The 72,089-nt window shown below is 38.5% G+C and overlaps 3 protein-coding genes and 1 non-coding gene across 4 annotated transcripts; all 4 read right to left on the minus strand.

Moving 5' to 3' along the window:
• Positions 1-22,439: 22,439 nt before the first annotated feature.
• LOC127227494 (keratin-associated protein 24-1) lies at positions 22,440-23,330 on the minus strand. The gene has a single exon (XM_051191841.1). The coding sequence runs from the start codon at positions 23,325-23,327 to the stop codon at positions 22,593-22,595; it is 735 nt and encodes a 244-aa protein (XP_051047798.1). The 5' UTR covers positions 23,328-23,330; the 3' UTR covers positions 22,440-22,592.
• A 1,833-nt stretch (positions 23,331-25,163) lies between these two features.
• LOC127227583 (U6 spliceosomal RNA) lies at positions 25,164-25,270 on the minus strand. The gene has a single exon (XR_007834999.1). It is a non-coding gene; the product is annotated as a U6 spliceosomal RNA (small nuclear RNA).
• Positions 25,271-38,810: 13,540 nt separating this feature from the next.
• On the minus strand, positions 38,811-39,392 carry LOC127227473 (keratin-associated protein 26-1). The gene has a single exon (XM_051191821.1). It carries the CDS (start codon positions 39,390-39,392, stop codon positions 38,811-38,813), a length of 582 nt encoding a protein of 193 aa, XP_051047778.1.
• Positions 39,393-60,828: 21,436 nt separating this feature from the next.
• Positions 60,829-61,450, minus strand: LOC127227470 (keratin-associated protein 26-1). Its single transcript, XM_051191817.1, has one exon. It carries the CDS (start codon positions 61,448-61,450, stop codon positions 60,830-60,832), a length of 621 nt encoding a protein of 206 aa, XP_051047774.1. The 3' UTR covers position 60,829.
• Positions 61,451-72,089: the final 10,639 nt, after the last annotated feature.

Consider the following 72,089-nt stretch of genomic DNA (forward strand, 5'->3'; position numbering starts at 1 on the left):
CATCAGCACATACTTGCAAACTTGAAGATTAAAAAGAACTTTGTATTTCATCTGTAATATGCAAAGCTCTTTCCACTATTATTATTTTATGTAAATAATTTGAAATGGTTATTTTCACTTGGATAACTCTCCTCCTGAAGTGATATATTACATTCAATAAAATCATGATGCACTTTAATCTCTGACCTTTCAGCTATGATGAAGGACAGTAACCAGTGTAATTATGCTGCTTATATGAACTGTTAAAAATTTTTGTTTGCCAGCCCATTGAAAAATACTATGTAGTCATGTTCCACTTAGTCACAGAGACATGATTTGAGCAATGTAAAATGAGGCAATTTCATTGTTGGGTAAATAATCATGGACTATACTAAGAGAATACCAGATAGATGGCTTAGATCATTTACTTGATCTTCTATTGCAATCAGAAAACTTGGGAAAGACAAGATATAAGAAGCTGCTGGCATCATGATGTACAGTTCTACAAAAAACTATGTTTGATAAGCAGCACTTAATGATATTTAAAACAATAACAAAAAGTACAGTACAATTAACACATAAACCAAAAACATCATTTATTATCATCATGTGTTGCATATCATATATAATTATTTGTGCTATGTTCTTATAAGCTAGCAATTTGATAATGTGACTCACACAAGTACCACTGTATTTTGTTAGCTTCTGTTCCCGTTTCTGTGATAAAACACCCTGACAAAAGCAGCTTCAGGGAAGAAAGGGTTTGTTTTGGCTCACAATTCAAACAGGATCCATTACTGTGCAAAGTTCAAGGCAGCAGCAGACTAGAGCAGATGATCAAGTTACATTGCAAGTCAGAAGACTGCAATGAACGTATGCTTGCTTCTCAGCTTCCTTTCTAACTCATATGTCCCAGGATCCCTTTCAGAGAGAAATGATGCAATTAAGTAGGTCCTCCTAGCAATTACCACGAACAGTGTAATCCTCCGCAGTCATGCTCAGACCTCCATCTCCTAAGAGATGCTAGGTCTTGTCCTGCTGGCAGTTAACATTAACCATCACACACATGAATGGAGCTCTACCATGATGGACGACTTGTTCTGATATCAGTGAGAAATGGAAATTTCCAGCTTTATTGTATTTTTATGTCACTACTACTATTTATGACAAGAAGACACTCATCAAAACATCTTTATAAAGCTCAACACTGAGCTTCCTTAAGTTGCCTCAAATGTTTTGCTTATAATTTCTTCCATAGATTTGGACTGTAAAATACATGAAAATCTGCTACATTGGTACTTGACTTCTACATTCAAAGAAGTCCACTCTGTTTGATTTGCCTTGAGTTCTTTTTAAACCATTCTCTGTGGAGAGACTGGTTTGTGGTTTACTATCTGTATTCCATCACTAGAGTAAACTGTAAAAGCTCAGATAGCTGAAATTCACCATTCGTGGTTCATACATCCCTTGTAAAGGCCCCATTGAACCAAGCCCTGGGAAGCCATGCTCCAGTGCTATGATGCTATGAAAGAGCCTAGGAAGTCTGCATAGCAGAGAACAACTACAGGATTTACTAGGGGGTGCATAGCAGTTTTTGTTTGTTTGTTTGTTTGTTTGTTTGCCTTCACAAAAGGATTAAATTGCAATTAGTGGAAATACATTTGTCTTTATGTTTGAGATTAAAAATTATGTCTGCTTGCACCTGTGTGCTGGGTTGAGTGCTTGCCTGGGAATGGAGTTGCATGCAGGAGGCAGAAGAAGGTGTCAGATTCCTTGTCTGTATCTACAGGTAGTCATAAGCTCTTCAAGAGCATGAGTGTTTTAACAGCAGAACCATCCTTACAATTCTTCTTGTTAGTCTGATGCTACCCTGTGGTACTCAGCAATACCATCACCATACATCATTAACACTAGTGTTAATGATGTTAAAGTTGAGGATGTGAATTCCATCCTCACTGGGTGGCAGGGACTGTTAGCCTGTGCCATAAAACTGTTGCTTCTAACACTTGTAGTAATTCCTCAAAGATGATCTATTTCCTATAATGTTTTCATTGAGGAAGACGTAGAGTTGCCCTTGTTTTCTCTTGTTAACATACCAATCATTTTGAACTAGAGAATTACTACAAACATTACATAAATCAGTAACATAGTTTAATATTAATGTTTGTGGCTGTATCCTTAAGCCTTACCTGCTTTGCATTATAGGAGAGACAAAGTTTGATGGACATGGAGAATTGCAATTTTCACCTGTAGGAATGAAGACTGATTATTAATTTAGACCTTTATATTTTCTACCATGAGGTTAGAACTCACCACCCAAGCCAAATACAATCTCCTGAAGGAACAACATATCCTTTCATTTAGGTCACATGGCCATGCTTAATTTGATGCATCTAAACATATTTAAACCAAACAAAGAAGAAAGTATGAATGCTAGTCTAGTTTTAATTTATATTATGCTTCTATAATATTGTTTCTAGAGCCCATGTTAAATGTGATTCTAGGAGTTGAAGAGATAGCTCAGTGGTTAAGAGTAAAGAACCCCAATTTGGCTCTCAAGTACTATGCCAGGTGGCTCACAACTACCTGCTACCTGTAACTCCTTTCCAAAGAGATCAGATGCCTCTGGCCTCCAGTGGCACCAGCGCTTAAGTACATACAAACATTCATGCACACACACACACACACACACACACACGCACGCACGCACGCACATATACAGGCACACATGCAGAGAGAAATATAGTTTAAAATAATACAATATGTCCTTGAAATTATTCTAAATTACAACCTATGGCCATTTCACTTCCCTATTAATTTTCCTTCACTTAAGAAAATTAGTTTTCCTGTAGTCAAAACCTTCCACACTAAAGGGATGATGGCTGTATCCTCAGAACATTACCAGAAAATATATTTTTTTTCTACTTGTCAAGGGTAGATTACCCATGGGAGTCTCTCTTTCCTCTTTCTTAAGTCAATTACTTAATTTTGTTCTTGTAATTGTTTGTCTTTGTCAATTCACATCAAAACAACATAGCTTCAGGGAGTTATCCTTGGCTGTACAGCTTAATTAAGAGTCTATGAGTAAGGAATCCTGTTGACAGGCCTTATCCTGAAGTCCAATTACTGGCAAACAAATGTTTCTGGGATAGACTGTGATTTTTGGTACATTGAATCAATCAAACTTTCCTGGAAACAGGTTAACAGTTTAAGGTGATTCAAAATGACTAAGCCACTAAAGCCTTGGAACAGATGCTTTTCTGAGCAAATTCATTTAACTTGAAATTGGTCAAGGTTAATAACTGACATATGGTTAAAGAGCACATATTAATCTAAGCCCTGTAGGGATGAAGTTCATATCTTAGTGGTTGAAAGCTTACATTCAAATGTTGTCAGTATCTGTTCTTTTGTGTGCATGCTAGTCTCTCTCTCTCTCTCTCACTCTGTGTGCATATTTGTGTGTGTGTGTGTGTGTGTGTGTGTGTGTGTGTAAGGTATGGTGAGTTTGCTTCTGTCTAAAGAAAGTTGGGTTGGGCTTATAAAGATGTCTTAAGAAGAACTGATTTCCATGTTGAAGACATTTCCATGTTGAATACAGATTAATATTTCAAGAATCTAGCAGAGTTTTCAAATCATTGAATTTTAAAGTCAGGATTAAGAGAAATATCTGATTTTTCAAAGCTCAATGTAGTCTCACAAATATATAAACTAGTGTAGAGGGAAGGAAGAGATAATTAAATAACAAAAAGAATCATAAAACATTAGTTATTCATTTTGATTTGATTATGGTGGATAAGGTTTCAGAAGAGCAATCATCCCCTCCAAAACAGCCTGATCAGTTGATCTGCTTTTTGATTTTGGTTTTACAGGGAACTATAGTTAGGAGATTTCTCTGAGTATAAAAAGAGATTTTAACCTTGGACTTTTAAACTGGGTTAAGAATGTTGTCGACTGTGGGGACTTTTGAAGTTGGACTAAGGGTATTTTCAATTATTTCATGGCTACACACCTATGGGACAGGGGGGGGTGGGGGGTTGGGAGAAAGGAAGTGGAATGTGGCATTTTTGAATAGCTATGTTCTGCATAGCCTAATGTGTTTGGTCCATAAGGGGTGGCACTATTGGAAGGTGTGGCCTTATTGAAGGAAGTATGTTACTATGGAGGTGGGCTCTTAGGTCTCATATGCTCAAGCTGTGCCCAGTGTTGGACACAATTGCTTCTGGTGCTTGCAGATCGAGATGCAGAACTCTCATGTCCTTCTCTAGCACATGGCTGCCTTTATTCCACCACGAAAGTAATAGACTACATCTCAGAAACTATAAGCCAGTCCCAGTTCAAGGACCTTCTTTTGTAAGAGTTCCTGTGGTCATGGTATCTCTTCACAGCAATAGAAGCCATAACTAAGACACAGGACATCAGATTTAAGAAGGATTTCACTGAAGAGAGTGGAGAAAAAACTAATTTTTTTTTCCCTAAGTAACAAGATGCTATGTTCAAAGACAAATGAAAAGTGGAGTGCATGCTGCTACAAAGAAAGCTTACTGTAGAAATTTGAGTGCAAAGGATAGATATACTAAAATTTCCAAAATACAAAATAAACAAGTACCTTCCTGACCATTGAGTTAAGTGGTAATTCCTCAGGTGAATCACAATAAGCACTAATATTAAATTCAAAATTAAGAAATAAGGGGAAACTTACTGGAATTAAAAACTCAATGTGAGTGATCAAATTCATGTAAGCCAAACCAGAAATAGGCAGAAGATACCTGTAATTTTTACGAAAGTACCAAGATTATCTGTGTGTCAGAGAAAGACAACTAAGGGTCTTCCCAGGAAGCTGGCGAGCTCTTTGCAGACAACAGCTGGGTATGCTAGTTCATTTACTTTTTGATAATCTACTATCTATAATGTCAAGAATTTTTACTCTTTTCTGTAGCCCTTGGGTAAAGCTTGGTTAAAATGTTGGAAACCAACATAGAACTGACCCAGACTCTCTGAATGTGGTGTTAGTTAGGAGAACTGGGCAGTCTATGGGGCCTCTGGTAGTGGATCAGTATCTATCCCTAGTACAGGAATGGACTTTGGGAGCCCATCCCACATAGAGGGATACTCCCTCAGCCTAGACACATGCGGGAGGCTCTGGGCTCTGCTCCAAATGATGTGACAGACTTTGAAGACTCCTCATGGAAGGCCTCATCCTCCCTGGGGAGCAGAAAGGGGATGGGATGGGGCTTGATGGGGGCAACAGGGAAGGGCAGAAGGTGCGGGAACTGGGATTGATATGTAAAACAAGCTTGTTTCAAATTTAAATTTAAGAAATCATAATGTAGTAAATACTGTAGCCCCCCCTCTCTGTGGGAAAAATGTCAATAACTACTTTGTAATAATTTAAGATGTGTCACATTAGTTATGCAGTGGAAGGCTTGTTTAATGAGGCAAAGACATGTTGCATCTGTTTAACGCTGTAAAGATGTGCTACTTTCCCTGTCTAAAATACTTGATTGGTCTAATAAAAAGCTGAACACCCAATAGCTAAACGGGAGAGGTATGGGGGTGGGGGCTGCCAGGCAGACAGGATAAATAGGAAAGAAATCTAGGCTTGAGAAAAGAGGAACAAGAAAGGAGGAGAAGGGGAAGCCAGAGTCTAGCCACCCAGACACCCAACCAGTCACAGAGTAAGAAGTAAAGAAAGATATATAGAGTAAACAAAGGTAAAAAGCCCAGAGGCAAAGATGTAGTTAAAGAGAAACGTGATAATCAAAGTTAGAAAAGCTGGCTAGAAAAAGCCAAATTAAGGCTGGCCGTTCATATTATAAGAATAAATCTCCATGTATTTATTTGGGAGCTGGGTGGCAGGCCCCAAAGAGGGGGGTGGAGATAAACAACTACAAAAAAACACTTTTGCAATGTAAATCTTCGCAAACACATGAGCATGTGAAGCTAGTGTTGCAGGAAGATGTTTGAGTGAAACAGAGGTAAGGGTTGGGTAGGTTTACAGAGATAGATAGGCATTTCCTGAATGCAAAGAGACTAAAGATTGGAGAAACTTTCCAAGATGGAAATTGCTAGTGTTTTGCCCCCGGAAGCTCTAGCTGCATTTTATCAGTCTATGGGACAGAAACCAATGAAAGTTGCCTACTCATTATGGGGCTGATTATCCATCACTACACCCCCGCCCCCTGCAGCCTACCCAGAAGACATGCGGCTGCTCATTATCACCCAGGGAAAGAAAAGGGGGGTGTATCAAATTAGTTAATTAAGTTGCCCTGGCTGGAGATTGGACAGGGGGAGGAAGCTGATACTAATGGTTAAAATGAGCCTGTTAGGTTTAATGAAACTCTTAGTCTTGGCTTCCCCCTGACTCTGTAAAGAAATGAGAATTACATTTTAATTGGCTTTTCAATAGTATCCCATCTGACATTCACTCTTGTACATTTAATCCAACCATTAAAAGTTTTAATGTATAGAAGATGTTAAGAGAATTGCACCCACTCTATATTCAGGAATTTGTTTCCCCAAATTATGCAAAATATGAGCATGAAGACTACTCCAAGAGATCTGCTTTAGACTGAAATCTTTAAACCTGCCACAAAGATGAAATGAAAAATTGGCACTTGATTCTCAGGTATGTGCAGCTAATAGCACTAGTTGTATACCTAAATTTTGTCAATTAAATATTTTTAATTAAAATATAGGTATCAATTTAAAATTCGATAATTAATAATGTTATGAGTCAGCAAGATGACTCAGCTGGTAAAAGTACTCACTGCTGAGTAAGAACCCACCATGTAGATGGATAGAATGGAGTTCCCAGGTGTCCCCATGCATGCCATGGAATGTATGTCCCTCCTAACAGATATATATATATATATATATATGTATGTATGTATGTATGTATGTATGTATGTTAATAGCTTTTCCTTATATATTACTTAAGTTATTTATTAGAATTCGCCCCCAAACCAGTCACTTTTAAATAGCACTTTTTGGAATGGAGAATATATACCCATGTCCACTTATGGTAATGTTCATATTCACCAATCCAGAGAGAAAATCATCACACCTTGGCATTTTTAGGCCTGATAACAAGGCCATGTATCTCAAAGTCATTTAAATACATCATTTTCTACATCAAAATCTTTTAGCTTCCTATCATCTATCAGATAAAAACTAGTTTGTTAACATAAGGGATACACTAGGATTCTTCAGAGAAGCAGAATATGGAGAACATTGTCGTATATAACTTGATGCTAGGGCTGTAGCCTGAGAAATGAATGCTAGATAAGTTAGTCATTTTGTACTATAGAGTATACTTACTCAGATATATTGTGCATGCCATTCAGTTGATATGACCTCTTGATGCAACCAAAAGATATCATAATCAAAAGATGGACGAAACTGCTTCCAAAAGTAAATAGCCTTTCATTCTCCAGTAAATTATTATTTTTATAAATGTGAGGATACATTCCACAATAGGAAAACAAAGTTCAGTATTGAAAATATCTAAGTTCGTAACATTGTCATTTATTTTCATTATCATTCAACACAAATTGTTTGTGGCTAACTGGATTATACTTTGCTTTTGTTAACAGTAGAATAGGTTCTAGGTTTGAATTGCTTTTTTGTTTGACCGTTGGTGGTGGTTTGGTTTGGTTTACAATGCTATGGATTAAACCTAAGTGTCTTGCACCACTGAGCTACATTCCAAGCTTGAAGTTCATATTTTAAATATTTTATAATTTAAAAATTAAATTACATATTCTTTCTTTCATTCATTCATTCATTCATTGTGTATGCTTAGGTACATGCATACCCAGCTCATGTATGGATGTCAAAGGACATCTCAAGGTTAACCCTCCCCTTCTTTCAGGGTAGGTTCTATGATTGACATTAAGCCATCAGCTTTAACAACCAACATGTTTTCACACTGGTCCCAAAATGTTTTATAATTTATGTTAAAGTCAAGTTGTTTAATTTGTGAAAATTAAATATACCTATGAATACACATCATTTTAATACATGCATTAAATGCATTAAACCAATATGTTCAATTATATTTATATTTTGGCAGAAATTTGATTAAGGGGTATTGTTTATTTTTTTCTGACATGGGTATAGAGCATGGGATCAGAGAAAAATCTAATCTAATTATGTAGGCATTACCATTTTTTCCATGGGATCTCTATGTCCCGAAGCTTAAGCCTAGCTCCTCAGCTCCTCATAGTCTTAGCATTGCAAACTAACTTTCTAATTCTCAGGTATTTCTGTTTTCAATGCTCTCACCCTCTCTGTAAACCTTCATTCTGTCCTTGGTCAAACAGTACATTGCTCTGCTCCTAACATCCCAGATCTGATGCTTGGAACCAAGGCACATGTCCTATTTACCTTACACCAACAAGACAGGCTCATAACTGCCCCCTGCTGGAATATGTGTGCATATTTAGTAAAGCAGAGGCCAGGTTCCCTCTGAGGTAGTATGAAAAGTATCTTTCTTTCCTTCCCAAAGAGATTGGTGCAAGAGGAACAATCTATGATATCATCTTCCAGTAGGCTTTCCCTATTCCTGACCTCTGAAATACTCGGTGCAGTGTTTCAACTTTAAATTCTGATTTGGCTATTCTGGTTACCTCTCCACTCACCAGGTCATTGATTCCTTCAGGGAAAAAAAATGTAATACACAACCTCAATCTGTACATGTATAGGCTCCACCATAAACACATCCTGTCTGGATTAAATTATTTCCAGAAAGTCTTTGTTTTTTAAATATTGAATCCTTATGGCTTCATGAAGAACATTTGGAATGAGTTCAAGAGATCCTGTGGTCTACTCTCTAACACTCATTAGCATCTTCAAGATTGGATGTTTGTCTATCTCTTGAATGTTTTGCAAATGGACAGAGTACTCCTTTCTGGCCCCTTTCCTAGGAAGTGAGTGAAAGAGCTCTTGACCATTCTGACACTGGTGAAGTCAAGTAGGACCTGTATCCCTTCTTAGACAGTGTACCCTAAGCAGATATCATCAGTAAAGTAAGGCAGCCTCTCTTTGGTCAAGTGCATGGTTTATAAATGCTACCTAGCAATATTTTAATTTGCCAACTTCAAAGACTAGGATACATGTGAACATAATCAAGAAGATAGAGGTGATAAAATACATATATTGAACTTCACTGGCATCATAGTCCAGGTGGTTTAGTCTTCACATGGCTCAGGGATTATGAGCATTTGTTCTTACAGGAGATCTGAGTTCAGTTTTCCACATCCTCATGGTGGCTCACAGCTCTTCTGACTTCTGTGGGAACCAGGCACACATATGATGGGCATACATCCATGTAGGCCAAATACTGCAGGATCCTTTAATGGAGATAGAGCAAAAGTATAGCACTACATATCATTATTAAGCAAGGAACATTTGGTTGGTAAGATGGCTTTACAGATGATAGCACTTGTCATTAAGCCCAAGTTCAGGACCCAGGGGCTTCTCTTGGAAGAAAAACAAACCAATGCCAACAAGTTGTCCTTTGACCTATATATGTTCTCTCTCTTCCCCCCTCTCTCTCAGACTCTCATACACAAAATCAAAATAAGTACAATAATAATGTAATAAATTAGTATAAATTAGTATGAAATATGCTTGAATGTTTCAATTTTAAGACTGAATGATTCCTTATAGCTAGTATAGAAAACAATCCATGACAGTGTATTATTTGTTTCTGACTGCTTTTGGAAAGCAAAATGTAGGCCTGGTTGAGTGATCCATGCCTGCAGTTACAGTACCTGGAGTATTGAAGCAGACTAATTGCAGTAAGGTTAGTCTAGGCTACTAGTAAATTCATAGCTAGCCTGAGCTACCTACAAAGACTTTCTTAAATAAATAGAATAAAAAATAGAATAAAAACTATGTTTAAAATTTGAGCGCAAAAGTAGACCTTTGATAAGTACATAGCAATGTTGAATTAATCAAACCAAAAGAATAACGTTCTATTTTTTTAAAAAAAACTAAAGAGATATAAGGCTATATTTTTATGCAATAAGATATGTGAAAGATGTTCAGTATTTTAGACACCTTTACATTACAAATGTTTAACCTTTCTCTGTATTATATCTATAAAACTCAGCTATAATCATGGTTTCTCACTATCCAATGTGATCAGTTTTGTACTGCTAGAGACAAAATAGACAAAAATTAATCTGACAGTGCCTCTGTCTTCTCTTGCAGTCACTTTTCTAATGTGATGCATGGGTGCAATAAATATTTGTTCCCTGAGAAGTGGAGTCTGAGAAAACAAAGATCCAGCAAACAGATGAAAGGAAGGCTTTGAATTATCGAGGCAAAGTTGTTGAAAGCAAATATTTTTTCCCAAAGTTCCAGACACACAGAAAACAAGAGAATGAGCAAGAAATGAATAATTTGTAAAGTGTTCTATTCCCACATAGCAAGTCTCTTCCCTTATCTGCCTCTAATGGCCACCTCTCCCTCCATCTTGTAATTATTCCTCTCAGTCATTGTAGAATAATCTCACACAAATTATATTTATTTCACAGAATTGTTTTAAGATGACTTGTCCTTATTAACTTCTGTATTCTAACATGAAAAATTAACAATATTTATAATGCTTGGAAAGCATATATCTTAAATGGGACAAAGATCACTGGGAGGAATTTTGAATAATCCTTTCCAAAGTTTCTGATCAAAAAATCAACCCCTATCTATGATGTCCTGTAGCTGGAGTTTTGCCTCTATAATTAGGGTCAAGTAGCCAAGGGCTTCTATACTTGGTGGCATATGAGTTGCTTTCCTAAAGTGTAATCTGTTGCTAAAATTTTCTCTGCTTTAGGCATTCAGTCTTAGACTTTGAACATAGACATAAGGCAAAAAGCATTGTTAAATTTAATGGACACTCCTCCCTCTCTGTATCTGGATTCCAGTTCGGCTCAATGTTTAGCTGTGGATGTTTGCTTCTTTTTCCATCAGCTACTAGATGAAGGCTCTATGATGGTAGATCATAGATAGCTCATATAAGTCAGTTCTTATCAGGAGTGATAAGAAAATGGGGACAAGACCAGGCTACAGAAACCCACAGACAGCTGACCTGCACAAGGAAGGAGGAGCTAATGGACCCCCAGACTGATAGCTGGGAAATCAGCATTGGACTGCCTCAGATCCCCTGAACATGCGTCTCAGTTAGAAGGCCTGGGCAGTCTAAGGAACCTCTGACAATGGACGCAGGATGTATCCCTGGTGCACGAAAGGACTTTGAGAGCACATTCCCCATCTTGACAGATTTTGTTGATCCCTCCTGGAGTGCATCACCCTCCCTGTGGAATAGGGGGGGGGTGGGTGAGATGGGAGGGTGGTCAGGGAGTATGGGAGGGAGGGAGAATTGGAGAAAGGGAGGGAGGGAAAGAGAACTGGGATCGATATGTAAAATAAGAAAAAAAAACATCCCTTTTTATGAAAAAGAAATTTAATAGACACTAGGATCTTGGAGTGTCAGGTTATACACAGAGCTTTGAGATGTCAGAAAACAAATCAGTCAGTGCAGACTCGATTCAGTTGGTTAGGATAAGCAGTCCTTGGCACTCTGTGTCTATGGTATGCACTTAATAGAAACAGAGGGATTAAAGATTGGATATCCCTGAGTTAAATCATGGGTTTTACTCTGGTATGGGGGCAGGTTGACTACATCCATGCTATTTCAGTATATTGTAGCTCAATTAGTACAATTCAAAACAACTCTCAGACTTTAATAATTTTCCATGTTGTTGACCAAATTCCTACTTATAATTTCAAAATCTAACAGAAAAAATTATGAAAGGTCACATCTCCAAGGCCCTGAACACAATGTGACCTATTATTTTAATCAACTGTGACTGAATGTGACAAAACATGCTCTGGGTGTTTTTGACTTTTATGTTCCATTGGTTTGTGAAGGCTTCGGGCTAGGGCTGCTGAATCCTCCTTTTACAGGACATTAAGGAACAAGAGTAGTCTAAAAATAAATTAATGTTACCTGAGACTTTTTCTATTTCTGGTACCCTTTCTCATACTTATCATGTTCCTATACATCCTATACATGGACAAAACCATCTTATTTCCCCGTTTCTCAGAATTGCTGTCTTTCAATGTCATCCCTACACTTCTCCTTCTCCAACCATGTTACTATGGGTGATTCCGAGGGACATAAGGTATATCCATCTTCTGTAGTGTTCCTAGCATACATTCCATAACTGACACTGACTTAGAATATTTTTATTGGTTGTCTCAATGACAAATATTTAAGCATGTATTTGTCAGCTACACCAAGAAATGTGGCACTATTAGTCATAGTAGCTGCTTGATGCATGCATATTTATCATGTGCAGTGTCCATTGACTCATGGATGCTTTACATCTCCTCAATGGAGGAATATTGATATTCTTTTTATTTTTTTTAATAGTTATTGGGGGCTAGGTAGGGCCAAAGGTCCTTCAGGTTCCTGTGACTGGAACAAAGAACACTGGGCTTCTGTTGCAGGACAAGAGTCATGCTTGGTAAGGCCAGCAGAGGATTTCTGCCAGGACACCAAGCGCCCAAGGCTCAGACCTAGATCTTGACAGTTACACTGTAAAGCTATGGTCAAAATTCCAGAAACTGAGATGTGAAATGCTATGCTTACTGGACAATGTACCTTGAAAATCAGGTACTAGAGCTGCTGTGAGCTTCTCATGATCCAGCGATCTGATGCCTTTAGACACTTGTTTTTTGCTTCCTCATTTGAGAATATCTAAGGAAGTGCGCAATGCTAATAAACTTATCATGTTCCTCTCAGCCATCCTGACCACAGCTTTTGACTTTTTATGTTATCATCATTATTGTTCTACTCTTAGAATCCAAGCATGGACACAGAAAGAACTTACAGTCCAGTTCATATAGTCAAGGGAACTAGGTACAGGTAGACTAGCGAAACCCTCCACAGACTCATGCATGGGGCTTTGAAGCATTGTATTGACAAAGAACTATTTTCTCTTTAAGGAAAAAAAGTCTTATCTCTTTGTACACTACTATGACACATGCTTATGATTTCAATGGTAACATCTAAAATGAATGATGAGTGTGTAGAATACACTGTGACCAACATGAAGCTATGGCTTCTTCAGTTTAAACCTGTCATTCTGGAACACACTTTGGCAAGTTCTGGCTCAGACTCTAAAAGACTGAAAGCTTCCCTTCTTCTCAGCCAGTACCTTCCTCTGAGAAGATCTATCTACCCTCGAGGGTAGCCAGGGAGCAAGCAGAGGAGTAGAAGGGACCAGTTGCGACTTTGGCTTTTTAGTTCTCTTCGTGTAAGGAGAGGGTGAAAGGTGGAAGAGAAAGCTCCATTCCCTCCCCCGATATTGAAATATCATTCTTCAGAGTTACTTAGCAACTCGACTTTACACAGACATTTGTGAAAATGAAGAAAAGTTCCCATGTTGTTTCTTCTTAGTCCATAAACGACTGCAGTGTCTAAAACCAATCTACTACCAAAGTCCTCCTCTGATTTCCCATCTGCCCCTTTGAGAGGTTTGCTTTCTGGCGCCTGGCTACCCTAAACTTCCTATTCACAGCATGCCTCATGTTTCCAAGAATGGTCTAGCAGTGTAATCGTCCTATCTCTGTGTTTTTTATTTTATTACTTAAAAAAAAAAAAAAAACATCTGGAGCAGCCCCACCCCTCAGGAGAGAATATATAACTTCATAATCTGTCTCAAGCTCCGCTGAGCTGACAACAATCCAAATACAAACACAACCCAAATCTAGTTAGCAAGCTGCTGGAGAAGCAGCGTCAGGTAGTTTTATTCCACTCTCTTAATAGTGTAATATGTTGCAGAGATTAAATGGTTGTTAGCGAATACCTTATTATTACCTTATTATGGGGTTTAGTGTTTTCGGTTATGAAATCAGATCCCCAGACAGGGGCTTGTGTCTAGGGAAGCGCTTTAACGATATGGCCTGGGGGCCCAGGCAAGTTTTTACTACTGTACTTAGGCACTTGTGCTTTATAGGCGGGTGGAGTCTCTAAGTTGGAATGATTGCAATTTGCAGCTTCTGCAGGATATTCGCTCAGCTCCGGGAGGAACTGCAGATAATAACGATTCTTGTGGCACTTCCTTCGTTTATCTGCTCCTGAAACATAAATCCACATCAGCCCAGTACCACGTCTTAAGGAAGTCTGTAACTTAGGAACAGGACATCCACGGCTGGCCATTGGCAAGTGAATAATTAAGGTGTAACAGAACTAAATGAGTCACTCACAATTTAATAGTTTATTTGTGACATGAAATTAAAATGTGCCTGTGTCATTAAAAGACATTGGCTAGGCTTGGGTGTATCCTGATAAGCACTTTGGCAAAAGAGGAACACACAGAAGGAAGGCGTAGGTTAAACATCATAAATAATTGCAACACACATTGTGCCAGAATGAGCTAATTCTCATATCGTAGAGGTTTATGTGCTCATTAAGTTTCAGCTTCCTTGTTTTAGTAGTAGGGAACAGAGAGTTACAGATAAAACCTGTCACACTCTTGGTCACACAACTCTCTAGTACAAAACCAGAGTTAGAGGAGGTCTCTTCACCTCAAACTGAGTCACTCTGATACCAGACATGGCCCCCTTTGTCACCAACAATTCGTTTAACTTGGCCCAGTGAGCAGCCATTCAACCACTTCCCAAAATGCATTTGTCTCTCAGGCCACCGGAGAGCCACCCACATAACTTTTTATTGTTTATACAGAAAATACTCATTTGAGACAATTTACTGGTTTTGTAGTTTGAGCAAATCTTCTTGGAGGATTTCATTTAAGAGCTTTCTGTCCTTTTCCCAGGATGCGGAAGGCATGAGATTGTCCTCAAGATGAGGTTGTCACAGCTTGGCTTGATGGTGACCATCAAGACACTCTGCCTTCAATAACCCACTTTAGAAAAGGTTGCCCTGGTATCCCTAAAAGTTTTTACATAGATATTAGTGACACATTTCCATATGGAGAGTTATTGGAAAAATGGGTGTTGATTTCCTGAAGTGTTGTTCAGCAGTGACCAAAAGCAACAAAGCATCCTGCATTAGGACTCAATTTGATTAGAAGATGATGTGGACCTACACTGGAAGAGAAAGAATAACATTGAGGCTTGAGTTTACCTTGGAGAAGAAGGGTAGCTGGTGAAGCCTTGGTCACAGAGACTCAGTTTCTCTGTGTGCTTCTGCAAAGTGCTCTGCTCGGTTACTCAGCATAAATTGCCCTCCCACTTCAAGGCCTGATTGAAGCTGTCTGCACTGGGCTTCCAACCAAGGTGAAAGGGGGACTATTTATGCTAATGAACCCTTTCTTACTTTAGGATGAACAGGGATTGCTTCCATGAAGCGTATAGATTTCAGTCCAATAGAGCTGTCATGTCAGTCGCTAGCATGCTTGAGCTTCAGGTTATTTTTCTATTAAAATTTTATAACACTTCTGTATTTCACCCGAAAGCAACAAGGAATATAGCTGTCCTATGCCTCAGGCTAATTGCAGTTATGCTGAAAATCTCTTGTACCTGTATTGTAAGAGACACAAACAAGAAAGGGAAAAGGTGTTCTGCTGAGTTCTGTTTAATTTTCAAGACTTTTATCCATCCAGATATGACATACCTGTGGTTATTCTAACCAAGTGTTAAGCAGACAATTTAAAAAGAGATAAACAATACCTTCTGAACAATACAGCTAGGTCTTCCAGATACGTACATAGGCGTAAGAATCATGATTGCGAGATTTAAAAAGGGATTGTCCCATCCATCTGTGTATCTATACATATCTATAAGTACATGGACACATTCACAACTACACTAAATGTTAGCATACTCATTACTTTTATGTAGTGCCAAGATAATCTCCGGCACACATATTAGTGAATTTATAGGAGATGGAATTCTGAGTGTTAGATATGGCCCATCATAGCAAGGAGGTCCCAAGGTACAATAGCATTTATTAGTTTCCAGTTGACGACCTCTTTAATTTTATGTTTATTTTATTTAGTTTTAGTGTCCAGGCTGTAAGTCTTCAAATTAATGGTTCATGTATGGGCACAATTGGTGTTTCTGGAAGATAATCTTCTCTCTTTCGTTCTCTCACCGCACCCCCCCCCCCCTTCAATCTTGGCATTTCACTTCCGTTAGCTCTCACTGCTTAATCTTTGGCCGTTTCCATCCCCTCTCACCCCTTCTCATCCTTTCGCATGGTCCTGCTGGCTGGTGGTAATAATACATGCCCTGTGCTCCAAGGGCTCCGTTATTTCAAGTTCTTCCCTTGGGGATTTGTATTTGTTGTATTGGGAATTCGTATTTGTTGTATTTCTGTCTTAGACTGTTGATGTTAACTATGCATGAGCTCAGGTGCTTATTTCCTACATTCTACAGTTCTACAACATTACCTTAAAATCAAGTTGACTGTAGTTGGAACCCACATTTTAAATATTTTTCATTCATAAATATTATTTACATTTGACTCTCCTGTCCATATGGGCCTCTTTTATGTACATGCTGTGGAGTGTGAATTCACATAGTTTGGTACCTTATGAGAATGTCTTTGCCAGGGAAGAAAGATGGTATGGGCCAAACTGGTTCTTGCTCCTGTCCTTCAATTTTCTTACTTTAAGGTAACATCACAATAGTAAATGGCACAAGTATTGGATGTATCATTTTATTCTCAGTTACTAATGTGCTTGTTTCAACATCTATTTTTCTTCTATCATTAGACTGATAGAAAGCATAAGAACATGTTTACATTGTATGGCTTTTTTCAAAGTTTATGTTCAGTTCACTTCATATGTGTGATAAGCACAGCAGGAAAAAAATGTGAGAACTGAGTGTTCTTGTATGATTTACTATATACAACAAACTCATCTCATAATGAGCCCATTCTGGTTGTATTTTATAGAGCTTATCTGTATGAACTAGATGCTTCTGAGTGCTTGGAATTTTCCCTTTAGTGACAAGCTATTGATCTACGCCAGTAAACAAGTCAGTAGGGTTCTGAAAAACTCTCTTACTATTTAGATTTACTTTGGAATGGAAAGTACTCTAAATTGAAGATTTAGAATACTACTATTGTCTTCATAATTGAAAAATGTCAGGTTGCAGAAGTAGGTCTATTAAAGCAAATGAACTTGAACTATAGAATTCAATAGCCTTGTCATGGATTTCCAATGATATCCCCAATGCAGCATCGAGACTGCCTCTTTGGCAATTTGTGCAATGAGGAATATAAGGTGCTCAATTATTCTTACATGTATCTGTCATAAAATTTAGATCACCTCTATGGAGCTGGTCTGAATACAGGGTTTGAGGAAATCCATCAACATTTAGGAAAATATAATCTTACATATGAAGCATAGCAATAAAAGACCCCTGTTAATATAGTAGACAAGGACAAAAGAAATGGAGATTGTGGTTCTAGCTTCCCAACTAACCAAGTAAATACTGTCCTCATCATATCCTCTATAGAACCAAAGCTGTTGGCTTTGCTGAGTTTTCTGTCTGTTCACAGTGTTTATAATCCACATAGCCTTCAGTCGCTAAAGACCACTTACTCTGTGAGACAGTTACATGACAGCTTGACTTGTGCAAGCATAAATGTGCTGATGCAGAATTCATACTCAAGATCAATTATGACCTCTTTGCTTTACAATTAGCGAACAAATCACTTTGAATATTTCTCCTCATCTTTCAGTTGACAAGAAGTGTTTGAAGTTACTCAATATTCACACTACACTCAATTCTTCTAACATAGGACACTGTGCTACCCAATATGAGAGAAATAAATTAAAATAAAGAAGATGTTTATCCCTTATAAACTTGGGCACAAATATACATAGTAATAGGAAAGAACAGACTCTATGTTAGCATGATTTATAATCTTCTGTTCTCAGTGATTACATTCCAGATGACAAAATAGTCCATTATCCAAATGTGCAATTATTTGCACCAGAATTATTCCTTGAAAGAAAGAATTCTGTGCTCAAAGTATATGTTCTTTCCTCTAATAAATAATTATAGATTTATGATCTTTGTTTCTCAAATGAAGAAAATTTAATATCATTTTACTTTTATTTACTAATTTAACGTAGAGTCTCACTAAGTAACCAGGTTGCCTTTGAACCCTCAGCTCAGCTACCTCTTCCTCCTGAGGGCAGAGACAAGGCCTATGCCATTGTTGTTGTTTACCATGCAAATGAGACTCATCACATGGTTTTTTTTTTATGTATCAGGGACCTGTTTCACTTTTGAATTCATATTGTCATTAACAGCATGACATAGAGTACTGCTAATTACATATTCTTTCCAATCAGAGGCAGGTATCAACTTTACTTTTTAGAACTACTTTCCTTTATTTATAAACTTTAATGGCAAGCATAAAGTATAAATGATCAGGCTTGAAACTTTCTTAATGAATCTTCAACTCTTAGTCTAAAATTTCTCCCTCCCCAAGGCTGACATGTCTTTACTTTTATTTCACGTTAGTTGATTTGAATTGATATATTATGTTATATTAATTAGATGATATATGTTATAGAAGGAAATGTTTATTTATGCGGTGTAAAGTATGCCACAACACATATTTTTATACTGGTGTAGACCACTACTTTTAGTTGTCAAATGTTTATGTAACATAACTAGATTATACTTTAGTTGACAGTCTCTCATAAATGGACTTCTCATCTTCTTCTTCCTAAATTGTTTTTTAAGTAGGTAGATTGAGTTTTCTTTTACTTGGCAGTGTCAGGGTAATGCTGAAAAGAATACAACAGTACTGCTTTATTGATAGGGTTAAATCCCAGGACTTCTAAGGGATGCCTGAAGCCTCGGCTAACACCAGATGCTGCGCTTAGTATGTATTTCCTTACATCTACATAGTAATATGAAATTTAATTTATAAACCAGGTGCATAAATCACTGATAGCATTAATACAGAAAGCAGTGTACACTAACAAAATTCCTATATCACTGTTCTTGCTTTTAGGGATGCTTAAGTTCTGCAACGCTCTGGTAGTCTGACACGTAAGCAGGCTCCTGACTAACAAGAAGTCCCCTGCACCACACAGATTGCCAGACAGTGAGGTGGCGTCCCAAGAAGGACAGATTGACGGTTTATTTCATGACTCATAGTGGTGGTGTTCAGCATAAAGCTTATCACTTGTTTCTTTCTGGAGTTTTCCATGCTGTATTGGTGGGCTTCGAATGATGACAGGTATGGGCAACTACAGAAAGAGAGGCAGTGGGTTCTGGAAGCAACTGCATTGGGAAGACCTGAGTCAAAGTGAAGAAGCTTTGGGAGAGTCTCAGACTTGGAGTTGCAGATTCATAAGTAAAACTTAGGCTTAACAATTGTATTTTCCACATGTAATTAAACAATCTAAAACAAAAGAAAATAGAATTAAGAAACAAAGGTGATCCCACTTTATGATTGGAGAGACTGTGCAATCAGCAATACCCTCCGTGGTGCTACTAGTGAAGGCTGAGGTAGGCAGTAAACTTTCCCAGGAGACACTTTAAGATGTGCAATTGTTTCAACATTCAGTTGGTGCCTTTCAGATCCGCCCATCCACACAGGCTCTACTGATCGCCACCCCTACTGCAGCCTGTGAAATGGTATTTGTAACTCAACATACTACGAACTTATATATGTTTGACAAATAGATACTAACAAGAATATCTTGTGTTCTTAATGAAGAGTTACTAATGAAGTCTATCAGACTAAGTAGTTTACAGGCAATTTGTTTTTTTTATTATTATTAGTAATTATCTGTTCACATTATTTGCTTGTTTCTCATCTAAATAAACATTTGTGCTTTTCTCTACTTTGGAGTTATTAAGTAGTTTGGGAAGGAAATTTGCGGAGCACAAGGAATATATTTTCTCTTACTTCTGCCTCGGGAATTTGTTTGCATTATCTTTTCAGATATTTCACTTCATTAATTGAGATTTATTTTCTCTTAATGTTTACAGAAAGGTGATGAGCAAAACATCCTCGCAGGCTCCATCACCTCCCTTCATCCTTCATTCTTACATGTTATCTTCCATTATTAGGCACTTGTAGTTTTATCAAGGCCGTATTTATAAACCTTGTATAATTTGCTTATTTTTAGTTGAGAGAACCTTTCCTATCCATGACCTTTGATCCGCTGTCGCCTGTTTTTTCTCTCTGTGTCCCCCACTGTGTTTGCGCCTCTCCTCCTGTCAGGCCCAGTCCACTGGGGCTCACATCAATTTGCCACGTCAACATCCTTCATCCATCCACGAGCACCTAGAACCCTGTCACTTAAAGGATCAGACATCACTCCAGGCCAGTTCTTCCAGAAGTGTTCTGTCACTTTTCCAGTTAGAAGTGATCTCTCCCTCCTTTGAAAGTCATCTATTGTTGTTAAATGGTTGAGTTGAGATAGTGTTCTGTTTGTTTCCACTGAACAATTCTTGAGAATAGTCTCCCTAAATCTTCATGACTTCAAAGGATCCCACTGAGTGGCTCAAAGAACAGGTTTACCTTCAGAATTTGCAGAGTCTGAACTACTGAAGAGTCAGGTAGAACACAGAAAACTGTTTCAAGGACTTGGACACCTATGCCTATAGTCAATATTTGGATCTTAAGGATAATATTTTTTTGTAACACAGAATAGACTTCTCTGAAGATTGACGGCACTCCCATGAATGAGGAATATCATCATACCCAAACAATTCAAGCAAAACAAGGCATTGATATGCTTTCTGAAGCCTTTGCTATATACAGTAGACATGTGCTGACTTAAAATGCTAGTCCCATGTGTACAGTTTGAAAGGTATTTTTGGACATTGCAGTAGTTTGAATAAAAATGACCCCATAGGCTCCTAGGAACCAGCACTAGTGGGAGGTGTGGCCTTGTTGGAGGGTGTGGCATATTGATAGGCCTGTGTCACTGGGGTGGTGGGGTGGGCTTTGAGGTCATTATCACTTCCTGCTGCCTACAGATCCAGATGTAGAATTCTCAGCTCCTTCTCCAGCACCATGGCTACCTGCTTGCCCCACTTTGAGGACAATGGACTAAAAGCTCTGAACTGTAAGACAACCACAATGAAATTATTTCCTCTACAAAAGTTGCCTTCATCAAGATGTCTCTTCACATCAATAAAACCTTAACTAAGACACATGTTAAGTACTTTTGAAATGCTAAAAATAAAATTCAAAGCCCTTCAGGCCAGGCAACCACTCTACCTTAGAGATTTACCCCCAGACATAAAACACTGGCTGTCAGTACTATTGATCTTTCCAAATCTTCCAGTCTCTTGTTGCATACAACTCCATGAAACATTTCCCTTTAAACATGGTTCAATCTTTACCTACAGAAATGCTTAGGCTATCTATTGTAGTATTTTTACCACCTAGATTGAAGGTTTCATTTTCTGCATGAGAAGTTTATAGGCCTAAAATCGCTTTTCAAAAGATTCCATATTTAGTTACTAAGCTTCTCAAATAGCATCTATTTTATTGTCATAAACAGAATATATACCTTTTATTAAATTGATTTATAAAAATTCTTTCTACAATTCTTTATTTGAAAATTAATCACAGACATTATAAGACAAATAAATTGAATGTTTAGAAAGAAAACAAAACAAAAATCATTTCATATTCAACCTTCCTCACAAATTTTAACTTAGTGTATAAACCAAATCTAAAAAACAAAAGTAAAAAAACAAGCAACTAACAGTGATATACACACTTTGCTCATTGAGGACAAAACATCGGGGAAAATGTCATGAACGATAAGAGAAGCCGTGGTTTCCAGATAGAAAATTGTTTATTAACCAAGAATCAAGGCATTTTCTAGAATTAGAATGACATAATCCATTGGAGCAGGATTACAAAAGAATGCAGAACATAGATGAATTCTAGGAGTCATAGAGGATCTATAATAGCATTATTTTTCTTTGTTTTATCACTTGGTTTCAGGGTTTCAGTCACTTCTGAGGATTTCTTCCAACTCTCAATCAACTATGTGCTTTCTGTCATTTTTGAGAGAGAAAGCTGCTGAGGATTTCTCTTTAGTAGTTAAGCTTGCTGTTGATATTTGCTCAGGAGGAAAAGGAAAAAAATGGCTCCATTCAGTGTTCAGGGTAATTTTATTTCTCTCTTCATTGGCAAGATGCTCATCAGGCAGTTAAAATAAAAGTTATTGGTGAGAAGTAGAACAATCTAAGCAAACTGTTGAAATCAACCATTAAACCAAGATAGAAGATCACCACCATGGCAGGTAAGTGACATCCAGAGCAAAAATGCTGCATATGGAATCTCTTCAGTGAGTCCGTTCTAGCCAGTTTTAGAGTAAACACTACCATCATCATCAATATATATATATATATATATATATATATATATATATATATAGAGAGAGAGAGAGAGAGAGAGAGAGAGAGAGTACAAACCAAAGCACAAACTATGGAGTGGTTAATCAGGTCTAGGATTACACTTGAGGCCAGGGCAGTGACCTTTCTGAGATGAATAAATCAATTTAGCAGAATCAGAGACCTTAGAACCGAGTAAGATCTTCTCCACCAGTCTATCCGGAGCCCTTGTACAAGCTGCAAGTCCATCAGTAGCAATTCAGAGGTCTGTTACTGCTGCACAAGTATCTCAGAGGTGGAAATGTACTAGGTATATAGCTCAGAGACTGAAAATTTCTACATAAGTAGCTCGGTGGTGGGAAGCTTGAAGTCCCATAATTTGGATACTGGCAATATCTCATTAGGTAACTTTGTGGTCGGTAGCTATTGGTAATATAACAAGATGGGGAGAAGCCATTGGTGAAGAATCCAAAATTTCTGTAGCTTCTATATCCACCGTTTCCCAGACCACAGTGACTCTGGCTCTGGAGATTCTTCGGGAAGGAATTAAATTGCCCTATGAAGTGGGAGCCATTTTGAGGAGTTTGGCAGGCTTTAGATGCAAATCGAGTAGCTGTGCTGCAATCGGGTACATACCCTTTGGTCCCAGCACAGGGACTGCAGCTGGGTCTGGATCTGATGTTGGTAGTTTCGCAGGCACTAACAGATGGGGAATTGCAAGGCGCACAGGAGTTCCTGGGATCACCAGCTGGAGCACAAGTCTTGGGTTCACGGCTGGGAGATTCACAGCAAGGTGCTTCACAGTAGGAGTCTTGGCAATGGTCCAGAAGCCAGAGATTGCCTTGATAGCTGCTTGGTAAGTAATGTCTGAAGGCAGGGTTTACATCATCTGAGCAGATGGCGATGGAAGGAGTCACAGGGATGTAGCAGTGATTTCTATGGGAGGTAGCACTGCAAAGTCCAGGATAGCCCAGAAGAGACATGGAGCCTGAGTGCGAGCAAGAGGCAGCTGCGTGGGTATGGCATGGCTGCTGCGGGAGGGCTCTTTATATCTTCCCTGGTGACTTCAAGGAACATCCCCAGAGTCTCTCCGTTCTCTTAGTCTGTCACAGCAAGGCATAACACCTCATTATTGCATTGTTTAGCCACAGCTGCTAGTGTCTTCAGGCTCACACAAAAATAAGTTTGTTTTGCGTCTTCAAAGTACCTGTAATCACTACTCTGACTATCACCCATTGGTCAACTTCTGTAGACTGCAGCTTCGGTGAATAGTGATTCCAGTGTTAATAGGCAAACTCTCATATGCCAATAGGTGATTAACAAGAGTTTGTGTCTCCACGGGATTCTACAGCACGGTTATTAAAAGGTTAACAAGGTTTCAATAAAGCAAGGACCTATATTTTTCTACCCTTTGACTCTGAAAAAAATGCTGCAGGATTTGATCACACATTCTTTAAAGGTGGTTGCTTTGGCTGTCACAACACTGTCACTTGAAAACAAAAGAGTGCTATGTATTAAATGAATCATTTGCCCCCAAATATGTGTTATGTACATCCCGGTGTTAGGCCAGACCCTGATGACAACTTCTCTCCTGATGTGTTTGGAGAATTCCTTATGTGAGGCTCACAGTAATCCTGATGGCATTTGGTGACCTATTATTCCAGACTAAAAATGAACTAGTCCCCACGGGTCAGGGGTTGCTAAGCAACTGAAGTTTCCACAAAATCCCCTTCTTAAACAGTTTCTACCCCATGTACTATCAAAGAAATCCAGTTTGTCAATATTGTAGTTTCTTAATTGAATAAGATTATGCAACATGTGCCCTTTGCCCATGCTGTAAAAGCTCAATGCACTCAGACATAGAACATTTTCCAGCAAATGGGATTTACTTGTCTTTTACTTGTTGTCTTTTGAACATTGCTTTTAGTGTATCCCTAGACTGAAGTTATTTTCGGTTAGGTCTGTGGCAACAAACTGGAATGGCCATGTTGAAGCACTTCATTTGAATAATCTGTATGATTGCTATAAGCACTGCACACAGTAAATAGTGTCTTCCATTCCTTCAAGGTGAGGCTAAAGGAATCTTTAAGATTTTAAATTTAAGAACTGACATTTTTTTTCATCCTCAAAAATAGAAACTATATTTCAGACTTACAATCTCCACTAAATTAAAAAGAGTAACACGTGTGTTAACAATGCTTCTGCATTTAGTCTAAGGGTAATGCTAACTTCAGGGAAGTTGAGTTAGAGGGACAGGTGTTAAAAGGCACTGTCCTCTTATGTATCCAGGATGCATTTGCCACAATTTTATGCCTGTCATCTAGGTTCTTTAACTTGCACTTCAATGGAAGCCTAGACACACTCTCTAACCATTCTTATGAGGGGTGTTTGTTATAGAACACGGCAATGAACAGCCCTCCTTCAATGCATTGTGTTCCGTGTTAGGACTTCTTTCAGCTGAGAAGACTCTCATTTGTTGGCTATGGAAAACTCTAGGATATTGTACAGGTAATTTCAGCCCCAGAGTAGGAAAAATAGAAGGGATTAGACCTATTAGTCAGCTGGTGCTTAACCTCCCTCAGCAGCTGAGCCCTGGTGCGATGTCCAGATGTTGGTGGGGCCTTATGCTCTTCTCTTCCTCCATCATTCTTTTACTACTTTCAGTATTTCACATTATTTTTAAGACTTTATCAACATTTTATTGTATAACTTAAAATTATACCATTTTTACTTTTCCCTTTCTTCCCTCCAACCCCTCCCACGCATACCTCTTGCTGTTTCTCAAGTTCAAGCTCCCTCATGTTTTAAATTGCTCACACACACACAGTGTGGGCTTTGCAGGATGTGTGTGTTATCTTGTGCAGGGGCCATGCTAACCGTCCGTGCATCATTTCAGTTTTAGTCTGTGCGCTGCTGGGATGAGCACTGGTCCCTCTTCAGGCTTCTTTGTAACAGGCTCATGGGAGAAGAATGAGCCTACAAATATGCCGTCTTCACAACGTACTCCATCTCTGTGCTGGCACTGAATAAAGGAGTATTTTGGATAGGTATTATTCATAAAGGGGGAAGTTCAGAAATACAACATAGCGCACCATGCAACATAAGAAGTACTCAAAGCCTGGGACGTGATAATATGCCTAAATTTATTTGCATAAGGTAGCACGAAGAGTGGAACACTCCCAAAAGCAGTGTTTGCTCAACTTGTTACCTTTGGTACCTTCTCTCCATCTCAGAACATCATATTTGTACATTCAATGCTCCCTGTCTTTGTTCTCTTCACTATTTCATGGAGGTGTTGCCTTTGCAAAATTGTTTGCTCTTTCGGTCTGCATGTTTGGAAGATGATGAGCAGACATCAGAGTCATAAAATGGGCAACCCTTCCCCAATAAAGACTATTGTCATTTATATGACACTGCCCTCTGGAAATTTTAGAAAACCATACATATAACTTTACTCCTGAAAGTGTCACTCCTGTAACCAATTTCCCTATGTTTACCATTTACTCTATATAAAGGACTGATTGCTATTCATTACCTATCCACGCCAAAGTGCCTACATCTAAACCCTGGGAACCTGTGATTACCTCCTGATGCATTAAAAGGGTAATCACAGATGTGTATAAAATCATTTTTCAGTCAGATTCATTTGGACAAGCCGGGTGTGGTCACAGTCTTCTTTATCAGAGGAAGAGAGCCCTGAAGCACACACACACACACACACACACACACACACACACACACACGATACAGAGAGAAGAGAGATAAAGAGAGAGAGAGAGAAATGTGGTTCGAAGTGACCATAGAAAGAGCGTGGAATGCCTTGGCTCCAAACAAAGCAATGCCAACAACATGGTGGAACATGGTGGAACAGGTGGGCGGATCTTCCACTAGACCCTTATAGGGAAGCAGTCCTGCTGACACCTTGATTTTAGACTTATTTTTATAGGACAAGATTGCTCTATTTTTCTTTCTTTTTTTGCCCCCTTTTTTATTTAAATTTGAAACAAGGTTGTTTTACATGTCAATCCCTTTTCCCTCACCATCCCATATCACCCCCACCATCCCTTCACCCAGGGAGGGTGAAGCCTTCCATGGGGAGTCTTCAAATTCTGTCAACGTTTAGGACAGGGCCTAGACCTTCCCCCATGTGTCTAGGCTGAGAGAGTATCCTGCTATGTGGAATGGGCTCCCAAAGTCCATTCCTATACTAGGGATAAATACTGACCCATTACTAGAGGCCCCATAGACTGCCCAGACCTCCTAATTAACAACCACATTCAGGAGGTCTGGGTCGGTCTTACACTGGTTTCCCAGCTTTCAGACTGGGGTGCGTGAGTTCCCCCCCCCCTTGTTCAGTTCAGCTGATTATTCAACGATCTCATTATTGTGGAAGGGAATTAAAGGTAGATTCTCCACTATTGCTTAGATTGTTAGTTGGGGTCATCCTTGTAGATCTCTGGGCATTTCCCTAGTGCCAGATTTCTTTTTAAATCTATAATGGCTCCCTCTATTATGGTATATCTTTTCTTATTCTCCTCTATTCTTTCCCTGTCTCACCTCCAGACCTGAAATGAATACATTTCTACTATTTTAAGCTGCAAAGAGTGTGTTAATTTGCTGCAGCAGTCAGAGAAAATGAAAACTCTATAAGAAGATATAAAATGTAACCAATAGTCTTTCCAGGTCTGTAGAGTTGGTGTTTTGTATTCAGGCAACGATAAGGTGCAAGGGATAAACTTCCTTAGCTATCTGCCAAAAGTAGTATATCATCCCAGAGTCAGAAAAACGCTGCCTTTAATGAGCCAGTGAAGACTTTTCAACTCATTAAAAAGGAGTTATGGAACTCTTTCCCATTCCCCCCTAAAGGTTAAAATCCTTTAGGGTAAACACAGAGCAAAGAAAACTAAATTCACACTAAGCAGCCTTTAAAGGAGAGAATGGTGGGTGCCTTGTCATCTTCAGGTCATGGGAAATTGCATCCTTTCTTTCTTTAACTATGTTCCAATCCACGTTACTGTCAGATAAAAGAACCATCCCATGACTTAACTAGCCAAAGCACACACAAACAAACCCATCCTTGCATAGAAATTGAGCTGTAGATGCCGTGTGCAGCAATGCTCACATTTACCAGCATTGCCCTAGAATGATGATGACCTAGAAACTTTACATTGTTGCTTTGACTTATCATTGACATCTTCAGAAGCTCAAGGGCAGATGAGAAAAGTCAGAGCTGAAAGCAAGAGACACAAACGGATGGAAAGAGTTCAACTTTCAGAGAAGCAAGGAGAACATGCAACCTGAAGCGGCGTTATTAAGAGCTAACCACTGTGGGACGTGCAGCCAGGGCTGTGCTTAGCGAGCTGGGGTTCTATTATTGTGTAGCATTGCTATATTAGTGGTTAACCTTAGACAATTACGTTCTTAGTACTTCAGTATGTTCTCAAATAAACCCCCAGTTAATAGCTTATACATTGCAGGGATGCGCAGCAGACGGAACAGATAATACACATTAGGAAACTTCAATGCATATGTTAGTTAAACATTATTTTTCTTTCTAATTTTCTATTGTTCTAGTTTAGGGAATTCTACTCATTAAATAAACTAATGGAATTATTGTCATTATTTTTATGTCATACACACAGATATACAAAAGTCACGGAAAAAATGAAAATAAAAACGTCCTTAGATAGTGAAGAAAAATAACATGCTTGGCAGCAGGTCACTAGGTCACCAACCACTTCTGTGCAATCCATAGTCTTCTATAGTAAGCATTCTGGAGAGTTTTATATGTAATTGCTTTGAAAAAAAAAAGATTTCAATATTCAGGTCTGCTGGATTCCATCTGTGTTGCACAGGTAAATACCAAATGCTTTGAAACATAATAGCTATGTATTTAAAATGGAGTCAAATGCAGTATTTTATTTGTGGTTATCTGTGAGGATTCGGTGCAATAATATATAATCGATATGTAATTTTTATTTGGTGTTACAGTTGATAATTATCATTGACCTATAGCGCTTTTTAAGAATACTTGTTAAATAGTATCATTTCCATTATAAGTATTGCATTTTCTCTAAAATCACTATATTCTGAAAGAGGATACACATCTATACATCTCTCTCTCTCTTTCACACACACACACACACACACACACACACACACACACACTCACACACACGAGGGTGGTGACACAGAGAGGAAGTAATGAAGTAAAGACAAAACTGATGCAGTAGAGGTTTTTCAGATACCAAACTTGCTACAAATTCGGTGTTGATCTGAGAGAATCAGGTTTTGGAAACTGAGTATATGGAAATCAAGTTCTGTCTCAAGGTGACATACAACTCCTCAGGAGTTCATAAGGACACACCCAGTTAAAGTTAACCAACCTATAATGCATGTTGAGGCTCCTGGAGAAAAAAAATTAATTGTTTTATTTGCAATTTGGATGTGGCCATTTTTGAGCTGAAGATCGCATCACGATCATGATGTTATTGACAGCAATGAGTCATCAATTGAATGAAGGAAACCACAGATAATGAAAATTATAAAGAAAACTTAATGGACTCTTACTTATGTGTGCCTTCAAATAAATTGTTTGCCCATTGGAGTTTTCTTATTCAAAAATGGAATAATGAGCATATGTGTTAAGAGATTATTATTATTATTGATTGCAGAGATGCTTGCTTGACATAAATATGGCAATTATAATTACTGTGATATAAGCAGGTGATAAGATGAACAACTTCCCAGCTGAGTACATAGAAAAACTGAATCAAATTGTGACTTTCATATACATTTACCTAAGAGAAAATGATTTTAGGTGATCGTGACCCACTTTATATAAGGATCCATGTAGCACAAATAATAAAAACCCAGAGACAGGCATTGGGATTTAAAGTGAAGATTAGAAAAGCAAAGCGCCCAGCCACTAGCTCTTACCTCTACCTCAGATTGCAAGGGTGACCCTGTCTCCATGAATCTACAGCTTGATTAGAAAAGGAATGTCAGAATACTGAATACTGAATGCCTTGCTCCTATCTCATATAATTCTAGTGTCAGAATAAAGGCGTGAGCTCTGCTCATCTTTTAGACTGATTCACTCTCATATAGCTCAGGGTAGTCTTGGGCTCACAGAGACCCATCTGCCTCCTGAGTCTTGAGATTAAAGGGGTGTGCCACCACTAACTGACATCTATGGCTAACCAATGTAGCTAGCTTTGTGTTATGATCCCAAGACAAGCTTTATTAAATCAGAAACAATATATCACTCCAGACACATTAAGATCAGGAGGGAGGGCATTAAAAGTTTATTTTAATACAGTCTGGAACTATATAATCCAGGCAATCCTTTGTGGTTTATCTTGTAGCTTAGGATAGACACTGTACCTTTCTCCCTTTCCACTCATGGTTTTGAAGCTGGAGTGATGATTTGGTTTTTAATGATGGACTGTTTCAAGTAAAAGCATGAGGAACTTTAGAATTGTTCCTTATTGGAATTGTTCATCATTGTGGCATAACATGGTCTATTCTGATTTAAAGAACATCCATAATTAACTTACCAATTGCTAAAAATACAGCTATGCTTTTAGCACTCACATAGAATTCCATATTCAATTAGATTGTTGAAAGCATGTGCTTTGCCTTCTTTTCAAGATACTTATTTTTCCTTCCCTTATGTTTTTAATAGATGAGTGTCTTTAGTTCTTTGATGATAATATGCAATAGTTGTTCTTATGGTATTTGCAGCAACTTTATTTAGAGACATGTGTAGAGACCTTTATGTCTAATGTGAAGACAGATTGTTGAAACAGAAATGTAAGAACCTTAACAGCAAAGACATGGCATTGAAGGGACTGATAATTACAAAGGAATTAATCATACTTGGAACTGTATCAAAGGAAAAACCACTGAACTGGAAGCACACTTAGTTATAGGTTCTAGAAGGAACTCAGCAACCTAAAGATTACTTTTATTTGACAAGTCATAAGCAAGATCCTGGGATGAAAAGTCAAGGTGATCTAATTAATGGACAATTCACAAACCCTAAGGGAAAATGAGCTGATGGGAAAGTGCTATCTGTGTGGGAAACTGTTTGAAACTCTTGGGCAGAGAATCCAGGCTTGTGAAGCTGTTTAAGAAACATTGCCTAGAGAGGCTAACAACCGCAGGAAAGATAACTCAAAGGACTATAATGCTGGATACAAACTTTAAAGATCAGCGGCCACCGGAGGTGAAGCATCGAAGCTGGAAGCATTGACAGATGGATTTGGGATAGAAACTTCTTAATGAAGAACCCTGGCATGTGTCAGGCCTTTACTGTTGGCAGGGGTTTGACAGGTAATAGGTGATTAATGAGTTGCACAGTAGGGTTTGGAGACACGGTGAGAACTAGAAAGGAAACAAGAAAATTTGGACACAGCACACAGCTGGATGGTTGGCATCTGGAAGCTTTCGCACAAGAGAGTGGGCAGTTGTCTATGAGCCAAACACAGCATTGATAGGTCACTTACAGAGCATCACCACAGCAACAGGGAAGAATGCAGTGGATGAGGTGATGGGAACGCAACATTACTCCTAAGAGAATGGGGGCTGTAGTTTGCAGAATATCATGGTTGACTTACAATCCTGACTGTGTTAAATAAGGCTTTTAGGTAAGATGCAAGGAGCAGCTTGCCCAGTTCTACTAGACCACATTTTGCATTTGCCTTGGTGGATCTCTTCATATATTTACTTTCTATCCATTTGCATTATAATACCTCATTAGTTTTCCCACTCATCATCATACGTGTTCAAACAAGTCCACCTGAATGACTTCTCATCCTATTCATCACCTATAAAAACATTACATTTATCAAGCTGTGGTCCTCAAAAGCTCTGTTCTTGGCATCACTGTTCTTGGATGAAGTGTTGACATCCTAAAATGGTGTCCACAGGTCAATATTTATTGGGTTTGCTGGAAATAAAATCCCATGCCTTACTCTTCTTTCCATATTGAGCTGAGAAGCTAAGTATGTAATGATGTTATCTACACATTTACCTTGACAGCATATCATCTGTGTCCTAATAGCATTGTAATATTTAGACATTGGGTTTGATTTCCAGAGACTCAAGTAAGTGTTAGCATGTATCTGATGGTATTACATGTAGCATATTGATATTACGAGTGAAATGTCTTAATGGTCCTACTTAAGGACTAGCTTTAGGAGATAAATATGACACCAGTTGCCTTCAGCTTATACACTAATATTCCAGAATTCATAGAAATTTTCACCTAAGACCATTTACTAGAAGACTTTGAACTTCATAAGGTTAAACTGAGCAAGTACCAAGAATAATTTAACAGCAATTGAAGAAATATCCTTTTGCAGTATTTTTAAAGTTTTGAGGTTGTAATATGTTTACATAATTTCCCACTTTTCTTTCTCCAACCCCTCCCATGTACCATATATATTTAAATGCATACATGCACATACAAATATATAGCAACAATTAAAGAAAAAATAAGATTTTTAAATTTGTGTTTATGGGGACGTCATAGGAAAGCTTTCTTTAATCTCATTTCAGAATCTTCTCCATGAACATGCAAGTTAATGTTTACTGAAGTCTTTATTCTGGGGACAGATATATTCCAGAATCAAAGACACATTATTGTCTGGTAAATAAGAATCTGGGAAATGATAGGCTGATGGATGTTCATTTGGGGAGAAATCACTTACGCCAGAAACAAATGACTGCCGAAGGTTCCTGTTCCAAGGATGCCTCCGGATGCTCTCTGTCTCTGATCAGGAAGCAAAAGAATGAGCTGGGGTCCCAGACCCCAGACCTAGTCCCCCCTGTTTCATTTCCCAGTGGGCATGGTCAGTGCAATAGGTGCAGGCGAGGTAGATATCTCACGACAATTTCCCTTTTAGTCTTGATACAAAAAAGTTTAGGCTTGATACAAAACTATATACAAAGACAATAAATATCAAGTATGTTCTAAGAAAAGGAAAATTAAGAATGGACCAACTTAAGACCTATTGCCAGTGAGGTAACAAGAGCAAATGGCAAGAACTGCATCACATCTTTTCAAGCTTCTCCCAGTTGATCAAAGATGAGTTTGGTGAGGAGCAGTGTAAATTAAATGTTTCAACCAGCCATTCAGCGACTTGAAACATCAGGCAAGAGCCATCCATGTGATGAATGTTTTACATTGACGAATGTTTTACTATAGTACGAAACTCCTGTTGATTTTTTTTTTTTCACAGAAGAGTTGGGAGGTCTGGTGCCTCTTCTCTCCCCTTTAGAAAGAAACTAAAACTTGTTCATTGAGCTGGTATATTTTTCTGGAAAGGTGAGAAGATCTCACATATCACGGAAGTATTTACAGAAGCAAACAAGAGCACATGCAGTAGAGGCACATTTTAATATGTGTTTATATGATTTTTTTCTTTTCATTGAGATGTGAGAGACCACCACCACTTTGGATTTTAATACATTTTTTTCCAAACAGTGGAAGAATTGTTTAATATTTCATACTTGAAATTTTGAAGTCAATATTCTTTCTTAATTTTTTTATTTATATTACAATCTTGTTTTACATGTCAATCCTAGTTCCCTCTCCCTCCCCTGCCCCCCACCTACCTCCTACCTCATCCCCTTTCTGCTCCCCAGGGAGGTGAGGCCTTCTATGGGGCATCTTCAAAGTCTGTCACATCATTTGGATCAGGGCCTAGGCCCTCCCCCATGTGTCTAGGCTGAGAGATTATCCCTCTATGTGGAATGGGCTCCCAAAGTCCATTCGTATTCTAGGGATAAATACTGATCCACTACCACAGAGGCCCCATAGACTGCCCAGTCCTCTTAACTAACACCCACATTCAGGGGGTCTGGGTCAGTCCTATGCTGGTTTCCCAGCTATCAGTCTGGGGTCCATGAGCTCCCCCCTTGTTCAGGTCAGCAGTTTCTATGGGTTTCTCCAGCGTGGTCTTGACCCCTTTGCTCACCACTCCTCCCTCTCTGCAATTGGATTCCAGGAGTCTGGCTCAGTGTTTACCTGTGGGTGTGTGCTTCTGCTTCTAACAGCTAGAAGTGAGTATTCTTAAGGAACACTTTCCTTGCTATCTTAAATCACCTCATATCAGTATGTGGCCTGTTACTTGTAGAAAATCAAACAAGAGATGAAAGCCACTGGGGGTTGAGAGGAGTTTGCGAAGTCTGTCTGACATTTCCCATCTCTTGTAAGAACTTCAAGGATTCTAGAAACGGAGACCTTTTTCAAATTCTTCTGTTCTTCCAAAAATCCTTTCTTCTCGTCTTCATAACTTGTTTCTGAAGATGGTTATATGTGTGTGTTGCCTGAAGAGTCTCTCACAGTTCAAGGTTCTTTTCACTTTATTGTTTTTTTGTGGTTTGAAAACAAGTGGTAAACTCTGACCCGTGAGATCTCTTCTTCTGCATATAAGTAGGCAAAGTATCAAAATTTTCTTTTTAGACCACAGTAAAAATTTGGTCTCTATTCGATGGCTATGGGAATGCATCGGGTAGTTTGAACACAATAGAAGCAAGAGTGTCATAACTAAGAGTCCATCATTATCATCAGTAATTAAAGAATCTACTGGATTTAGCACCTATAACTTCAAGAAAATTAATATCAGTCAACTCATCACATATTGATGACAGACATCAATATACTTATCTGGCAATGTGGCCTAATGTGTCACTTTTATACATATTTATAATCTCTTTCAATCTCTACAGTGGCCATGTTTAATTTTATGTGTATGTCATCTCTGTACATGAAGTTACTCTGATCAGTAACATGAAGTTAGAATGAATATAAGTTATTATGCATATTTAAGAAAATGGTAAGTAGAGAATGTAATGAAATAACAGAAAAATGAACTCTGTATTTGACAGTGAAATACTTTGATTTCCTCTAAAGTTAGCCATTAAATCTTATTTTTCTTGAGAAAGTCAGAGCCATCTTCCGTGTTTTCGTTAAGTTTCTTCATACACAACGTTCCTAATTTTTGCATCATACCCCCACACTCTTATCCAGGTATGCAAGGACTTTGGTAATTCTATCTAGTAGCCTTTTTCATATTTTCTAATTTCTCTCTCTAATTTAGCTGTTTAGAAATTCATAGATTTCGGTCTTTTAAGTCTCACACATTTTCACTAAGAATTGCCCCTCTGTGTTATTTTCTATCACTGTAATAAATACCTTGGATAACCAAGTTATACAAGAAAATGTTTATTTTGGCTCACATTTTTGGAGGGTCCTGGCCATAGGATGTTTGCCTCATTAATCTTGGTTGTTTGCCGAGGCAGCACATCCTGGCAAGAAAATAGAATGAAGATATACAATTAATGATCAGAAAATGAAAGTGAGAGGAAGATCTCCCACAAGGCTCTAATATTCATCAGTTCCTCATTGAGAGGATATGCTTACATGTGTTCTATTTTTCAGATTATTACTAACATATTTATTTGGAATTTCTTTGTTTTTACAACTTCCTTATCCTCCAGGAATGAAACAAACAAGTTCATACAAAGTTGGTAACACTATCTTGCATATCGTCATGTTCCAAGTATCTAATAATTTTAGTAAGTGTAGAATAGAATAATGCCAATTCAAGACACTGAAGGCTCCACTTATCCAACTTTCTTACCTTCTGTCTTTTCTTCTGTAGTAATTTGTTCACAAATTAATGCATAAAACCTATGCTTAAAGCCAGCTGTAAGATATTACTTCATAGAGACAGTAAGCAATGTGCTATTTTATCAGCATCTCTCATGATCAGTTCTCTGAGCAAGTTAGGCAATCTGTGAAATATTTTAAATAGTATATGAAGTGAACTTTCAAAACCTATTACATTTTAAATTTCAACTTACTACTTGATACTTTTCTGTATTGGTTTGTTTCCTAAATTATTTGTTTCCTTGTTCTTTGATAGAAGGACTGGCCTTGAACTTACAATGTAATCAATGATAGCCTTGAATTCCTCATTTTCCCACTCCCACATCCCTAATGTTGGGGCACAGGCATATGCCAACACATCAAGTTTGATTTCTATTACCCTTTTTAAATCTTTTTTTTTTTTATCCAAAATGCAGTGTTTGTACTTTACTTATTAGATTTGCTAAACTACATTTTCCCTGTCTTAATGAGTTGAAAACTATTTAGCTAGTTTCTCAAGTTAAAAGTCAATGCCAGTATTGGTTCATTCATTTCTCTTTACTGTCCATGAGTGACAAAGACTAACACTCTTCTGAGCAGTGTAACTTCCCTTTTACTTTCCAATCAAGCTGATTTAGAACCCACCATTCATCCTTAGTCTAACAACTACACAGCCTACTTGTAAGATTCCCTGTTTCCCATTCCAATCTGTTCCTTGCATGATGAGCAAATTCTTTCTCTTATGCTTTCCTTTGTATTGTTCTTGGGTATTTGAGACCTAATCTACCTCCACACCCTTTCTTAGTTTATACCATCCTTGACCTTCAACGCTCCAGCCAGCTAATCATCTTCCAAATTTTCCAAATTTATCAAGATTGTTTTCAGTGATCCAAATACTCGCAGTTTCCTCCTTTTTCCCCCCATGTATCCTCTCATTCATTTTCCTATTTGTTTACTTCCGTTCTTCAGTTTGCAGGAGGACAATTCAGATATGATGCCATGATACATTACAGTTCATTTGTAGCCCCTCTGCCTAACTTTTATATTATCTGTAAATGAACTTTAATTTTCTTCTCACAATGCCTGATAACTATGTTACTCAGTGGGCGTTGTTTACACATGGTATTGATGATGGACACTTTTTTCCATCTCTTGTTCTTCCTTCAACAGGATCTCACTGTGTATCATCCTATGACCTCTCATGCTCAGCATCACAAATGCTGGGATCACAGGCATGGGTCAACATATCGGTGGGGAAACATCTTATTAGGAATCTCTTCAACATTATATACATGTATGAAACTTTAAAACTAAACTAATTGACATGATTGTTTTAGAAAGCCAAGCTGTGGACAGTGCTGATTTATACACAATGACTACAGCTTGAGACAGTTGTTTCCAAATCGAGTCATTTCACAGTGAGTATATTCACCTTTTTGGTTTAGTAAACAGTGATGTTTCTCTGTATGGACTGGTAGCTTGTAGTTGTAAAAGAAGAGTGTTTCAAATGAGTATTTTATAGCAGTTGTGACTCATTTATTCTAGTGACAAAACATGTTTATTATTCATGCAGACAGAGCATCACCCATTTATGTTGTTTCAATTTACATTCTTGCTACTATTTAATATTTACCCCTTTGAAACTCTTCTTGGAAGAATAATTGGATTTCACTGCTATATCTACTTCTGTTAATAGAGTGATGTTATAAATCAGCTACATATTATGGTATCAATAAACTGTTTTGAATTGAAAATAAGATTTTTCTCATGAACCAGTAATGATCTTATAATAGGATTCATTTAATTGAACCTATTTCTGCAACAATTAATACAGAAATAACCACTTTTCAATTCATAGTAAAGATTAAGGTTAATGCCAATTAAGTGCTGTGCACCAGAAACATGGGGAGCTGTGCAGATGGCTCAGTGGTCAAGAGTTCAGTTCCCAGTATCCATCACAGACGACTTACAACCTCCTGTAACTCCACACATAGACATGCATATAATCACATAACTAAAAACAAAATTAAAAATCTAATAATGGCTATGCACCAGAAATATGTAATAAGAGACTTTAATGTCACAATATTTTTCTGATTTCTTTCAATGTAGTATAAAGCTCATCTTAAATATTTGAAAAGTAAATAATTAAAACAAAATAGACCTGACAATGATTTTCAAATATATCCGAAAGTGATCTATCTATCTATCTATCTATCTATCTATCTATCTATCTATCTATCTATCTATCTTAATCTATTTATATTCTAGGTGTAGAGATAGGTGTATGCATAGATAAATACCAGAAAGATATATCAGACAATTTATCTGACATTTCCAAATGCAGGCCTTCTTGATTGTAAAGTTATGATGACTTTCTTTTAGTAAAACAGTTTTATGGAGAACTGTCAGTGTGGAAATATAAGAGACCCTGACATACTGTATTTACTCTCTGTGATTGTGATAGAAAAGTGGGCGCATGCTGGTGATGATGAAAAACAAACACGTCAAAATCATTGGTTGTGGATATCACCTTGATTTGGTAAGAATTCACTTCAGAGAAACATAGAATTTCCAATTTGAAAGTAATAACTGATAAATTATTAATCAACAAACACCTGTTGTTTTAGACAAAAGAACTACAATCCACCATTATTGTACCCCTTGAAAATGAAACTGAGAGAATATGGGATCTTTCAAACCAAACAAGGGACATTGAGTGTGTGGACCTTGCAAAATTTTACAATGTTCACATTCAGCAGAACTCGGCTGTTATTAAAGTATTAGTGGGAAAACATTTTCTGTTTTCTTTCATTCCCTCAGTTAGTCTTAGGTTAGTCCCTGTGCCAAATGGTGGTATATTCTACAAATTCTGTGTTCCTATTTTTCTGGACTTAGAGAATTGTATCAGCTGTAATAGCATCTCGTATGGACAGGTAAAACCGTACAGATGAGCTCCATGCTGACGAAGCAGCAGGGTATGGCTCCAGTGTCTCTCAGTAGTCACATCATAGTGACATCTCCGCCAATTACTTTTTAAATACCTGCACGAAGATTCTAATGGACTCTGTCAGTGATGTCAAAAGATGAACTTGGAAAAATCTAAACTAATACCTTTTTTTGTGGACTTGAGGCAGTATAAATCTATGAGCTTATATCTTATAACACTATTACTAGTAACATGCTGTCAAATTGAAACTCCCTGCTTCTGGAAGTACCTTTTTGCTTTGTTTTGTGTTTTTGTTTTTGTTTGTTTTGTTTTGAGACAGGGTTTCTCTGTATAACAGCCGTGGCTGACCTGGAGCTCACTCTATAGACCACACTGATCTCAAACTCATAGATATCTACCTGCCTTTGCCTCCCAAGTACTGTGACTAAACTCCTGAAACTCCTGAAACTAAAAACTCCTGAAAATATTTAATATTCTCCATAGTTAATCCCAAATAATCATCATTTTTACCTAAAATAGCTGATGTTCACAGCTTCTAAGGAGAAAAACTAAGGGCAAATTACACACGTGTAAATGATGACACATGATAAGCATGATCTTTATGCAAAGCCATGATTTATTTAGAATGAACACAGAAGAGAAACATTTTACCAAAGTAGAACAATATCAAGCTTTGCAAAAATGCTAAAGTAAGTAATACACATCCCAAAATCACCAAGAAGTTCAGCTGAAGAGAATAACTATAGGATGAGCACACACAATATAGCCCCATGGAATAAGATCTCCCCCTGTGATGGTGGCAAATCTCTTTCAAAGTTATAAGAATGAGGTTGCTTCAGCTACTCATGAATTTCTCTAGTAAGAATAACGCCAACCACTCAAGGAAGAGAAGTATGGTTGAAACCTGCCGTATGTATAGCTTGTGGGCCTGTAGTAGTCAGGTATGCAACTGAAAGGCTGACATCCATGGGTCAGGTTTCTCAGTGGTGGTCGATCATGGAGAAGACAGCTCAGTGGTTGACGGCCATAGGCCAGGTAGCCCAAGGGTTGACAGCCGTAAGACTGGTAACTTGGAAGGTAGCAGCTCAAAGGTTGTCTACAGGATGTTGTGCGGCCACAGCTGGAATTGCAGGATGTGACAGGGAGACAGCTATTTCCCTCCTGGGATGCAGATATCCCTGAAGTAACTGGAGAGCCTACTGAAGGGCTGCCAATGTTGCCATCGCAGCTGGTTGCTTGGCAGCTCCTATGATCACCGCAGGGTTCATGGCAGTTGTCACATGATGTGTTGCTGCCCAGGCTGTTGGTAGGAGAGCAAGGGGCATCTCTACACCTCGTCTCAGTAGAGCAAAGGCCAGTGGGTGAGGTGACAGGAACACGGCTAGAGTTTCTAAGAGAAGAAGAGCTGGAGGCTTCTGGGCTGCAGTTATTGGACATGATAACAATAGAAGGGTAGACAAGCAGGCCTTGATCAAGCTGCAGAGAACAAGATGAAGTTTGTTACATGCCAGACCTCTTTATAAACCATGGGTGCTGGGTGTTGGCTCTGTCTGTAGCCCATCCTCCTGGCATCTCATTAGAATGTTACTCAGTTGCCTACCCAACAGTCCTCCCACTAAATCATAAAAGGTACACGATCAGTGTCACATCTTTCCAGTGACCACCATGTCAAAGTCAATCTGGTCCTCTTCACCTAAGTTCTAACTAGAAACAATTTTCCTTTAACAGTCTTAACAGTTTCTCAAAGTTACTGTTAAAAAAAAAATAAAAAACTACCAATACTTCTGTATAATTGCTGATAATTTACTTAAAGTCACTTATTAATAAAATAAAAAGAATATATCTTAACATGCAAAGTATTAAAAAAAAGTATTAGAGAAGTGAGAAATAAAATCGAGAAAATTGATGTCAGGCACATAATATTTCTTCAGAGAATTAAGCTAAATTTATAGCCCATGTGACCTCTGGGAAGCCTAATTTAGATATTGTTTCCTAGGGTATCTTTCCCAGTAAGGAATGATGACCTGAAAATCCTGGCAAACTTTATGAAGATCCACACCCAAAGAGTATGTGTCACTGTTCTGTCTTTTATTGGAGTGAAACTGGAGCTGTTAACATACATCTTTTGATTGATGCTGTATTCCAAGAAAGCTACATCTCCTTCACTGCATACCTATGGGGGTTTCAGAATGATGCCATAAATAGAAAGCCTGCCCTATTTCTAGCCAGGTATCCTATAGTTTTCAAATGAGCGTCTCCTCATACACATTTTTTTTTTAAAATAACTCATGTTTTCCATATTGTTTAACAGAGAAAGGCAATCTAGCTTCTTTTTCCTATCAGACATTTAGAGTCACAATGTATGCTTGCAAAGGAAGGGAAAGTTTCTAGGCTATTCTGTTAACCAAATTATGTTTGCAGCATAGTTACATCACCACACTGTACTACTCAATTTAGGCCATGCCATTTAGATAAATGGCCTCTCATTGTTCCTTGAAGAGCTTCATTTCAGGAGAGTGCTTGCTTACACCGCATGCCTCTGGAAGCTCTTAGTGGTACCTGTTGGGATGGGGAAATAATAGACCTTAGCTAGCTTTCTTAGTCCCATATTTCAGTTTTTGCCTTCCCAAAGCAACAACAGCTAACATTTTTTGTTGTTGTTGCCCAAGAAAATATAGCCAGAGCTTGTACATTAACTACCCTTCAATTATTATACTCTCAGATGCAATGTTTTTAAGCTTAAATTCTTGCATTTAAAACACCAACACAATTCAAAAAAGCTCAATGGTGTTTTCCAGGATATAATGAAAAGAACCTGGGTGGAAAGTCTGGACCATTATCTACCACGGAAGTCCTCAGCATGGTTGGCTATAAGCTTGACCTTAAGCACAGCAATCCAATGTAGCCAGTACTGAGCCTTGTTTTCAGATGTTTTTCACAGATGGCTATGGTTAAACATCAGCATATAGGCCAAAGCTATCTTCTTTTACTGAGGAAGAACATTCCTTTGCCGTGAGAACACTCGTAGCTAAGTTATCTTGTTAGAAATTCTAAATGTCTCCCAGGGCTTACTCATCAGAATTTAGTACATCTAGAGTCATCTTTTCTATCTTTGACATCAGGAAGCATCCTCACTGAGTTTACATGCATTCCAGGTGTGTATTTCAACAGTCCCATTTATTTAAATCCCTTTAATACTAGGAACACTATTAACGCATATTTTATGATTCCTCATCAAACCCCGAATGGATTGAGTCAAGTTACAATTCTGTTTATTGAGTAAGGAGATGGCTAAGTAGTAACACACCTCCCCTTCTTCTCATTGTACCTTAGTTGGCTAAGTAACAACATACCTCCCTTCTCTGTATTGGATCTTGGAGGTTTTTTAAAAATCTTGTTTACTCTTTGAGAATTTCATGCATGAATATTATGTATTTTCATTAAGTCCAGTCCACAATCTTTCCCCTCCAATATGTATCCATCTTCCCACCTCCTTTATTGCCCCAACTCCAGGTGCTTTGTTTTGAAACCTAATGACTCCTGTACTGTGCTGCCTGTACAGACATGGATACAGGACCACCTCCTGAAGCATGTGTAGGACCCTGGACATGCATCTCTGGAAAAATCTGATTCTCATTCTAATAGTAGGCATCAGTTGACAGGAGCTCCTCAACTAGAAGTGGGAGATATTTTTTTCTCACAATAGGCAACAGACTAATCTGGAGAACAGTCACCACAGCAGTATATATTTCCCAGTTTCATAAAGTTGTCCAATATGTAAGTCACACATTAGTTAAATCCTCAGATGTGAGTTTCTACATGTGTGATATGGATTTGTTTACAAAATTTATCAGTCATTAATTAAATATGGAGTGAGTTATTCTGCTGCCATATTGGAGAGGGGATATCCTAGATTACCATAGCCCATAGCTACATCCACCATTGAAGACCCATGGCATAATTCGAAGAGCATTACTGTTTATAAGATAAATTAATCCCTTCTGCCATTCAATGAGTACACAGAGTATGATTGGTGGGGTAAATAATTGGAATTTACAAATAACAGTATATAAAAACTCTGTTCTAATTATCAAAAGGGAAGAGAATAAATGTCACTACTTCTGTCCTCTGAACCCAGCATAAGTAGAATAGGAACAAACAAACACAAACTCCTCTTAGGTATAATTTCCTCTATGGATAAGTCCACTTATGCAGAGATTAATTTCCTTTGTGTGCATTGATTGGAACAGATATTAAAGTTTATGTAGAAGATCTGGAAGGACTAGATTTACTTTTCTTTAGAATGAGAATTTGCAAAGTCTTGGAACAAAATTGAATGAAAGAAGAGTAGTGAAGAAGGAACATAGGGGCTGGTATGAGAAAGGCACGCATTGTAGCTACAGCTTTTACAGCTTTGACAGTCACGTAACATTAACTCTTTCAGGGGGAGGGCAATGGCATGCTACATATAGCCTCTGGGCAGATAGTTAGGGAGCAAGTAACAGCAGGAATAACAGGCATATAGGGTCATAATTCCCAGAGGACCAGAAAATACAAGATGGCATAGTCTTCACAGGCTATGGAGATGGCAGGACACAGAGTCAGTGGTAACCAAAAGTGAGAGCAACATACAATCCTACCTCCCACAGCAGCCCTATTTGGATTTTATGCTATGGATTTGGAAAGCTAGTAGGTACCGTATAATTAATTTATTGTTTTTCACTGTATTTTTCTGTCTGAATGTGGTTTTTCTATGTCTTTAATTTATTGGTCTTTCCCTCCGCAGTGTCTGATCTGTTGACAGGATCCACTCTGTCCCCCACTTCGGCTGTTTTACTCAAGTAAGAATGACCTGGGTCTCTCTTTTTATCTTTTACATCTCTATTTACTGTGGATATATTTCTCCTAACTCCGTAAGCATAGAAGCACAGTTAACCTTACTGTTTTCTTATGTTTTTCCTAGATAACTTTAGCATTGGCATCATTTGTGATCTGGTTTTGATTGACTTGTGTGTGTGTGTGTGTGTGTGTGTGTGTGTGTTGCGGAATGAGTATTATTTCCATGTTTCTTTGCATGCTTTGGAAAAATCAATTGGATGCCAGATGTTGTTATTTAACATTTGGCCTGGTGCACATTTTTGTGTTTCTGTAAACACTCCCAAGCTTTGTTCTGGGGTAAAGGTGATTTACATGGAAACAGTTTGATCTTTTTGCTCCCATGGAACATTAAGTGAAATTCAATCAGTACTTAATCTTTGATTGTTTTGCCTAAGCAAAACATCCCTTTGATTCCTCTGCCAATTTTCTGCTGTACCTGGAGGGAAATGGAATGATTTCCAGACACTTGTGCTATGAGTTTCTTTGATTATTCCATCAGGTTGCTCTTCTCCAACTTCACAAGTTTCCTTTCACCTACATGGATTTATCATTAATGTGTAGGGAAGGTTTTGGTGAGCTTTATAGATCCTTGCTCTCCCTAAGTCCCTCTGTAACTCTACGGGAAGTGACCCTTCATCTCCCCTTTGCTGGGTTGCTGGAAATTTCCATGCCTCCTGTAGCTTGTCCAGTTTTATGATTATTTATTTCAACACACAAATATGCCTACTATTCCATTTTGTCTAGAATAAATCTAAATCAATTAATTTGAATCTCTACTTTCATATAGGTAAATATATGTGTGAGGAAGAAAACCAATTAATTCTGGTTTTGGAGATAATTAAATATGTCTCATACTTAAAGCAGCATTTCTTTTTAATGCAAAGACCTAGTTTGTGCCCAATAATTACTGTTTTTATTTTACTTTAAGTCTCTTTTTCCAGTCTTATTTGTGTGGAGAACAGTTTATCAGCACACTTTTAAAGGATGTTAAACCACTTTAAAACCAATAAGCTCACTATTTTAACTTTTCTTATACAAATATATGAATATGTGTTTTTCACATATAAGTTATTATTTTCAGTAGACTCTGAGAATAAGTTCAGCAAAAAACGGATGAAGTCAGCACAGCATTTAAAGACTAAGCCATAGGAGATCTACATTGGTTCACTAATTATAACCAGTTTGATAACCAATATAAGTTATTACTAATAGATGCAGATTCAATAAAAATCTATATTACTTTATTAAATTTTCTGTAAGTCTGAAACAGTTATAAGATGAAATGTTTAATAAGGACATTGAACTAACATTTAAACTATTAACAAATCAAAAAGATTTGTTTTATTTAATAGCTTTATTAGTTACTCCGACTAGGACTTAAGTGACAGCTTTCTATATTTTTATGTTTTGCTTTTGATTTGTTTTGAGACAGGGTCTGATATCTAGCCCAGGCTGGGATGGAATATTCAGTAAAATATTATTAAATTGCAACCATCAGATTATATTTACATTCAGAGTTTCATCATTTTTACAACTGGCACAATTAATTAACCTGTAATCAACTTTAGCGTGACTAGATTCTCAGCAGCAGGGTTAGGGGTTGTTACTAGCTGCCATCTTTGGGAACTATGAGAGGGTGTGGCTAACATCACAGACTGTTCTCTTCACAGACACTGAACTAATAGGCTGAAATCAGCCTCATTTCATTCAGCCCACCATGGTCTCAGAAAAGGTTTTGGGACAGGTTCTCATGTGAATATTTTATTAAAAGCAAGGTGGTCTCAGAATGACCAACACCTACAAGAATCCAAGCAGAACAATAGACATCTGGCATGGCTTTAAAAATTAATATTAACTGGGGGTAGAGAGATGGCTAACTTGTTAAGAATACTGACTGCCCTTGCAGAGGACTTAGGTTTGGTTCCCAGCATCTACATGGAGACTTTCAACCATGAAACTCCAGTTCTGGGGGAATCTGATGCCCTCTTCTGACCTTCTCAGGCACTGTGCACATGGTACATATGCATGCATACATGCAAAGCATTCACGTACATAAGAATCAACAATAAAAGAGATGAAAAATCATGTTAATATAAATCCAGTTATCAAAACAGTGAAGTTCTACTTTCCATCTCTTACATAATGTGATGGTTCCATCCCTTATCTAATGTGTCACTGAATTGTCAACTTGACACAACTTAGAGCCACCTGGGAAGGCTGTCTTAGCCAGAAATTGTGCATTTTAGGTTGGCTAGTGGCAATGCTTGTGAGAGATTTTCTTGGGTTAAAAGAGATTGGAAAAAAACACCCCTAGCTGAGCTGTGATGGCACACACTTTTAATCCCAGCACTTGGGAGGCAGAGGCAGGTAGATCTCTGTGAGTTCAAGGCCAGCCTTGTCTAAAGATTAAGTTCCAGTTCAGCCAGTACTGTTTTACAGAGAAACCTTGTCTCAACAAACAAAAGCAAAAACAAACAAACAAACAAAAACAACATAAAACAAGCAAGCAAGAAAACAAAAAAGAACCCTGAATATGAGTAGCAACACTTCATGGTCTGGATCCTACCCTGAACGTAAAGGAGAGTGAGCTATGTACTAGAGTGAATGCATTCATTTCTTACTCTCTGTCTTTTTAAGAAAGGTTTTAGACTCATTTGCTTTTGCTTAGTGTGTACTGATGTTTTGTCTACATATATATCTGTGCCTAGTATCTAGTTAAGATTTAAATTTATTTTACTATACTAGATTACATAAGGCCATTTTAACACAAGTGTTAGTTGTACTAGGATCATATTCCTCCCCCATACTTCACTACCTTCCAGATTTGTGCCCTTTGCCACTGCCAAGTATTCCCTTAGTTTCTGAGAGTTCATGCGATGCATATCAAGCCATTCTAGTATGAAACCCAACCTATATTGATTCTGCTTAACCAAAGACTTATGAGAACATAAATACTATGTACTCCAAAGAAACTACAAGCTCTAGAAAGCCCCCAGGTGTGTAACCCAGAGCTTAAAAGGTACAGGGCAATTAGGTTAGTCCTTGGCCACTGCTATTCACATGGCCAATGGCTACATTAGGAGACACAGATCAAAGGGAAGCCACTATTAGACATGTAATGCATGGGCTAGATGACCCAGAAGTGACACTGAGGGGAAGGAAGCTATTAACTGGGGAACTTAGGCATCTGGTGTAGGACGATGAGAGGACTGAATTGGGACATGGGCCACAGCAGGAACAAAGTGAGATCTTGACAGGAACTGGAAGAGGTCAACAAGAGGTTGCATGTCTGCTAGGCCCATGCTGCCCAGCTGGCAGCTGGCAGATTCACCACAGTTCTCTGGGCAGCAATCCAAGACCAAGACGAGCAAGCACCGAATAAACTGAGATGCCGTCTTTGGTACAGGGTCAGTCCAAGGGCAACACAGAGACAAGGAGTTAGTGGTGATTCCCAGAGAGCTTGCCACCGCATCCAAAGAAGGAATGGCTGCAAACCCTGAGGCTAACAACCCAAGTTTCCAAAGATCGGAAGATGTTTCCCCAAATGCGATTAGAGCTTTTTGGGTGCATTTCCAGTTTTAACTCGGTGATTCCAGGCATTCGGTGCACACATTCACTGCTGTGTTAAAGTGTTTGGTATACCTGCAGTATCCCTTGCTGGACATCCAGAAGTCAATGAGAATACCCTACAACTTCCTCATAGTCAAATACTGTTTTATTACAGATACTAACATGTAAGCGTAAGGGTTATATCCAGTAGTATTCTGGGAGCCTGCCATCTCAGGCCTAAGAAGGAGGCTTAGACAAGACATGACAAGTCCAAAGCCTGCCAAGTCTACAGAGTTCACAGCCAGCCTGCGTATCTTAGTGAGATCCAGTTTGTACTAGTTTCTTGCTAGATGCTGTGATAAAGTACCCTATAGAAAGCGATTTAAGAAAGATTTATTTTGCTTGCCATTTCCACGATACATTCTGTCGAAATAGGGGATGCTGGCAGGATCACGAGGCAGCCTTTCCTAATGCATCCAGTTACAAAGCAGAGAGGCACGTGGGTTGCTGCTTGGTAACTTTTAACCTTCCATTCTGTCCAGGACTGTGCCAAAGAAATGGTGTTGTCCACATACCCTACTCTTCTTGTCTCTATCAACCCAGTCAAGAGACTACCCAGGAGACATGTCCAGAGACTAACTGAATCTAGATAACTCCTCATGGAAATGCGGAGAGACTAACCCAATCTACATAATCCCACAAAGTTATGTCTAGAGGCTAGCCAAGTCTATGTGACTCCTCACAGACATGCCCAGTTACTAACTGAATCTAGATGATTCCAAACAGACATGCCATGAGGTTCTTTTTCTAGACAACCCTGAGCCTTGTCTAATTGATGATACAAAACCATCATCTCCAATGAAACAGTAGAAAGAAACACCGCAGGACCTGCTTGATGGTGCGGTGGGTGAAGCTGCTGGCTCCGCAGCCTGGTGACTCGAGTTTAGTCCTCAGATCCCATTACAAACAGGTAGATTTCGCCCTCAAAAGTTGTCTTCTTCTGAGTCCACTTGCACATTATGGTGAATTTGTGCCCACACAGATATGGCAACACATTGACCTGCATTCCGCAAAGTGTTTAGTGCTTCAGTTTTGGTATTGTTTTTGCTGCACTAGTTGGTTTCCGGCACTAGAGATTATTTCTTAGGTTCGATGTATGTTAGGTAAAGACTCGACCATGGGGCTAGGTATATTGCCCTAGTTTTTTGTATTTTGACTTTAAATATTTAAATCATCTTTTAAACATGTCCCTTATATGTTTTGGGTTGTGAGCCTAGCCTTTAACGGCTGAGCCATCTCTCCAACCCAAACACCTCCCTTATAAAAGGAAGCATCTATCCAAGAAATAAAAGGAAATAAACAATTTCACAAAGCATAGTTCCAAAGGATTTTTCATTGCTAGGCCACGTGTTATTTTGGAAAGTACATTGAAATGTTCTGGAAAACAATGAAGCACATACTTGTGCATGTCAGTTGGTGGTTCGCACCCACATAGCTGTAACTGGGTCCAACAAGCCAGTTTACATTGATGATGTGTCTATGAAGAATGGTCTAAAACATACTGGATAAGAAAATACGCATTTCATATTCCCAAACTCTTGGATTACAATATAAACACACACACATAAATATATATATATATATATATATATGTATTATATATACAAATATATGTACAACTATACATATGTGTGTATATATACATATATGTGCATATTATATAATATATATATTTATCATTGCATTCTGAAAGGTATTACAATGGAAATTGTTTCTCCTTGGTATTACTTATGAAAATCTATAAATATTTTATTTTACAGAAAACACTGATTCTTCCTACCAAATTCCCTGTCACATTTCAGGAAGAGGATTCCAGAGGAGTACATTGTGTTCAAAGGTCAGTGGTTGCTGCTATACCCACAGCATGCTGGTACTTGCAAACTGACTGTCTAGAGACAGAAAGATCTAGAGAATAGGTGTCTATGGAAATGCAGCTTGTTCACCTGTAGAATATTGTCCAATGTTCAAAACTGCTTTCTGTCCTTTCCAATAGCCACGAATAACATAAAATATCTCGGGATAACGCTAACTAAAACAAGTGAAATACCTGTATAGCAAGAAATTCGTGTCTTTAAAGAAAGAAATTAAAGAAGATACCAGAAAATGGAAAGATCTTCCATGCTCTTAGATACTTAGGATCAACAAATAAAATAAAATAAAACAAAACTGCTTTCTGAACAAAAGACAAAGAATGAAGATGTTTGGAGATTCAATTTTAAACAAAATCATCATGTGTTTTACCAAGGCACTTTCACTCTCTACCTCTGAGGAAGTTTTGTGTGTGTGTATGTGTGTGTGTGTGTGTGTGTGTGTGTGTGTGTGTGGTTGCCATTTTTCTGTTTGAATCTCCACGTCTTTTCTTCTTTTTCAATATACAAATGGCCATGGATATTGTTTAGAAAGCTTTGTACTTCCTCCATTCTTTCCATAAGAAATTGAGCAAGGGTGGGGCGGTAGTTGTCAACAATACTGAGTTTCTTCCAGAAAGATGCTTTAAGGGCTTTCCTTGCTTCCTGAGCTTCCAAGCCCTGTGTCATTCTAATCATGAAAGTGATGGCGAGTGGGTTTCTCTATAGGAAACAAGACAGAGGTGAGCTTTAACATATAGAAGTCTGCTCATCCAGCTGTTAACCAAAGTTCTGTAACCAACTTGTGACCTATGTGTTACCGGTGCGTCTTGAAGGTAACCGCCACCCCAGAGTCATAGTTCAAACTTAACTGATAGAAACTTGCATTTTTTCAGCCAATAAGAATTTCCTAATGAATATGTAAAGCATTTCTCTATTGCAATGAAGAAGGAGGGCTCATGATTACAACTATACACAGGAACAGGAGTTGCATTTTGTGTGTATTTGTAACATTTTCTTGTGTGCTCTTTCTTTCCTGTCATGTATTTAGGTGTGACAGTAGATCACTTTTATATTGGGACTTACACTGTGATCAAGGGTAGACTATGTGATGATAATGGGAATACTTCAGGGTAGAGGCAACAAAATGTTGTTTTGGAGGGTGTTCTCTCAATCTTCCTTTGAAATTATTGATCTTAAGTATCTAGACACAGCCTAATTTCACAACAGAATGTGCTACAAGTGTTCTACACTTAAAAATAAATTTAATTTCTTCAGGTCATGGAAATAGAATGATTTCAGTGTTTTCCATAGAGCTACCATTTGAGGTTAGCAGAAAATCTGGCTGCTTCTCTTTCCTGGAAAGTGACCCATATTGAAAATCCTATTGTAAATATTTTTTAAATAATTGGTAAGAGATGTAAACAGAGAACTCTATGTATTATTTTAGAATTCTTTCAGGAAATGCTCGTGTCTTTAAACTTTGGATGATAAGGAAATAAGATAATGGAAAAGGAAATTCAAAGGTTCACTCTCTGTGACCCTCCAAACCCTGCAAGTCAATGGTTATGGCCCACTGACTGTGGTCAAAGAGGCACATCACACAAATTAGTAGGCAGACACTATGAGTTCTCATGAGTGCTGTCTTTATTTATCCATCTTAATGAATATCTCCTTTCTATGATTGCTGAATGTGTTTCCTGTTTAAAGGGTTGTGTTTCATACTGCTGTGTAATTTCCCATGTATGTTATGATAGAGCTTGTCAGCATTGCCATAATTAAGTCAGCACCTAACATAGATAATAGAACATTTGTTGATGTGTATAATTTAGAAGTCTTGACAGTCTACTGTGTTCTTCAGGAAAGCATTAAATAATGATATGGTATCAACAATTTACATTATAAGTTCTTTATTTTAACAAGAATGCTTAAGAAATTTACTATGCAGGGTTGTAGAGGTCACTGGTATAAAGGTTATATTAAATACTATAAAATAGATTTGTATTCTTATGATACTGAAATATTGAACTTCAGTTGAAGTAACTATGTATCAAATGGCCATTTGCAGCACTGTTTGTATTCAAGCGAGGGAGCTTTGTGAGACTGATATGTTTGATGCTATATTTGACACTGTCATTAGAGGTGTGTTTGCTCTTAGTTTAACCTTGTGATATTGTGATATGGAATTTGAAAGTTATGCAGTAATTCATTCTGTGGTCTCTCATTTGCAGTATTTTCAGTGCATGGTGAATTTTATGTGTCATATGATCACTAAACTTAACACTCTTGGTAGTCTGGAGGCTTGGATGTCACAGAAAGGTCAGTCACCTCTTAGAAAAACAGTCTTCCAGAATACAAAAATATTACAGTATGCTTATATAACAAGATACTTTCACTAATACAGAGGAATGTTGTCTAATTATTTATGTTCATAAAGGCAATTGATAGATACCTCGGAGAATTATCACCTGTGGGCTTTAAAATAGATTCTTGGCTTTATTGCCAGGCATATCTTTCAACACAAATTAGATTAAAAAAGGAGGAAACAGCATGCTTTTGTTTCAGTGTACTAGCCAAACTTTGAACATTTTGTCTTCCCAGTAGAAGCAGAGAAATATTGCCGGTGAAGATGTCAGCAATAATTATTATCAGTTAATGGCATATCCTTATTCATTAAGAAAATGTGCTAACATCCTTATTCATTAAGAAAATGCACTAATTTCTTACTAAAATAGTAGTGAACTCAGTTAAAAGATTGGAAAAATTATAATAATTTGAAAGAACTCTAATGCCTGGGCATTGAACAAGGCGAAGGAAGTATTTAAGAATGGCGAGGGTAAATGTATCAAAAATTTCAAAATTAAGAATATGATTATAAATTACAAATTTCATCTAGCTTATAATTAGTGTTACTTTCACATCCCTATATGTACCTTGGTGATTTGCTTCCATTCAAACTATGAGCAAGGCCTCTGCAAGGTGTTATATGGTTACTTTTGTGTTGAAAGTTATTAAATATCAATGTATGATTTGACATACTTCGTATTTTGCAAGCAAAGAGTTCAGTAACTCCTTAGGCAAATGCGTATGACAGTTGCATGTATCATACCCTAACCCATGACCTCCCACCTCCCCTTCCAACTCTGTGACTTCAAGAACTTCGTGTAAATTTGAACTGAAAGTTTGAACTATGCCATCCCATGTTTCTATCCAGTGAAGAAATAAATGGGTAAGTTAGAGCAGCAGATCCCATTACATCTTCTAGAAAAGAATAGTGTTGCTTGTCACCTGATGGCAGTTATAAGAAGAAAGGGCAGAACAAGGAAAAATAAAATGAAGAGCGCACAGAGGAGGTGAGCAGCCTCCTTCTCCCCTTCATCAGCCATTGTCCTCTTAAAATCTTAACTCCAAATCTGCAGTAACTCCAAAAAAGCGACACCACTGAGTGAATTGTGAATAAATCCCAAACATTGCATTTCCAAGCTCATTATATGTTTCAAGCCCTCGTGAAAGAACCAATCTTAGAGACTCTGAGATTTTTTTTTTTATTTTAGTCTCTGCAAGATGCTATGATTTATAGCAAGTCTCCATGGAATCTACATCCCTAATTAGCGGCCCGTCTGGCTGAGTTCACTCCATTTTTGGAACATCACCAGTGCTTACTATACACATTTCAGACATGCCTGACAGGGGTGACCCTGCTGTTGGCTACAGGATCTAACACATAGGCATAGTCTTTGGCCACTGTTCTCCTCCGTCCCTTCCCTCCTGCTATACCAGCCGCATTTCACTCTTCATCATCCTCAAGTTCCTGCACTTGACCATGGTCTCTGTGCCCAGAACACACATCACTCACTCAGTCCCATCACTCACCCTTCACATCCTGTAAGTACAATTCAATTGTCAGTTTACACGTCCTGATTATAGTTTCTCCTTCTGTTACTCCTCCCAATTCCTCTCCACTTCAGCTCCCATCTGGGTCCAACCCTTTCTGCCTCTCATTAGAAAACAAACAGGGTTCTAAATGATGATAATGAAGTAGAATAGAATAAGATGAAACAAACCAAGCACATGGAATAAGACAAACAGAAGGAAAAGGGCCCAAGAAATGACACAAGAAACAATACAGGCACAGATACCTACTCACTGTGCTTTACACACTCAAGAAACCCACAGAAAACACAAAGCAAAAAGGCATAAATGAACAGAAAGCCTGCACGGTGCAAAAGAGAAAACAAAAAAAAATAAATAAAAATAAAAAACTTTAAAAAGGAAAAAGTCCTGATACCACGTTATGAGATAAGGACTCCTTGAAATTATCTACCATTTTGTTATCTACCGTTGGGTATCTATTGTTGGAGATCTACTGTTGGATATATACTGTTGGATATAAACTGTTGGGTATCTACTGTTGGAAATCTACTGTTGAGCATGCAGCCTACCCTTAAAGATAGTTTGTTTCCTCAGTGAGACTCTGGTGGAGAAAACTAAATTTTTGTTTGCAAGTGTTTATCAGTTGGAAATAGTTTCTGAGTTAGTGGCGGGGGCGAGTGTCCACTTCTCCATTCAGTTCTCGGACCCCATGTGGTTCAGACTCCTGCAGGCCTGGTACATGCTATCTCAGTCTATGACTTCACATATGCCTTGGTCCTGTTCTTGTTTTTGATGTCCTCCATCTCTTCTGGCTCTTAATACTCTTTCTGCTTCCTCTCCCCTGAGGTTTCCCGGGCCCTGAGGGAGGGATTTGATGGAAACATCCAGTTTAGGGCTAAGTGTTCCAAGCTCTCTCTCTCTCTCTCTCTCTCTCTCTCTCTCTCTCTCTCAATCTCTCTCTCTCCGTGTGTGTGTGTGTGTGTGTGTGTGTGTGTGTGTGTGTGTGTCCATCCCCATCTTTTTTGCATCATTTTCTGCTGCTTCTGTCTCTCTCTGTATGATATCTATCTGACAGTCTCTTTATTTGGTCCCATTTACTGCATTAAAACGAACTGTATTCTTTCTGTTTCTATTTTATTTTGTGGAATACTTTGAGGAGTATTGACATTAATTCCTCTTCAAAAATGTGGTAGAATTATGAGCTAAAACCACTTGGCTCTGTTTTTTTTTGTTTGTTTGGTTTTTCTTGCTTTTCTTTTGTTTTGGTTTTATTTGATTGGAAGACTTTTAAATATTCTTTCCTCCCTCTGCCATAGGCATTATAAATCTGTTTAAATTGCTTATCTGCCTGGTCTTGATGTAACTTTGGTAAAGTTGTATGTATTGCAAAAATTATCCTCTTTGTTAAGATTTTCCATTTTTCTGGAATACAGATATTTTAAAGTGTTTACTTATGATTCTCTAGATTTCCTCAGCATCTGTTTTTCTGTCTCCCTTTCTGTCTCCGATTTTGTTAATTTGGTCATTCTCTCAACCTTCTGTTTCATTCAATAAGGGTCTGGTAGTTGATTTTCTCAAAGAACCAACTCTTTGCTTTTTTGATTCTTTGTATTTGTTGTTCTTGTTTTTATTTATTGATTTCAGCCCCAAGTTTGATTATTTCTTGACATCTACTCTTTTTAGGTACCGTTTCTTCTTTATACTCTAGAGTTTTCAGGTATGCTGTTAAGTTGCTGGTATGAAATCTCTCCAGTTTTTTATGCAGGTACTAATTTCTATGAGCTTGCCTCTTCAATCCACCTTCATTGTCTCCTATAAGCTTGTCTATGTTGTAAATTCATTTCCATTCAATTCTAGGGAGCCTTTTGCTTCTTTCTTCATTTCTGTCTTGATGAATTTTTCTTTCAGTCGTGAGCTCTTCAGTGTCCATGAGTTTGCAAGCTTTCCATTGTTGTTGACATCCAGCTTTAATTCATGGTGGTCAGATAGAATGCAGGATGCTGTTGGCATTTCCCTGTCCCCGCTGAGACTTACTTACTTTGTGCCTGAGTATGTGCCTGGGTGAAATGTTCTGTAAATGTCTGTTAGGTCCGTGTCTTAGTTTGGGTTTTTATTGCTGTGAAGAGACTCTGTGAGCACAGCAACTCTTACAAAGAAAATATTTAATTGGGGTGGCTCTCTTACAGTTTCAGAGGTTCAGTCCATTATCTTCATGGCAGGGAGCATGGTGGCAAGCAGGCTGACGCTGAGAGTCTTGCAGGCAACCGAGAGTCAACTGACTGTCACACTGAGGGAAATTTGAACAAAAGAGACCTCAAAGACTGCCCCCACAGTGTCACACATTCTGCAACCAGGCCACAACTCTTAATAGTACCACTGCGTTTGGGGGGCATTTTGCCATCACAGTCAATTAGAACATCAGTTGACTCCAGCATCTCTCCGTTGAGATGTTTCCAGGATGATGTGACTATCAGGGAAAGTGGGGACAGTGAGGCATTAATGCCTCCCAATATGGTGTGTGAGGGTCAATATGTGATTTATGCTGTAGTGGTGTTTCTTTTATGAACTTAAGTAGTGATCATTTTTATCATAGTCTTCGTTGATGTGGCCCATAAATAGACTACATTAAAAAAATGTTATATCCTTTGACCGATATGCCATGTTGGTGTTTAAGGACCACGCCACTGCCAAGGCCATGCAGGCCTGGGTGGTGGGCACTGATGCCTGGGTCAGTGGTGACATCCAGACCCTGCTTCTGCCAAGTGCCATGTCCAGAGTTCTGCTGCAGCTGGGGTCTGTGTTGATGTCTGTGGCCCATGTCACCTCAGGGGGCCATAGGAACCATGCTTGATGGAATCAGAGGGCCATAATGAGCTAGTCTACCCTTTGCTGGCTATGACATAGCTGGAGTACCCCACACTGGACACTGAAATAAGAGAGCCAACCCCAACACTCACAGGAGAGTTTCATCCTCTCCATCTCTTGGGAGAGAATGGCCTCACATCTTGTCATGGACTAGGGAAACCTGACCCTGAGACCATGGGCATAGGGGAGCTGACTCCATCCCTCACCTGAGGTGGGTAGGTAGCACCAGCAGCCTGGACTGACCAGTTCAACTATCACCGAGACCTACATCTGGGCCTAGGATTGGCCTACGCCAACATTTACCCCATCTAGGACCTGTTGGAGCTTACAAAGATACTGGTCCTATGGAACAACACCCTCATAATCTCTAAGTTCCACTGAAGATCCAGTGACGATGGTGTAGGAGAAACCAGAGGCCTTGAATCAGGCCAAGTATTCATTGAGATGAACTTTTGTAAATAAATCTGATTGGATACACTGGAGCTCCAAGACACACGAAGAGGTGTCAGAGAGGCAGGAACGATGGAGGATCAAAGGGGTTTGTTTTTGTTTTGTTACTATTTGTTGGTTTAATTTTCTTTAGGGTGTGGCATGGATGAGGGGATGATATGGAGTGTCTGGGAGGTGAGCAGAATTAGGATTCATGGTATGAAATTTCAAAAGATTCAATAAAGAAATTATGTTAGGTAGCAAAAATTTTTGAACACCAAAAAGTAATCTCAGTTCACTGTGTCTCTTATTATCTGATTCCTCTCAGCAAGACCAATTTTATTTTTTTAACATTTTGATTTTTTGCGTGTTATTTTACTTTTGTGTGCATATAAAATTAGCATAGTATGACATTATGTATATGTTTCAAATTTAATCATAAACCTATGATCAAGAACCCTGAAGATAACTAGGCTAAATAAAATGGTGGTGTGTATTGTGTGAGGGAGAGAGAAAAAAAGAGGCAAAGACAGAGACTTGTAACATGGCAAAAGACATTAATTTTCTAAATGACCATGGAATGTCTTGTTTTCTCCAACCACGGTGATTGGAAGTTTTTCTTGGTGTAGTAGCCTGGGCTGGTATCTCTGTTCTCTGAGACTCTTCAGGGCATCTGTGTAGTCCCTTCTGGTGTTTACAGTCTCCATTGAGAAGTCAGATGCTATTCTAATAGTCCTGCCTTATATGTAACTTGGCCTTTATCCTTATCACTTTTCATAGTCTTTTAGTTGTTGTTCTATCATTTAGTGTTATATTACGTTTCAAGGGGAATTTCTTTTCTGGCTCAGTGCATTTGTCGTTCTGTGGATTTCTTGAACCTTGATAAGCATCTCCTCATTGAGGTTAGGGGAATCATCTTCTAGGATTTTTATTGACAATGTCTTCTGTGCCTTTGACATTCTTCTATCCCTGATATTTCTAGATTTTGTAGTTTCATACAGCCCTAGATTTCTTGGATGTTTTGTTCCTGGGGGTTTTTGAATTACATTTTTTTTTTCTCTAACTGAGGTATTCATTCCTTCTATCATGTCTTTAATGCCTTAGATTATCTCTTCCATCTCTTGTAGTCTGTCAGAGATGCTTGCCTCTGAGGTTCCTATTCAAGTTCCTAAATTTTTCAGTTCCATTTTCCCCTGAGTTTGGGTTTCTTTATTCATTCAATTTCCTCTCTCAGTCTTTAAGTTGTTTTATTAATTTATTTCCACTCTTTGTTTGTGTTTTATAGAATTATTAAAGGGATGTATTCATTTCTTCTTCAAGAACCTCTATCGTATTCATAAAGGATGTTTTAAGGTCTCTTTCTTATGCTTCAGCTATCTTGGAGTATTTAGGGTAGGGTTGCTGGCCTCTAGTGGAGACATATTGTCCTGACTGTTATTGGTTGTGTTGTTACACTGGCATCTAGGCAGCTGGGTTTGGGAAGGTGGTAATTCTAGGTGTTGCTTTCTGGTCTTGCTTTTGTTGGGTCAGTGTTTCGTTCCTAGGTTTTTGTTGCCATCTCTGGATTTTAGGAGGGTTTGGTGTCTGTGTTTTTCCTGGTAAGGGATTCATGGATCTTGCCAGGTGTGACCAGTGGCTACTGGGAGTTCTGGAACTGACACTTAAGAACAGGCATGTGCTAGTGGGGGTAAGGGATCCACAGGAGGGAGGAATGCAGGGTGTTCCACCAGGATCTATTTAGTTCCCTGCAAATGGGGGTAGAGAGGTAGGCCAGGCCTCAGCATGTAGTCTGCTGCAGAGCTGGGGAAGCCATAGGGCATTGGGTTTGGAGGAGACCTGGGAGAGTAAAATCTGAAACCTGTCTTCTGCTGCTTCATTGGCCTAATTGCCTCTCTGGCAGACTTGACTGGCAGGTTCCCAGGAAATGCCTGCTGGGGATGGGGCTGGGTCCACATACAAGTGTGGAGGAGAAGATCTGTTTGATCTGCTGGTGATGGGGGCAGAGAAGAAGGGGAGATGATAGCAGATGATGGACTACAGAGCTGGGGGTATGAGTAGGGGACTGGATTTGGAGGAAGTGAAATCTGCACTTAGCCTACTTGCTTCTCTCAGCTGTCAGTTTTTAACAACACAAACCTTCTGATTCTGCTAAGGGTATTCGCCTCTCTTCGTTGATATCATGCACATCATGCATTCCCTCGTTGTACTACTTACTACACGCATATCATTATGTTTTTATCAGTTTTTACCACTTGTTTTCTAACCCTCTCTATGACTGAACTGTTTGCTATTATATTTCTAGCACCCAAAGAGAGCATGATATGAGGCAAGAATCGATTGCTTGCTTAGCAATTTAGCGTGCCGAAATAATTTCAACATATCCATCTGTATTAACCAGTTGAAGCAGTGACATACTGTCTATGACATCATTTTGAACAGTGCCTCTTTTACAATGGACTTTCCAGGGTATTTCGAGGAGCTGAGTCCAGCAAAGCAAAGCACTACAATGAATTAAATAAGAATGTGACACCTACAGAGCCGAAACAATAGCACAGTGGCTGAGAACACTGGATGCTCTTCTGGAAGATCAGAGATTGGCTCTCAACATCCATGTGGTGGCTCAGAAACATATGGAACTCTAGTTCCAAGGGACCCAAGGCCTTTTTTAACTTCTGGGCCCAGCAGGCATGCATCCTATGCAGAGTCATTAATACACAAAAAAATAATACAAAATACATTTATACATAACAAAAGAACAGAGCAACCAGAAAGCATCGTGTTACCATATTTATTCAAAATGCCTGCTTGTGTTTGTGGTTTCTGTGAACTAGTTCATGGTAGCTCATTCCAATGAGCTTTGAAGAGCTTTCCACTCTGATCTCTGAAATGGCATGCTCACCTCGTGTTGTTTTTGTTATCATTGTTTTTAGTTTTGCTTATCAATGTGCATACACTCTCTGAGCTTTCAGAATTTCTGGTTTGGTGGGTTTTGTTTCAAATTGAAAGTTCTTAGCCAACATTATTTAATTATGTCTTTCTTGTTTCTTTTTCTTATTTCAGTGTATCATACTGTTCATGCTCAGCCTGTGGCAATTTCTTGAAAATGTCCTATGTTTATGTCCTTACAAGTTACATGTTTAGCAGCTTTTTCTCAAGTAAAATCCAGGAAACAGACTATTGGTTCACATAACAAGTTGGAAGAATGCCAAAGGATTCTTGGGGGGGCGGGGAATGACGTGCTTTGGGAAAACACTTCACAGTTTCATTTTGAAGTCCAAAAATAAGTAGGGTAAGTACATGGACCAGTATTCACAATAATATCCTCAGCACAGATTAGACTCTGTGTTCTAGACCAACTCATCTCATTTTGTCATGATGTCAAAATAAGCATTTTAGCCACATCAGCAACAGCTGTGTGTCTGACACAGAGCCAGACTGAGCTATGTGAAGGTCAGGTGTCAGTAAATTGCCTGAAGAGTATGCAGAAATTGAAGGTGCAGATGCCACCAACTCAAAATATCCAGCAGGCGGAGGAAATTACTGATCTAGAATGTGCTTTACAACACCACCATCGGGAACGTGATAGGAACTATTCTCTCCGGGAGCTGGGGCTGTAATGTAGGGGACAGAGCTTGTACCTCACATACAGGGGTGTCACAGGGGTGTTTTAGGTGCACATCCAACATTGCAAAATAAGTAAATATGAATAAATGAACAAAATTTATACTAGGAAGAACTTCCCTTCTGTGTCGGTGCTGGGAAATTTATGGGTAGGATAAGAACTGTGAAACAGAGTCACATCCCTTTTCTGGGAAGAAAAACAAAACAAAACCAGTCAGTTAGTTTCTGGTCCTCAGTATTTACCAGGCTAAGTTTCTCTGGAAAGATATGACAAGGGATATGGAAGTGACCTCAAAATTAAGCCTTAGACCTTTAATGGACTTGGCCTGCTGTCTCTCAAGTCGTTCCTAGGATCTTAAAAGTCCAGCCTCACTGCAACTTGGCAGGCCATGTTTTGTGGCTATCCACGGGAGACCTGCCCTTTCCTGAACTGAAGTGGAGGAAGAATGGATTGTGATGGATAGGAACAGGGATGAGGTGGGACGAGGGATTGGGAAGAGAGGAGGGCAGGGAAACCTTGGCAAGATGCGAATAGCTAAATAAATAAATAAATTATTCTTTCATTGAGTTTCCCTCTCCCTGTTTTACCCTATTGATTTTTGATCATAGCCTTGCAAGTACCCATGAGAGCAATTTTAAAACCCTTTCTGATTGTTCCAACATCAAAGTCACACTTGAGTCTGATTTGATCTTTTCTCTTTTCCTCTTTTATTTCTGCATTTGAAGAGTCATTTCCAGTATCTTACAAAGATCAACATTTACATATTTATATATTAGCTTTATTCAATTAATGGTATTTGGTTAAGATTCATGCTGTAATGTATGACTTCTGGCATACTGATAATTCATATTAGTTTTTCTATATCTATCTCTTTTGCATGACGCACAATGAGTGTTCAATAGTTTTAGTTGTTGCTTAAGTCTAAGATTACTTAATGAATTTGGATTTGTTTTTTATATTTCCAGCAAACGGAGAAGGGCAAACTGTTCTGGACAGTGGCATGTGTAAAATGGCGATGATTATTTTAAAAGAATGCACTTATGAGTCGTATGTTAGACAAGAGTGGCGGAGCGTGACCCATGCAATACTGAGTAGAAGGGAATAAGTACAGAGAAGTAGGAAGGCAAAGGCAACAAAGGAAGTACTTGTCATGTCTTATGGGATCAGATCAAAAGATGCAACATGGGTTTAAGCAAAAGCTTATTGCTGGGTTTGCATCTGGAGAACATTCTGGCAGAGGTGTGTGCCCTAGAAGTCAGAGGTAGGAGATCACCATTGAGTTCCCTTTTAGACCACAATTTACCCAAAGGCCATTTTTTTTCTTCCCTCATGTTTGTCTGAAGTCATTATACTTCTAAAATGCTAAACCATTGCCCCCCCCCCAGGGTCAGATAAAAAGATGCGATGCAACATCACCTGGCAAGCATTTGAGCGTGCCCATTTTTGGGTTAGCGTGGTGAAATGAAAAATAAATCAAGCAATGGATTCTTAATTCTGAATTAGTCTCATTTATTATAATATGGATCATATCAGGTACATAGTGCTCCCACTTGAGAAATATTGACTGCAATGTGGGCGGAGATTTTACATCAAGGAAAGATAAAAGCAACTCACAATGTGAAAGGAAGTTTGCATTAACTCAGACACAGTGCAAAGAAGAAAGGGCAGTTAATACTCAGAGAGAAACCAAAGTTCAGCGTGTTGCGATTTTAATCCTGGATCCGCACCACTGTGGTTCACTAGAACTGCGCTCACTGGGCAGAGCAAGATGGACGACAAGCGCCGAACACACGGGTCACTGGTTGGCAAACACCCGAGCCAGGCTGCAGAGGTCTGAGGCTGTTTGACACAATGTGAATGGCTTGAGGGCCGTAAGACATACAGCCTGAAGGCCTGCATGCATAAGGGACAATGCCCATGGGTCGGCAGCTGTTGGATACACAAGGAAGTGGGCGATAGCAGCCCGCAGGGCGGCAGTTGCTGAAGGAAGGGCTCACTGGCCGGTAGCTGCTTGACACATAGCTCCCAGGCCTGCAGGATGCTGGGAGGCAGACACCAGAGATGATGGATGAAACAGGAAGATAGCCAGAGCCCTGGCAGGGTCTGGACACATAGTACACAGAAGAGCAACAGGAGTTCTCATAGCTGCTGGCCTCGTGGCTGCCTGGCTGGCCACTGGAAGGCTCTCCAAAGGTCTCCGGGCAGTTGTCCATGACCCAGGTATGATCTTGACAGTTGCTGGGTATGCAGAAGACCTCTCCACAGCCCATGTTTGTAGAGCAGAGGGCAATGGAAGGGTTGGCAGGGATATGGCAGGAATTTCTCAGTGATCCCGAGCTGCAGTTTCCAGAGCAGTTGTTACGGCCAGCCATGGTGAGGGTTGGAGAGCGGTGGTGGACTAAGGAAAGACGTGAGCAGATCGGTGTGATTCTGACTCCCGCTGGCCTTGTCCCTTTATATATTCTCAGAGAGTGGCAGTTCTGTATGCACTCATCTTCCTTGTTGTTTGAGGCAGCATCTGAACTCTATTATGTCCAGGAAGTAGGGCTCCTGCCTCTCATAAAACTGGATGATCCCTGCAATACCTGCCATCGATTGAGTGTAACTATAAATCAGTGTGACTGGATTTTAATAGGGTCCTCGGTAAAGTTACACCAATCCAAGCAGACACTTTGGAAGGCTATGAACTCGCTCTAGTTCTAACCACCAATGCACAAACATTTGTCTTAGCATTCTCTCCTGGAATTGCCTCTGTAAGTTGAAGCAAACTGCTTTGAATAATGGCAAGTTTTACATCACTCACTGAAATGTAATTCCATTCTTTTTGTACATTGGGAAAAAAAATTCTAGGAAGCATGAGGTTTACAAAAGAAACTAATTTTTTTTTCAACTTTTATGATCAAAAGAATTTAAAGGCCGTAATGTAAAAGACTCGTGTGTTTTCCTTTGCTTCAACATGTGAACATAAAATAGTTTCCCTTGAAAACTTGTTCATTCAGGAAATGAATGCTTGCTTCATTAATTTCTATAAATGAATAAACAGTCATTTGAGATGGTGTTTCATCTGTGATACTTTTGAATATAGGTAATGAGCCCGGGTTCAGTTAAAATGATGGATTCCGGTTTGAACAAGGGCAAATACATAGAATTCCACAAAGAATGCTGGACAAAACTGGCATTTATCACAAATTCGACAGACTGTGTGTGTTTCAATGTTATGTGCATTACAACCAAAAAATATCTGCCTCGAAACAAAGAAAAGAGCTTATGGTGATAACCATGACAGTGTTGTGTTTTATTTCATACATTCCATCTGATCTCAATTTCCATAAAGGACTACATGCATGCATTGGTTGGCATAAATAATATTAGAGTGAATGCAAACTTTCCTTAGGTTTGAATACTTGGAAGACTCTTCAGAAACTTGTATGTCTCTACAAGCTTGTTTTAAATGCATGAAAATGGTCTGATTCCACTATCCCTTTACATTTCTCACCCTCCGGCATGTCCAGTAGCTCCAGTGACTTTTTTTAAATGGGAATTTAAATTATCTGTTGAATCTCAATTCTGTCCCTCGTGGCTAAAAATTCAATTTAAATCACAGCACTTTCTTCTATCTTAATGTTCAATGGCCATGGCCACACTTATTAAGTCTCCTTATTCCCAGGAGAGTAGAAAATATGAAATAGTACATTGGCTTTTCTACAGCAATACAGGTCTCTTTTACCAGCAGGGTTATGTGTGAAGATGAAGTCATATACACTCTAAGGTCTTATATTCATGTAATGAATTTGTCTCAGAATAAATCAGAAGCCATTAGTCTTGGATGGTTTGTGCATGATGTGATTAAAGAACCCTATCCTAATATCTCATCACTGAATATTCTGTACTCAGTGGCTAAGTTTCCTTCTACAATCTTGGACACATCTGATGAGTAGCACTAGTAATAGGTACAGCCATATTTAGGTGTATGTCCATCAAATTCATGTTTAAATGCTCTTTACATGTGCTTATCTCTAATATAACCAAGAGCCCAGCCTGCATCATCAATGCATCCCTAAGGTGTATTTACATGCATGGATTTCATGTGCATCCTATGCATTCATGGGTGTGTTTTATTTTCTAAAGGGAAGTTTTACAGGATTAGTAGTAATGAGTGATTAGTCAGCACTTAGCTAATGACACATGGTGGCACAGACATGCATATGGATGCTCTTCAATTCATCCTTATAGTTTTAGAATAAAATTGTACTGTTTCAAGTACTCACTTCTTGAATATAGAACATTAGAGTAATAGACATTTAAAAAATGCAGGTAAACAATCTAATTTGGTACCACACAAAGATTAATTGGTACTATCACCTAATAAATGTATAAATCTGGGAATTAATTAGTTTATGTATCTTCTGTCAATGTCAGTATCACTTTTACCTACAAATATTCATACAAAATTCCACAGACTTTCAGAAAAGTAATTCCTATAGACTGAATAATGCCAGTTCATAAGGGCTTATTTGGTCCAAATAAGGCTCCTATAACTTACAGATAGATAGGCTCATATGACCCTAGATTTCAGAGAGTTAAAGAAAATGAAAACTCATGTAGTCCCCCAGATTAATCCACATTGTTGCTCTAGAGTCAATGACCCAGGGACCTGACCACTCTTACTTTACAGAGGATACTATGAATATTTCTGTCCTGGACAACTAATCATAAGCTCATTCAAAAGAATGGTGTGCCAATAAGTGACAGAACCCATTGTTTTACCTATTTGTTAGTTTGGAACATATTTGTCAAGAATCCAAGATTTAGCATCTACCACAGAATGAGAGAAGCAGTAACACAAAATAAAATAGTCTTTGTTCCAGGAAGACCTCATGGGTGAACCAACCGGCGCCATGTTTGGTAAGTCCCATAAATGATGCACAGTGAAGGCAAACAGAATCTACTAAGTTTGACTAAAAGTTGACATATTATACTGTTATGGATAGAAAGAAATGACACAGGAATCTGGGAAACACAGGAACAATTCAGACAGTAGAAAAAGACACAGACACTGAAAGAAAATTGACAACACAGTTCTGTTTTTTTGTTTTTTTTCTTTAAATTTGAAACAAGGTTGTTTTACATGTCAGTGGTGTCATTACATTTAGGTTGGCTTGCTGGATGTCTTTGTGTCGTTAGGGAATGAATTAAGGTTCTTTGTAAAGAAATAACCAGTGTCTGTTTTTAGAAAAGGATGCCAATGATAAAGCACCTATTCAGGTCTCCAAGACCACACATTTCCTCCATCTTCAGATTCTGTAATTCGTGCTGCCATTTACATTTTAATTTGCAAATCCTTTATTGCCATCTGTAACTCCTAGTCCCACTGACTCCTGTTTTACATGAATGTCGTGATGAGATTTACATTCCCAAAGTTAATTATATCATGAAACTCTCCCCCAAAACAATCACGATTTCCAGTTGCCCATAGAGAACAAGCCAGGCACTGGGCCAACCCCCCTCTGCTTCCAATGAGTTTCATAGACATTCTTGGTTTGCCTGTTCATGTCTACGATCACATCACTTCCTCTTTTCATGTCTTCTGCTAGATTGGCATGCCCATTAAATCCCTGGGAATAACCACAATTTTATTGATCTAAACTTTAAGTAATTTAACTCCTTTTTCATAATTACTTCTCAGACTATTCCTGCCAAACTAGATTTCTCTAGTCTTTAACGACATGTAATTATCATTGCTTAACATCTTACAGGCTGTGCTACCCAGCTCCCTGCTGTCTGTGTCTATTTACCTCTTTTCCTGTGCTGTGTGTAGTCTACCTCTCTCTCCCAACACACATAGGCTTATGCACAAAGAATGCAACTACTTCACAGGCAAAAAATTTCTCATCTTATTTCCCAACTATAATATGGGACTCAAAGTGGCTACCACTTACTGTGGCCTTCCTGTCATTATCACATACCAGACACTATTTTATATGTTTTACAGGTATTACTTAATTTAATTCTCATCACTGCTTTACTTGAGTAGGCATGATCACTATGGGGAACTTAGTTCATCATTAGTAAATATTACGAATAATAAGCATCATAGCAATCACAAAATATGCCCTTGGGTTTCTTCATCAAATGAAAGTTAACATTTACTAATTTAATACTCTCTCTAGTGTACTTTTCTTACCCCTTATCTGTTTATACCTGGACATTTAGATTACTAAAAATGAAAATAGGAGATAAGTGTCTTCCTGTTTTGAGACGCTTATTATTCGATCATGAACGGACACTCCCTTTCCCTAAATCCACCTGTCTATGTCTCTCTCTTCTCTCTCCTGTTCTCGTTCACACCATGCTTAAATTTTTATTAAAATTGTTCTTTGATGAACTTCAATTTGTTTAAGGTAAAAAAAATATAAACACTGTAAGAAGTCAAGAATGCTCCATAAGCTTTGCCCTATTTCTCGCCTGCATATTCTAATATTTCTGCTAATAGTCACCCTGGCTTGGCTTAGGGAAGCACAATATAACCTAAAGAAAACACCTCCTGTACTGTATCATGTCTAAAACCACCAACTACAGTTCACTACATAGTTAATCCCCATCCAGCAAATAAGAATTTGGAGTCAGTTGGTTAGGACATAATATATCATTAACTAAATTTTTCCTGTACTATAGCAGTATTAAGTATAGAAATACATATGTATTTATAAAAATATATTTTTATATAAAATAAGTTCATACAAGTTATAGCGGAATTCCACACCTTCATATCTTCTTCCACATGCACTCACACATTTTACATGATATTAATAAAAAAGAGACCTGCTCCATTTAAATGAACACTTCCTCTCAGAATCAATCAAAGACCCTAAGGACAGAGGTTTCTATTCCTCCCATGACTAAGTTCTTGAAATGTGTTCATTTGTCTGCATTAGGTCTTTAGATTTTTCCTTTCTTTACACATATTGATATGTTAACTATAAACGGCTTTTATTTAAACATTTCTAGGTTTTTCTGACACAAAACTGAAAAATAGGAACTGCATGTGGTTAAAGTTTACAATGTGATGTTTTTCTATATATATGCACTTTGAAGCCACAACAACAATCTAATTACATTCCTATCACCAAATATAGTTAGCAGTTTTTATTTCCTTTCAAAAAAATCGCTTTAAGACTTTCACACCTGTAGACATCTTTCCCTTGTAAGTCTCCCCAAACTCTCTCATAATGTATCCCCAACTTCATGTCCTCTTTCTGTTTGTCTTACTGAATCCAGTTAGAAATGTCTGCATGTTGATCAGTGTGGGGATATCCACTGACCCAACCTAGCAGTGGTCACTCCCCAAAGAGAATGACTCTCTGTGCCAGCTGCTCTATTTACTTAAGTGAACTCTAGGATCTATTCATTTGGTGAATTTGTTGTTGGTGGTGGTTTTTGTTTGTTTGTTTGTTTGTTTTTGTTTTCAAGACAGGGTTTCTCTGTATTGTTTTTGGAGCCTGTCCTGGAATGTGCTCTGTAAACCAGGCTGGCCTCAAACTCAGAGATCCACCTGCCTCTGCCTCCCGAATGCTGGGAATAAAGGTGTGGACCACCAACTCCCGGTTCATTTGGTGAAATTTTTTCTTTTGGTTTTTTGATACAGGGTGTATCTATCATTTGATGAATTTTAACTATACAATACAGTTCAGTTAAATGTTGTCACCATAGTATATGTCGTATCTATAAGCTCACTGTGACTGCATAAAAGAAACAGAACCTTCTAACCAACATCCTACCATTTCATTAACCATCTAGGCTTGGACAGTCAATACTCTAGGAATTACTTCTCTGAAGGACACATTTTTAGTTCATATAAGTGATATTATTAGGTGTCTGCATTTCTGTAACTGTGTTTCTCACTTAATGTAGTAGTCTTCAGATTTCATGATGATGTCACTGTGATTTTGTTTTGTTTTGTTTTTATTGTAAGCAGACTTTAAAATGCTTGATAGCAAGCCCTTTGATCCACTGGGCCATCTTACCTACCTCTGAACTATTCTTATCTGTCAGCATTTACATCTCTTCATTGAAAATTTGTCTGTTCATGCACTTTGTCTATTTGTAATTAAAGTGTTTGTATTCTTGCTGTTGAGTAATTTCAAAGTCTATTTCAGGTATCAGCCCCATCACACTCATATTATCTGAAAATGTATTTTCTCAGTACATGGCTGACTCTACTCTCACAAGTGATTCTTGTGTGGTAAAGAAGCTTGAAGGATGTTTGTAATCAAAAACTCCATTATTCAGATTTGGACAAAGTTTACGGGAATGTTGATGCACAGATATGTAACATGTAAGGCACACACACACACACACACACACACACACACACTTTGTTACACTCTTCCCAAACCGATTTACCACTGCAGTAGCATGCTGTGATTGGATCACATTATTCTGAGACTTATCAGTAAAATGGAAAACAAAAACAACCAAAAAAAAAAAAAAGCTGTGCTCTGTACAGACAATAAGTTGGCTTTCTTTCAGGGCAATATGTAGAGTATTAAGAAAAGCCTTTTTAATGGGGCAATTTCATTTCTGTATATTTTTAATGGGAAAATTATAAAAATGGGGAATGGACTAACTATACCTAAATTCCAAAAATTATTTGCAGTTATCATATTCTGTTTATGATTAACATATGCTGTCAATGCAGAATGACTTCTATGCCTCTTCTGAAGTTTTGACACAAAATCTATTTTCCCTGGACCTATACTTGATCTTATTCCACTATATTTGCATAGAATATTTATGCCTCTCTTCATTTTTAGACTATGTAAAAGCTATGTCTATGAGTTTGTAATAGGCACCACGTAATTGTCACTGGTATTTTTCATTAACCTATCAGTGACAAGGCATTTTGATTGGAGATTTTAATCCACTTATGCTTAAAGCAATTATTTACATTTTGCTATTTTCTGATTTAATTTGTTTCTTTTTTTCTTCTTTGTAATCTTTACTATTGAGTTAATAATATTTTATGGCTATACACTTAGATTTGTTTCTTCTTTGTGAATCCACCACAGAATCTTTTCATGGAGGGAATCAACATGATGATTTCACAAAGTATCTCACGGTTATAAACACCTATTTTAAGGTGATGGCACCAATTCTACATAATATTCTTTGTTGGTGTAGCAAACTACCTGACAAGAAACAACTTAAAGGAAAAAGAGTAATTAATCTTGTTTGCCCCTATATATCCTGTCAGGATATTATCACACACTACCATGTGTAGCATGGCATCAGTATTGGGGGTTAGACAAGTAAAAGCTGCTTTAGAAGAGACCACCAGAGAACCTCGTGAAATAATTAGTCAAATTTGAGGCGATTTCATCAGCACCAATAGTACTCATGCTGACTAATCTGAGGCAACGTATGGTCCTTCAATTTATTGCATGTTAATAAGAAGGAATTGAGGAAATGATTAAAATTCGATTCCTAAGGAAAAGGTACAAAGAGAGCTGGGAAAACAATGCCCAGGGCAAGCGGGGACCTCTGCTTTATTCTAGTCGTCAGCTTTCAGTTTGCTACCTGCTAATACAGAGATTTAACTGGGTGAGCAGAGGTTCCTCTGGGATGATTAAAGATGTCTGTGCACATGTGCTGATCTCAAAGTGTAGAGGACTCATCATTGGTGTGAACACAGTCTAGTTACCTTGTTAGAGCATTATCTTGGGGGTTTGAGGAAGTGGGGTACCCCTTCCTGGGAAGTAGTGGTCCATCGCAGCTCAGTCCTTGAAAGTTGTAGGCATGTTTCCTAAATTAGTTTGGGAAACTTCTCCAGCAGTTGTCCTGAAATTGGGCGACTAATTTTTCTGTCCAATGAGGAACTTACTGTGTGCTCCGGAGAAAGGTCAAAACAAACAACAAAATTGCTTCATGCTGTATGTGTCTGCAGCCCAATGCATCCCAAGATAACAAAACTCCCTGTTCAGCAGAGAAACTGTTGAAATTGTGGGACTTGGCTTGTGAGTCAACTCAAGAGTCTTTGGCACAAATACGTATGCTTTTGCTAATGACTAAGGGACATGGAGTGGACTAAAAATACTGGAAGTTTTCTGGGAGAAAACTTGCTTTCTCTCTCCTTTCCTCTCTCCTCCCCTTTTCTCTCTTCACCCCTTGCTCCTGAATTAGGGCATTAGCCTCCTTAAGAAAATGATGAAGATTATTAACCTTCTGCCTATCAAGGAGTAACAGTGCCTTTTGGGACTCTGAGCTGCAACTCACTTGGACGACTTTGCTGAATTGAACCTTTTGCAAACAGAGGCATCCTCTGTCTGTTGAATGACACTGGAGTTCTCATTGTAGTAGCTTTGCTGAGTGCTGTGTGAGACTTCTTGAATGGATTGAGTAGAATCTACTGAGATCAGATTCTGAGTAGTTACTGGGCTGGAACATAGGGATATTCATCAAACAGTGCAGGGGAAAGACAATGATTAGATGCTGTTGGCAAAAATCTTTAACAGCAGACACTTGCATTCCTGTTTCCAGGGCAGACACCAATTCCTTCTATTTTGAATTATCTTTTCCACCATGCTTGTGGAGCAAATAGAACAATACATATAGTGTTTCCTCTGGGGTAAATGCCAGCCATACCTACAGCCTGTTATCACATCCATTGGCCAGACCTTAGAAGCTCAGAGCTTCTCTTTTGTAAAACAAAACAGAGCGAACATGCAGCTGCCACCTGGCCCTTTGAGAACTGCAGCTCATGGAACTGCAGGGAATACTAACACCCTGGCTTCTGCTGCTGCCATGAATAATTACCATCTCTGTCTCTGACCCCAGTGTCTCATGGCTGTTGCTAGCACCTGTGATACTGCAATGGGTTAACTTGTTACCATGGAAATGGGGTAACATCTCTAATTTTTCACCGTTCTTGCCCACAGACTGTTGTTTGCCAGTTGAAATTGCAAGACAGTTATTTTTGACAAGCATTTAATAAGAAACAGAAATATAAGTAGTGATGCAAGAGCTTGAGTAATATGTAAATAAAATGAACAATTTATGAAGATATAACTAGTAACAATAATTAAATAATGTAGAAGGTAAATAAACTTGATGACATCTTAAAAATGCGTCTGAGAGGTTTAAAGAACATTGAAAGGAAAGGGAACAGGTGTGAACCACATTTTGCTTAACAAATAATCTTATGGTTGAGACACTGAGAAATAAATAAGCTGGTGATATATATCTTTTCATATACATGCATATACATGCATATATATATAGTGTTTATGTGTGTGTGCAGCTGTACTTGTGTATATACAGAAGCCAGAGAAGCATGTCGCTTTCCATCTTATTCCTTTGAGACAGGATCTCTTACCAAACCTGGGGCAGGGCTGGCAGCCAGCAAGTCCCAGTGACTTTATTCTCTCCATTTCCAACTCCCCACTTCCCACCCACAGTAGTACTGGGATTACGTGTGTGTGTGTGTGTGTGTGTGTGTGTGTGTGTGTGTGTGTGTGTCTGATTTTGTACGGTTCGTGGTGAAGATTTGGATTTTGGTCCTCATGGTTGTGTAGCAAATGCTTTTAATGCAATTCTCAGAATATAACCTTTCATGAGACTTACCACCCCTTCTAATGATGCCTGCTAGCAGACTTTACACATGTTGTTTAGGAAATGGAAGTTGTGAGGGATTTTTGAATAGGCTGTGGAAGTCAAGGCGAAAGTAACTGAGAAGGTAGTTCAATTGTCGACATACGAACACAGTCCACTAGAGGTCAGCAGCTGCTAACGCCCAATCGAGCAAAAGACACTTGTACAGTCCACAACTGACCACTGTGAGATCTTGGAGTATCCATTGCTACCTGTCCATGAAGCCTAGAACTTTGAGTGCGGGTTTCTAAGTGGCAAGATCTAGAGACTTAGGAAGAAAATGCTGAGGGTGATTCTGTAGACAAACCACAGGGAGAGTGAGGTAGGGAAGGTTTCATAATGTCTGGGTATACGGTATGCTGGTTGACAGCTGGCATTTCCCCTCTGGTGTCTTGGCAATCATTCAGGAGCTGGCTTCACTACCTTGGATGATGCTGGCTTTGCAGAGGGGACCTAGGAAGCTCCTGTGGAGTAAAGGGCTGTTTAGAGGAGATGACAGAAAAATGGCAGTAACCCTGAGGGAATGTCGGAGTTTTCAGATGAGCAATTCTTGGAAGGCAAGATGACCTTAATTTAGATTCTAAGAAAAGTTCTTCCACTGAGTGAGTGCCAGCCCTTTTCTCTGCTGTGACCTCTAGAAATTTCAGTGATTGGTGTTACAGTCCTTTGAAGGTGATGAAAGGGACCCAACCACTCAGATGGAAGGCATGATCACTACTTACCAGCATGCAAAAGTACTCACTGCATCTCTGGAATAAAGGTTTATGGTTTCCTTTGCCACACAAACAAATCTTACATTTGTAAAAGCAATATTCCAACTTACATTAAGGGATATTTAATATTCTGTGAAGGAAGAGATGTTCATTACACAAATATTTTACTTATGATACATCACATTTATAATCTAATAAACATTATTTTATATCTCCTATGTAGCTGTTAGTATACATGTAGGTTTCATTAAAGATTTTTTTGTAGTTAATATATTTTTAAAGACACTTGTTATGAATGACACTGTGAGGCACAGCCAAGGGGACACTGGATGAGAGTCATATGAATTCTAGCTATGATTCTGTTGGTGATGAGCTGAATGGACTTGAGTACGTCACTCAATGGTGGCAGGTGTATTTGCTCAACTCTAATAAATGATGCTCACTGAAGACATCTTACAATAGAGGCAACTATGATTTTGCAAAATTGTATCTATGAATAAAAGTGAGGCAACACACAAAGAAGTCATCAGAATAGTCCATCAATAGTTGCTGTGAATACATAGGCCATATGTATTTCACTCAGTACCCAGAGGAAGATCTTGGAAACACTTAATTCTGACTGGACATCTACCTAGGTGAAATATAGCTCTGG

The sequence above is a fragment of the Phodopus roborovskii genome, unplaced genomic scaffold (genome assembly GCF_943737965.1).
Source record: "Phodopus roborovskii unplaced genomic scaffold, PHOROB, whole genome shotgun sequence".
Classification (NCBI taxonomy): Eukaryota; Metazoa; Chordata; class Mammalia; order Rodentia; family Cricetidae; genus Phodopus; species Phodopus roborovskii.

Coding starts and splice junctions, on each gene's coding strand:
- LOC127227494 (XM_051191841.1), bottom strand. CDS start 23,327: ATGTCTCTTCTGGGCTATCCTGGACTTTGCAGTGCTACCTCCCATAGA.
- LOC127227473 (XM_051191821.1), bottom strand. CDS start 39,392: ATGTCCAATAACTGCAGCCCAGAAGCCTCCAGCTCTTCTTCTCTTAGA.
- LOC127227470 (XM_051191817.1), bottom strand. CDS start 61,450: ATGGCTGGCCGTAACAACTGCTCTGGAAACTGCAGCTCGGGATCACTG.